Source organism: Choristoneura fumiferana, chromosome 11, assembly GCF_025370935.1.
Source record: "Choristoneura fumiferana chromosome 11, NRCan_CFum_1, whole genome shotgun sequence".
Classification (NCBI taxonomy): domain Eukaryota; kingdom Metazoa; phylum Arthropoda; class Insecta; order Lepidoptera; family Tortricidae; genus Choristoneura; species Choristoneura fumiferana.
Window position 1 is genome coordinate 15,964,867 of NC_133482.1, and position 62,912 is coordinate 16,027,778.

The following is a 62,912-nucleotide window of genomic DNA, read 5'->3' on the forward strand; positions in this document are numbered from 1 at the left end:
TTCATATCGGCCGTAGGACATCCGCTGTTGGGCATAGGACTCCTCCATAAAAGTTCAGTTGCTTCGGTTGGAAGTGGTCTGCATCCACCGTGAACCTGCGGCTTATATTCTATTAATACACTCCGTCTGGATTACGCGGTATGGAAGCAAACGAGAGCATCTGGACGGGGTGTATGTAGCTCTAGTACCTCGCACGCAAAACGCTCCGTCTGGTCTAAGCGTGTTTGCAAAGTAACAGGGTACTTAATTTGTTTTTAGTTCATGTTATCAATTCCTCAGTGACTGTAGACAAGGTTTCTTTCTCAAGTGCGAACCCGTCCAGTCATTTACGCACACATCTCACGTCTTCAAAAATATCTAAATAACAAGTTTTCCGGCTAAGGTTTTCTTTTAATCATTTGTAGTAAATCGCCGAAGTGCAATTAATTAAACAATTTGAACGGAAAGCAACTCGAAATAATATTTGTTTGGGAGCTATTCACCATTTGAACACTATGAGCGATGTACGTGTAGGTACTTGTTGTGAACTTTTTGTGAACGATCTACAAATTCAATGTTTTTAAATTTTCAGCTGAGTTCGTAATTTCGCAACGAGGTAAGCGCTTGCTGAGATTGGATGGCTACACGTTCTGCGCAGACCGCTCCCGAGGGTCGAAGCTGCGTTGGCGCTGTTCTACGCACTGCAATCGCGGCTGCCGCGCCGCGGTGGCAACCATTGATAGTGAAATCGTCATAAGACATCACGACCACAATCATCCACCTAGAATCTGAATAAAACAAGTCCCATTAAGAACACAAATGTGAAATGAGAGCCAAGTTCATTATTAAGTAAGAAATGCGTCGTTGTTGACTTCGCCGAGAATTAAGATCTGAATATGTAGGTGCCAGGTTCTGTAGAAAATATAACTAATTCTAGTTCAAGATCACCTATGTAGATCTTAATTCTTTTGTCGGCGAAGTCAGCAACGACGCATATTCTTGCTTAATATTGAATTTGGCTCTCATAACACATTTATATTTTTGATAGGATTAGATGGGATTACTTTTTGCACAGAGATTATTTGAATTCATCATAAAACAATTATTTATTTTTTCGTACGTTTACTCTGTATAGTTATCTTTTTCTATATTCTTGTACTTTTGAAATAGTAGTGTGAATTGTCCATTAAATTAAATTATTATTAGGTATTTTTAATTATTATCTGCAATTTTCCTTACATGTTTTCTGTTTACTTTTTGGCCAAGTTGGGGTGGTACAACGCAGCAAAAAGCATAAGCCGTAGTGGTCTAGTGGTTTGACCTATCGCCACTCAAGCAGAGGATCGTGGGTTCAAACCCCAGCTCGCACCTCTGAGTTTTCGAAATTCATGTGCGGAATTACATTTGAAATTTATCACGAGCTTTATGGTGAAGGAAAACATCATAAGGAAACCTGCACAAACCAGCGAAGCAATTCAATGGTGCGTGTGAAGTTCCCAATCCGCACTGGGCCCGCGTGGGGTCTACGGTCCAAGCTCTGTGCCGAGCAGTGGGACGGATATAGGCGGGGATGATCTGCAATTTTTCTTGCACGTTTTCTGTTTACTTTTTGGCCAATTCGGGGCGGTAACAACGTGCGCAGGCGGTTGTATTCTACTACGAGTAGAGCTTACTTTTGCGTGGATTAGACTTGGATCTTGGTTGATAAGATGTACTCTGTATCCCCAACCCGGTCCGTTACCCCCCGCGTGCCGCACTCACGTTGCCCCGCCCGCCCCACGATAGTATAGTACCTAATAATATAATCTAACCAACAAAAAGTTAGAAAACCCCCGACTTTGTCACTTTAACGTTCAATATCTCAAAAACCGCTGAACCGATTCTGATGAAACCCTGCTTTAAAATGAAAAAAAAAACCGCATTCAAATCGGTTTAATCGTTTAAGAGCTACCGTGCCACAGACAGGCAATTAATTTTTACTTTTGAAAATATGAAGCCTTTTTTTAAGTTCCTTTAAAAATCTGAGTGGATTTTACATGTGTTACAAAGAACATAAATAAAAATAGTAAATTATGAAGTAAATAGGTTTATAGCAATTTCGCCTGATTTTCACAGAATTATTAAAGATTACTTTAAATTAAGTTATACTGTCGCAGTGATAAATTTTGGTGAATTATTGAAGAATATATTTAAAAATTACCTCACCTAATTTTAAATGCAAAAAAAAATGCTTATTTGAATTAATGTTCATTTTACTTAGAGGGATGGTGTTAGGTGACTGGGGTACTGTTAGGAATAAACATAATGACAAAATTACTTAATTTTTGAAAGTTGCACAACTAAAGTAGTTCCATTTGAGTAGCAGAACCTGTGTTTTAATTTTTTTGCTCCTGTCACAGGCCCACCCGGTACAGATAAGCCTAAATAAGTACGGACTCTAACATCGTGGATAAGTATTGTAACATCTTGTGAACAATCTACAAATCTAATGACTTTGAATATTTCAGCTGAGTTCGCTGTTTCGCAGCGAGGTAAGCGCATGCTGAGACTAAACGGCTACTCCTTCTGCGCAGACCGCTCGAAAGGGCCGAAGCTGCGATGGCGCTGCTCCACGCATTGCAACCACGGTTGCCGCGCTGCGGTCACCACCTTTGACACGCACGTGATTGCCATAAGACATCAGCATAATCACCCACCGCGGCCCCGCTGAGTATTTTGTATAAGCTTTAACTTGCCGTGTTAAGGCTAGTTTAGACCTGCAAGAAAGTCGTGCATGTTGCATTTACACGTGTCGTTACAACTTGAGTTTTATGGCCTCGAAACATGATGCAACTTGCACTTTTTCTTATAGGTCTAAGTAATCGTGGCTGCAGTTGCTGGATGACAATGCCAGTACAATCAACAAAAAGTACAGTCACCTAAAAAGGCATATACCTATCTATTAAAAAAAAAAATAAACAAACTTATTTTGATTAGGAGTTTTTGACTATTTTTGAGTGTGCGTGTATAGTTAGTCTAGTTTTAAAACAAAAATTAATCGACAAGATGACTTCTACACGCATAGCAGCGCATTATTACGCAATGTGTTGACAGAATCCTTTCGTTTGGCATAATGCAGAGGCTGTCTTGTCGATGCAAGAACCACAAGTTTTCACTTGTCATCAGAATCGAAATTACGATAACAATAAGAGAACAATCTGTCCTTTTTGTATTAGAGTCATAAGTTATAGTAGTCTTTCGATTTGAATAAATAAGAACAATAAACTTGACATAGGTACCTTATTTTTTTGCCATATTTATTGCCTTTCTACCTAAAATTGCTAAAAGTGGCTCCGAAGCGGTAACGTTTCGTGTGCTCTGCCTACCCCATTTGGAAATGTACAGGCGTGATGTTTATGTGTGTGTTTATTGCCTGTTACGTATTAAATTACTAATTTTTGCCTGCAATTGTATCTACATCTTAAAAGAAGTAAACCATGATTCTGTGATAAAAGTAGACCAAGTTCATCAAAGACAATGCTTCTTTTTGTTAGTGAAATTTTTTACTCGGCTTAGTAAGTACGCCAATCGTGTAACTTGGTACTTACTTGGCTAGTATTAAACTTCGTAAGTATTTTTGGGGGCTGTGTTGAGGGGCGTCGTAAAACAATGGCAAAGTCCCAAGGGCGTTACAGTACAAATAAGTTTGGGAAGCCCTGGTCCAAAACATTCTACTACTACTACTACTTTAAGATTGATGGATAATTGAAAAAGAAAAAAGTGATTGTCAAATAAGTACGAAATAAACAAAAAAAAAAACAAATAAACAGTAAAAATTAGTAGTACTTATTCCCTTGACTTGTCTAATTTTTTTTGCCTAATTTCAGTTTGTCTAACAACTTTTACTATAGTTAATTGTTTGTCTAAAGTCAATTTGTATAATTTCATTATTCATAATTATTATTTGGTCGAATTTAAATTTTTCCTTAGTGATCATTGTCATAACCCTTGTTTTGTCCAATATTATTTTATTTAAAACTCACTGTCGATTCTTATTTTAACTAATAATTACTTAGCTGAACAACGTTATTACTAAGATTAGAACTGCGACCACAACAGCGCCCGAGCCGAGCGAGCGTAGCGAGCGTGTTGCCGTAGCGGCCTGCGTAGCGCCAGAACCGAACTTATGCTAGACGAAAAATAATTATGTCAGTCAAACAGTATACGAAATTAGATTAAACAAAATGAAAATTAGATCATTTAAAATTAGGCGAAACAAAATTATGTTAAGTATTGTATAGAAAATGACTTTCCCATGAGCCATTAGGTTAAAGTATTATTAGTTTATCTAAAATTAGGCAAACTGAAAATAGGCAAAAAGTTGTTAAGCAAACAAGGTTCAGACACGAGCGTTAATTTGGGACCCACTTATAAGATCGAATATCTGTCATTTTGTACAATTCAAAGGATTTTTTGACGAAATGGGTCCCAAATTAACGCTCGTGACTGTACAACCTAAAAATTATCCAAACACGACGTGGATTATCACTTATTATATCAAAAGTTTCGCACATGGCACACATAATACTTACTCTTACATAATACGAGAAATACGTAGAGTTTGGTTAGATTATCGTGGCTGTCCGATCAGTTATAAATCCGTAGCCTTGCGACGCCGCAAAGTACGGTCAGCATCAAAAGTAGCTGGTTACTTCTTACTCTGTCACATTAACACATTTGTCAATCTTGTATGGCACTACGCGTACGTGGCTGTAAAACGACAAAGTACAAAAGTAGCCAGCTACTTTTGATGCTGACTGTACCGCAACTAGCGATATTTGTCACCGCTTGTCAACAAGTTATTCTGAACTTTGTTTGAATACATTTTTATTTTCAGTGGAATTTGTTACATCGTATAAAGGAAGACGTCTAATAAAGTATGGCGGCTACAAGTTTTCCAGCACCATTTCTAAAGGGCCCAAAATACGCTGGAGATGCTCCACTCACCATAATTTCAAATGCCGGGCGGCGATTTACACTATTCAAGATGAAGTTGTGGCTATAAAAGATCAGCATAATCATTAGGATATTAACACTTTGGCTGCCCACCCTTTACTCTCCCAAAGTTTGCTCACACGCCCCACACAAATTTAGTAGTCCCACCCACACAGCATCGTCCTATTACTGAGGTATACAGAGAAGATTACGTGACCCACCGGTGCTGCTCATGGCCACACAGAAGAAATTACGTGACCCACCGGGTGGTGCTCATGGCAGCCAATGTGTTAACGATTAATTGTAGTACTCAGAAATACAAACTTAATGTTTGTGAGGACTTGAAGTAACAAATAAGCTATAAATTAATAAATATAGATTAGATGCAACGGAAAAGTGTGTCATTAAAAAAGTCAACTTAGTATGTAGTAGTATAATGAATAAAAGACTTTTTGTTTTGACATATCTTTATTTAAAATAAATTTAGTATTTACGATATTAGTGTTGAAATAAAAAGTCAAACGTGTGAAAAAAACCTATGACTATGACTAAATATTTTGGATAAGTTTTTCTTTGCATGATTGCGATAGTCACAAAATAGACGAAAGAGGTAAGAAGGGCCTCCGTACCCCACTTAGCACCGGGACCTAAATATATATTCTTTTGTATATACCGATTTTGAAGTACATCCGACAGTAGAACGAAGTACAATTATTAGTTCTCAAAGAAACTCTACTCACATTTTTGATGTGGTTTACTCTGAACATTGACCAATTAAAACAAACCCTAAAAACATTTATTTGCAGAAAACGTTGCAGAATTCTTAGCCTTTTATTGGTATTAGCTTGTCACGCCCTCTAAAATTTTTCGATCTCGTTCTCCCATTCCTTGTTGATAACAAAAAACAATTGTTCCAGTTCAATATGTACTCTCAAAGCGTGGCAACCAGATGGTAAAATATAACGGGTACACTTACTCGGCAAGCTATACGACGGGTAAAAAGATACGGTGGAGATGCTCGACTCACCAGCATCAGAGCTGCCCGGCGACAATACATACGATCGACGATTTCATCGTAGCAGTCAACAAAGCTCACAACCATCACCCGAAATTAGATTTTTCGGGTATCGAATAATAATGATATAGTTATGTATGTTTATTTAAAAAAACCGGCCAAGTGCGAGTCAGACTGTATGATGAAGGGTTCCGTAACGTCATCCGTCTATATATCGCAGAACCAAAACAGAGATTTGAACAAATCTCTCAGGGAAATGACAAAGTCACGCGGGATGTGAAAATGCCTCACCTATTTAACCATTTGCCTAAAGAATCAGTCATTTGATCAAATCCCTGAATTTGTTTAGTGAAATGGAGAAATCAGCCAAAAAAGGCAACTCGTTTTTTAGAATAGAATAGAATAGAATTTGCCCCGCGCTTGCTGCCTGTTTACGCTTTACTGTAAGTGGGTACTTAAGTAGTGATGGATGACTGAAATTTGGACATACGAGTAGTATGCAAAAATTAACATGTTATTCTTTAATTTCGCTTTTGATGTTACTAAAACAAGTTCCAAAAACAAAAAATATTGTTGAGGTTTAGAACATTTTCGCATAACTTATTAGCCCTGCCAAGAAAGGCCTAAATAATAGAATGATACGGTAAGAAATGTTGTGTATGGTGATAATTAAATTTATCTACTGCTGCAATCTGGGGAACAATTTGTCTTCTATGTTTCAAACGGTGAAAATAGTTAATGCTAATATTGTATTTATGACAATGTGGTATTTAACAACTTCTGGATTAAGTGCAGTCAATGTTTAGCAGAGAAAAACATGATTCGTGTGAAAATTGAATTTAAACTAAATTTTTGAAAAGTGTATAATATGTATCTGTTCTTTTGCAAAATGCATACCTATGCAGTAGGTATGGCGCTACTTACCATTTATTTTTTTATTGTGAAACAAAACAGTCATACAGAGATGAACGTGTTACGTGTGACATCACATAGTAGTGTTTTTCCACTGTCATAAATAAAGGTAGATTCAAATTATTATTATTATTAACAAGAAAAGTTACCTAAACACCGTTTTATAAAATTTCGTACATTATAAAAGCGGCTTTGCATTATATGTTATTTATATCTGTTGCTGTTTTAATATGCGATTTTTTCCCAGCCCTCATCTTTGAAAATATTTATAAACAAATTCAAGCATTTTGTATGCTGTCCCAAAAAATAATTTTTGATGCCCTGAAAACAACGGAAAAATTAAGCTGGGAATAGAACTTACTTCTCGTACGTGCTACCAATCGGAGCAATTAGTAAACAACATGAATCTTTCCTATCAATTCTAAAATGATTATTTTCACGGTTTATACAAATATTATACACTTTGTCGGTTAGCGTATTTAGTATCATGGTCAAACATTTCTCCTTCTTCGGAGCGATTAGTTGGGAAAATATTACATGACAATTGATAACCTATCACTTTTCGCGAAAGTACAGTTAAAGTGAGAAAAGTTTTTCCACATCTTTATGACCCTGACAAAAGATTGATTTAATGATTTTACTTGGCTTGTGTAAAAACTTTTTTCACTATATCTGTATAATATAGCTAGTTTTAAGCATTTTCTATTAAGCCGATAAAATTCACAATATGCTTTTATAATTTTTCTAGATCTGGAGTACGTCATGTCCAATAAAGGGAACGTCATGATTAAACATCAAGGCTACATGTACCATATTAAAAGAGGTCGCGAAGGACCTAAAAAGATGTGGCGCTGTTCTCGGCACAACACGTTCCACTGCAAAGCCACCCTGATCACTATTGGAGAGGAGTACTTTCAAAGGAAATACGACCACAATCATTAAAAAACTAATTGACGTTTGAATTCAACTGAAGTCTTTTCACTGAGAGTTGACACTTAATTGTCGCAAACTGTATGAAGGACGTCACTTATCCTTATCACCGTGCGCACTGAGTTTCATAGTAGGTACTCGTACCAGTTAAATAAATGTACACGTAATGTCTATTGTGCGGATACCTAATATTATATCTTGTAAAAATTCACAAGACGACAAACTCAGTTATATTTTATATGTACGTTCCTTTGATATATTTAACGTATTAAATTGTTCACAAACATTATTGACTTCCTTTTGATCGTTTTACTTTGTTCCGTTTCTGATCGCGGATTTTTCATTTTATAATAATTGTGGGCTCTTCTCCAAAATTCTACGAATTAATGCGCCTTTTTTGCGTAAAAAAAATATTTTTACCTACTTAATAAAAGACACAACATATTTAGGCTAGTGATGGTGGCGATCTTTGAAGAAGGCCTTTGTTGTAACACGGCAAACCTCTACGGTGCACAATTGGCCGCTTACAGAAGAGAACAATTCCAAATGATTGGTTATATTTTGTTTTTCTCTGTCATTCGCTTTACTATTTAGCAAGGCGTAAGTCGAAATGTGGTTTCTTTTAGAAATAAATAATACCTACTTATTTACTCGGTAATAGCTACCCATTTCACTGAGCTACTTGGGTATAAGGGCTGCCCTTCTTTTTCCTGCTTCGACCCAATTCTTCACCACCATCACTCCGCTCTGCTGCCTCGGAGCGCTGAAGCCTGAAGCCCTACAGTACGCTCCGAGATACTCTGCCCGGTTTCCCTACCTATGCAAGAAGTATCAGGCCAGTGTTATTCTTACTTATAGTACATTACTGTAGAGGCAGGGACGTAGGGAGTTGCCGGCCAAGCAGATATAGACTTGGAGACGAGGCTTGTATAGTGCTTTTCTCAAACATTACATGAAATAAAATAAAAAGCAAACAAGAAATGGAGCTGGCGGGACGCTAGTCTGGTCGCCCTGTTCCTGTTGTGTGTGCGCTGGCTGCTGGCGGCGGGCGGCTGCGGGCGGTGTTGCTGGGCGTGGGCCGCGTGCGTGTCGCAGGGCGCGCGTTGAAACAAAAGACGGTCGCATTGCCGGTCAGCGGCCTGCAAGGTTGTATGAAATCTCTTTGCAGGCCGCTAGAGTGACGCGCGCACGCAGCTCAGCCACAGGCCTGCAGCGCGATACTTCCGGCCTATTATTTGTAACACAACGTCAATATTTCATGTCATGTTTGAGAAAATATATTTAAGAACAGTGCTGTCTGAGACCATTGTACATATATATTCTATTGCATTATATTTTTCTTTGGATTGCAATGTTCAGCTGTAGAAGTATTTTGGCAGACGATGATGACGATTATGATTATCTTATTATTCCAGGTCCAGTTTTTACGACTTCAAGAGGGCTCATCATAGCATATCAGGATTCAAGTTCTTTAGACAAGTGTAACAATACGGCCTATGGTCCGTAATGTTTCGCCTTATGTGAACATAGGTTTATTAGGAGAGGCTAAACTAATTTATTAATTTTATTAAATAAAGGTAAATTATGAACAAATAAAGCTAATCTACCCATAAATATGCGAACGAGATTATTGGCAACATTAAACTATCCAGTACGAACGTGGAAATAGCGCGGCAGAGCCTTTCCTGCCCGACGCAATGGCCGCGGCCTGTTTCTACTATCGGTCGCCATTGTCGCCATTGTCGCCGGAATTGGGGTATAAATAGGAGCGCGCGAAAGGAGGGGGGATTCTTTTCTTCGACACGGACTCGAGAGGTTCTCTCTGGGACACTTGGATTTATTTCTATCGTATTTTTAAATTGTTTTGTGTTATTTTTATAGTGAATTGGTGTGTGATTTCCCTGCTTTGTGTATCTTGGTACCGAAGGCTTTTGGTATTAGGGTATCCATTGCTGGGAATTGCGTATTAATTCATTATGGGGTTTGGGGATCACAATCAGTTGTGATTTTAAAATATTTCTGGAATAGTAGAGGACTTATCGAGTTTCGGCTCAGTAAAAGCCGATTCTTAGGGAATGGGAGCCAGGTCACCTAGCGGTGGTAACGGACAGGCTGACTTTCCCTGGGAACGTTCTTCAGTGTCAGTGTACGCCTATGGAGTAAGGGCGGGGTCTTGTATTATACCGGAAGAGACAGGCCTAATTTTCTCCCTGGGTTTTGGAGGGTTTGGGATGCCATACCGGTGTCCTAAATCAACCAAGATCTTGTCCTCCTTATCTATTTATTTATCTATTCACACACTTATTCTTCGGCATCGGTATTTGTCTATCCCAATCCTAACACGACAGATACTGGTGAGCACACGGGTGATAGGCGTAGGAAACAGAGCCACCCACTCGACGTAGGGGTAATTTAGAATAGGCTCTCTCACTGCACCTTGAGAGAGACTCCGCGAGTAATCTAAATGTGGAGCCCGGGCTTCTAGTTTGCTGTATCGTGTAGATTAGTTGGTTAGTTTAGAAGTAGGACTAGGATATGGTAGGCTTGAATTGTGTTTACTTCCACTTGGTAAGGTGGAGGTTGAATTTGCTCTATCTATTTGATTTGATATTTATCTGTGTGTGTCAATTGTGTTTACTTCCACTTGGTAAGGTGGATGTTGTATTTGCTCTATTTTATTTTATTTGACTTTACTTGTGTGTGTGTTAATTGTGTTTTCTTTCCATTAACTATACAGCTACTTACCAATTTGCCTAAGGCTGCTTTAAAGCTTGCCTGCTACATTCAGAACCTAGCCATACTCATGGCGACATACTTACATAAATATAGACAACTAAATGACTGACCTTGACGTCCGACGAATGAAGGGTTTCGGCGTTTCACTTTTCATTCAATGTCCTAAGTTACAAACGCTAGTAGCCTCAAATACAAGTGAGACAAAATAATTCAACAACTCACAATGGAATAATATTTATTTGCTGAAAGTAGAATCTCCTTTGAAGACTGTGGTCGTTCCTGGCAATGGACCTTGGATTGTATGAACCTGTAGTGGCTATTAATATCAACTATTTCAATAAGTAATAAGGCTCTATTTTTCTTCTGTAAACTTACAATGTAAGTCATATTGATTAAGACTAAGGCAGAGCAAGTCAGTGGTTAGCCGGTACCAGGTGATCCGGAAACTACTCATTAATCAATATAATAAAGCACTATAACTTATCTCTACATTCTGCTGAAGTTGGGTTTGTTACTACAGGAGTATTGTGATCACGGGTTTGATCCAGGAACAGCCTCAGGCTATAATTGACTTCCCTTTGAAATGTCCTCTCTTATAACATAAAGATATGTTTTATTTCCTAACAAGGAAGAGGTAGTATGCTCCTTCAGGGCTAACGCAGAGGAGGCGTGTCCAGTACGGGGCGAAGGCCACTTTCAGAGGCGGGGAGTGGGCCTCTGAACTTTAGCTGCGAAATAAAATACCTTCTTCCACACGAACATATCATAGACTATTGACAGACTACTTTAAACAACTAACTACATTCTTCATTTGTTCTTCTTTTATCTTCTCTTTATTATTTAGTTAAATTATATAATAAGTGAGCTCTTTTCCCATTATACTAAACGTACTAAAGGGTTACTTTCTAGGACACAACGTAGGTTCCTTATACTAGACCGCTAGCGATCACTTGGCCAATTTTATGACTTAAATAAGGTAAATCAACTGCAATTAGGTCTAATTTTGTAGGTTGAGAACCCATAATAAGGTAATAATAAATAAATTCGGTTTGTAGGCATCGGAGTAAGCTTTAGGTTAAGAGTTTAAATCTAGTTTAAGGTAGGATTCGTTACAATTTTGGTGCCGTAGTAACCAGGATAATATGTATATTTTAGTAATTATTACCATTTACTTTATTTATTATGCTTTGCTAAGTTTTTATCTTTCCATTTTTGTTTCACTGGGTCCTCAAATAATCATTTCTCTGCTAAATCAATTATTAGTTAAATTCAATTATGTTACATTGCTTGTAGATATGATATTAAGTTGATTTTGCCTTGTTTAGGTCGAGTGTTGTTATAATCTATTGTCATGTGACAATTGGTTATAGCAACAATTTTGTTGACGTGAAAAAGGAAAAGTATAAGTGGGAAATAGGAGCTCATAATAGGTAGTTGTATTGTTCTAAAGCAGCTTGTAGTCTTTTCTTATCGGTGCGGCATTCTTGTACACGTTGCCCTGGGAAAAAAAAAAAATGTTCATTTTAGCGACTATTAGTAACAGTGAGTGAATAAAAGATCGAAGTTAGTGATGTTGTGATTAATTAGATAAAGGGTGAAGAAAAATAAGTTGATCACATTAAAAATAGTATAGTATAGTATAGTATCTTAAGTGATTAAGTAATTTAATAGTGAATTAAGTAGTAGTAGTAGTAATTTGATATAAGTAAAATACGTTAGTGACTGAGTTGTGTAAAGTCAAGTAAAAACGGTTCGACCCCATGAACATAGCAAGCCTAGGAAGTTCCAAGCACATTGAGTATAGTTATAGGTAGTAGCGGGCTGTTTTCCGCAACTCCACGTCTGGGTGCGCGCGCCTATTTTTCCACATTATATCATTACATTATGGTAGCATATAAGCACTTTATATCAATATATTATTAGTGGTCGAAACGTCGAGATAAATGTTGCTCGTGTGTTTGGCGTGATAGGTCCTGTTTGTGGTATTTTAACATTACAGAGATCATAAAGTTGAATAGTGAGAACAAGAGTTTACCTGAAGTTAGGAGGGTAATAACAAATGAAAAATTAGAAAAGGCAAGTACAACCAGGCCCATCATTAAAGAGATGTAGGAATACTGTCAGATTGTAATAGAAACTAGAAAACCTGAAATTGGCATAGGTTATTAGATGGTTGCAGACAGTGGGGGCACAAACGAATAAAATTAATGCTTGAAATAAAGAGATGATATCTACAGAGTCCCTCAACTCTAACATCATTTATTTTATTATTTATTAATTAATATAAGAAAAAAATACAATTAATCATTTATTGCATCGTTAAGCCGCATCACGGTTTGTATTGATGCTGCGTTGTTTCTGCATTCATTCTAACACATTGAAGTAGTTTACTTTATTTATTCATTCAATATAAAATTACATTATAATTTACATAAATGTCAGTCAAGTATAAGAATTTATATTGAAATCATCAAGAAAAAAAAAAAAGATAATAAAATACCAATCATGTCATGATGTGAAAAATAACAATTAAGATAAGATCGGTTTTCCTTTAGATTGTCATGGTAGTAGGAGCATTGTTGGTTTGGTTAACTAAATAGTTTATTGAGAATAGCTGACACCAACCGAGGCCACTGGATTGTGCGGGGGACTTGTGTCCATCCGTGGCTGTCCTGTGGCTGATGTGATGATGATGATGATGATGATGAATTGGGAGTGAAGCAAAGAGTATTCTGAGTAACAAAGACAATAGAGTAATAGTAAGTTAACTAGGGCTGGACTGGTAGGAAAGATGGGTTTTCTAGAAACAAATGAAAGAAGAAAATTAATTAAGTAATATGAATCTGCATATAACTTCCCATTTGTATAGAATAATTTATAGATAAGGTAGGTAATGTTATGCAGGGTCGGCAACGCGCGAGTGATACTTCGGGTGTTGCAAGCGTTCCTAGGCGGCGGTAATTGCTTAACATCAGGCGGGCCGCATGCCTGTTTGCCACCGACGTGGTATAAAAAAAAAATAGAGGTAGTATAGGTAGTTAAGTTACTGTACCTTAATAAATGATGCTCAGCAGTGTTCGGTACATCAGCAATTCAGCATAGCCCTTGCTAGTGTGTAAACCACAGGACAAAAGGCAAGAGTTTTCCCCGGGCCCAGGTCACCTGAAATATATTTTAGTATGGTTATAAATAAATTCATAATGTAAAGAACATTAATAAATTTTAAGAGTACATAGTATGACAGATTTCTGGAACATAATGAAGATAATTAGAAAACCATTTATAGCATACCTTTACTACCATTCTAATGAATGTTTTCCTTAGCTCTTAGGACTGTGACTAAAAATAAATACTCAGCGCTGAAACAAAGTAAAAACCAAAATCAAAATCTAAGCATCAAAATCTGGTTCTAGTTGTTAGACTATTTATAGACTAAGTAGTGTGTAAGCAGTTTAGTCTAAATAGCGTAACTACATTTAAGAATAGAATTAAATATAGATATATTTTATTCTGGGTCTAAGTTCGGTGAAAGTAAATTTATTCTCGGTCAAAGATCAATTTCATTCACTTTAAAATGTTATGACAGCAGGTTAACTTCAATAATTGAGAATTATTTCAAGTAATAGCCACATTGCAAACAAACATATCTACATTTCAATTAAATATAATGATTAGAAAAAGCCCTATCTACTAACTAAAATGATTGCAAGTGATCTTACTACAGCATCAGATTGATAAAATTTAGGTATGCTAGCAAACTTTACCTAATTGAACTTGTGCCTTCTTGATAAAATCATTAAAACAATAACAGAAGGAGAATAGATAAATGATTTGGTTGTGGACTATAGATATTATCAGGAAATAAATGGTTAAGTTAGGTCCATTGCTTGATTATTAACTTTGTTAATAAGGTTCATTAGTAGTACAATTACAATCATTTTCCGTCAAAACAGGTTAATAACTGATTATCATGTTATTTAGTGTGCAGGATAACTAGGTCTCGTCATCGTGGCTGAATTATTTACAAAACAAAAAATTATTTCATCAAAGTCACGGTTAAAAATTTAACATCTATACTAAAAATAAACAAGGGTACCTACTTACATTCAAGTTCCCTTTTTGTGAGATGTTGTGGGTACTTTTGGCGAGGTGGACTTGGTCGTTTGTTGTGATCGTTTGGCGAGTCTTCATATCGCTCTTTCGGTAGGATAGGGATAGTATTATTTTCATGATACTTCCAAGATTAACACAAATAAAAGAATAGTCCGCGGGATTTCTTTAGGTTATTGGTTATCGAATTGAATTGACAGTGACAGGTTAGGGGACCAGTAATGCTCGACCCTATACTGCTCAGCTATCACTGTACGACCTGATAATACGAACTCGTTTTGGATTAGATATATCACATCGTACAATGTTAGGTCGTACAAAATCAGGTTGTCCAATAGCACCTTGAACATTATCGGTACAGGATGATAAAGCTCGATCCGTGTTCCAAGTGACATGTGATTGAATTATCAGGTCCTGCAAATTCGGTCGTGCATTGTCCAGGTCGTACAATAACTACACACACAGGTTACAACGCGAGTGCTGCCAATGAAAGACGCCCATTCATTATCGCAACTATAATTATGGTTAAAGGTTTTTAAGTAGTACTATTGTATTATAAGTTATTTATTGACTATTTAGCTTAGGTTAAGTTAGTTATATAGTTATTCATATTATATAAGTTTTACTATTAAGAGAGATTTAGATAATGTATGACCACCTTTAATAATTTTTAATATTGAGTTGGCAGCATTGATTTGAAAGTGATGATGGCGATAGATCTATAGACAAGAACAGTTGTAATATAAAACATCAAATGCATGATTAACGACATTAAACAAAGATGAAGCGTAGACGTAAATGAGTTTTAATATTTCGGTAAAGAGCTTGTCAGGTTAGTGCATTAGTGTTGTCTAAAGTGTCATTTTGTCTCTTTCTAACAAACATACAGGTGCGAGCAATTGTAAAATATATACGTTGCAATGTGTTCTATCTATTAATAATAATTTAAACGTTCATTACGGTAGGTAGGAGGTGGTCCGAATCGCGATTGTAATTGAATAGTGACTTCGTTTATGAATACAAAGGCGGGAAAATATTTAATGAATATTTAATTTAATGTAATCTATGATAACACCAGCGCAGAATAGATAATCAGGCCCTATACCATGAAGTGCAAAACTCGAGCTTCGTATGTTGCCGTCCCGCTGACGCTTGTGATGATTGATGCGCGAGTGAGAGAGACGGTGCGATGCGAGCTTCGATTTGCGAGTTTTGTAGTAGCCTCTTAGTAGTATTAAGTTGTCAAAATTGACGGTGTCAAAAGTCATTGATATCAGTTGTCAAACCTACCAGTTCGGAAACTAAAATAATGAAACGCAATCTTGAACACGACCGGTTGATTCACGAACGAGTTTATGAAAATCGGAACTAGATAACAATTTTAGTACCGTTAAATTTTAGAAATCAATGTTTTAGTGTAAGTAAATTATTTAGCGTGTAAAGTAGAATTAAAAATATGGCCGTGATCACATGTGTTTTAAAAATTTTATGATAGGATAGTAGTGTTCATTTATCCGAACGCAAATATCAGTCAGTAGGTACTTACGTAGCTGTCAGAAGAAAACTGAAAACATCGTTAAAATACGTAATTTTTATGTTGCAAAAACATGAAATGACATGAAAATAATAGCGCAGGTTTTTGCTAAGTGAGTAAAATGGCTTCCTGTAGGTTGTGCAGTGCTGTCGTTCTTTTGCCCGGCCAATACGTATGTGTGAAAACAAACTTTATCTCTCTAGCAAAAATTGGACTAATACCTGATACGGCGGGTAAAGTATGAGTTGTAGACGTTGTAGTCTTATGGTGCAGTGTCATGTAAATGATCTGGCAGATCTACATAGGAAAATGAGCTGGGAACTTAGGTAGAAAATTTAGATAGGGTGAGTATGAAATTTCATTGCAAGATGTTCTAATTGATTTATTTATACTGATAACCTGGCAGCAGGGTAGTCCAATATCCAAGACGTTTCCAAATCATTGAATGAATCAGTTGTACCTTGTTACTGTACATAGTAGCCTACTGGAACAGGTAGATTTAGTGAGTGATTTTATTAATAATATAAGGAAACATCTTCTATACAATTAAATTTTACTTGTGTTTGGCAACTATAAGTAATGCAGGTAATCCTGTTTCCTGTGCTGCTTGATGTGTATTGTATTGTTATATGGAATAGATTATGAATTTATAGGTTTATGCGATTACATTCTGGTTGAAGAGCCTATTTTCTGTGTGTATTTTGAACTTAGGTATGGTTTGGTAGTTTAAGTATCTGGGGGCACGGCATTACCAAGTTGAGTTAAACAAACATTGATAGGAAAAGAAAATACTAGGTACATAAAAAATAAAAATAAAAATAAAAAATTATTAGGTAATTTGCATTCTTTAAGTTCAAAATACAAATTACAAGTTCATTTATTTTTCAATCAGAGGTGAAATCAGGTGGATATAAATGACAGGTTATTTTCAGTAACACTATGTTGTGCCATAAGGCATACAGATAGTCACAGTTTCACATGCAGCATACTTCTTATGGACAATTAACAATTCATAAATTTCAAAATACATATCTACCTCATAATACTATCTATCTATCTCTATCTATAACAGCCCTTATAGCGCCCGTCTTCGGTCATAGGCCTCCTCTCTACTTTTCCAGTCTTGCCTATTCATTGCCACTCGCATCTAGTTTACGCTAGCTTGTTGCCGGATATTGTCTGTCCATCTTTTGGTGATCGTCCTCTACCGCAGGTGTTAGCACGGGGTCTCCACTCCAGGACTCTCATAATACTATATTATTATTATTATTATTGAAATAATACACTAGCAGCTCTTAGAGCTGATGCGTGTACATCACTGCACTTGTGAAAAACAAAAACAAAACTCATACGAAAATATCCTCATCTCCTGAGAGTAAGGAGCGGTGTCCTAGCTCCCCATAAACAAGACAAATAGAGAAGCAATAAAAAATAAAAAATAAAAATTAAAAAACAAAAAATCTGATATTCGTGTCGAGATTCGAACTCGGGAGTCAAGCGCTGCTGGGGTTTGTGCCGCCGGTCGGTACCGCTCGGCCACGGCGACTTCTGAAGTGAGGAGCGAATTTATCGAGTCCTATCCGCTACGTGACGTACTCCCTCAAATGCAAGTAATTGCTTCCTTTCTTATTGCTGAGCCAAAAGTAGCAAACTAGGTTACTGTGTCTCTAACATATTCATCAACATTATAAAAAGCCTTCGCAACTAAAAATTGTAGATAATGTTTTTTTTTAACTGTTTTACATTCCCTCCTTTTAATATTACTGCGGGAAGTTGTTGTATATTCTTGTTGCCATCCCGAAGAAACTTTTTGTCATCAAAGCGGTGTTATCAGGTTTGGTGTTAATTCTACCTAGCTGTCGCAAATTATTAGACTATACCTTATTACTGTTTAACTAGCGTTTTCGGCCTAATTTAAGTAAGTCAGGTAAGAGTGAATTGAGGCTGTGTTCATATGTATTATTATTATAGCCTCCTTGTTTCCATTTTGAATCATAGAACATAATCATAGGTGCATGCATTGCATACTTAAATTAATTATTATACTTACATATGCATTTCAAAAGTACATAACATTCCATTTCATAATAAATAGCATTACAAATTTCACAATTATTTTATACAAATAATTTAAATTTTATAAAACTTATTCATAAATTAACTCAAAAAAAATGTTTATAGGTATGTATGTAAATAGTAGTAAGTAATTTAGATAATGCATTATTCAGATAGTTGGTCCAGGTAGAGTGGGCACAGATGTTTCTGTTTGTCTTGCGTGCTCGAGTAGTGTTGTTATGGTTAATAAAATTGGGTGCAGTTGGTATAGTCACTTTAAAATTGTCTGGATGATGGGAGTTCGTAGGGGGTGTGGCGGAACATTTGGTGCTTGGTGGTAGTTATTTTGGTGCAATGGGTTTTATAACTTAGTTTTCTTCGGAGCAACAGTAAAATTAATTAAGAATTACAAAATAAAATGTAGATGGAATAATAGTATGTTATTTCAAGAAGTTATTCTTGAGTCTAGAAAAAAATATGGGACATGTGTTTTGCTGGAGGACATTTCTATTATTTGAGTTGTTTCTGGAAATAATTCGGTTTTTTTTATAAATGTATAAAAATATTATTCCTATGTCAGAGTGGCGTGTTAAAAGGGGGGGCCCATGAGAGTATTATATGTGATTGAGAACAGGGGTAGAGGGTTTAGTAAAGGTGCGAAAGAGCGCGAGAGGAAGAATGTTTCTGAGGGGATTCAAAATAAGACGAGTGGAAGAAATAAGGTATCCAGTATATGTGGGGCTCTGATGTTGGAATTTTATTTGACTTATTGACATTTGAACCGGAACCATTACACTCAACAAACAAAGCCCATGGGTGTAGAAGTTAGGAGTAAGCCAAAAAAAAAAAAAAAAAAAAAAATGGCAAAATGCAGTTAAATTGCCGCCCATGAAGTTTTCACATTCAACACAACATGATACTAGAACCCTACACGTAGCAATGACGATGCGTGATATTGTATAATCTCTACTATGATTGAGAATGAAACCCTCAGCATTATTATGAATTTTATGATTACGGGACGACACTAAAATTAAGTTGAATGAGAGGGCACTTGTACTCTTGCAAAAGGCTTGGTAAAAGATGGAACCTAACAAATTTGTATTGTTTTTTTTTAAAATCATTTTTATCGGATATAATCCGAAGTAATAGATAATGACACTACTTTGTTATAACAATAAGCGGGGAACTGGGAGTAAGGTGAATGAGGTTCAGGGACTGGAGATGGTTGCTTTGAAATGGCCTTTAAAGCAATGGTTTTAGACGCCGACGTTGAGCTTTGTTTTATGGAGGGACACGTTTGCGAAGGGCTTTGATCGTTAAAGGCAGAGCAAGATCGGGTCACTAGCTCTCGTGTATGGGACCGGAGGAATCATTTACCCTCGCTGAAACAATAGTTCCTCGTGAAACCCTTTCAGCGTTATTTCTTGCAACTAAAATCTAGTTTTTGTGCCTTAGTAATTTTATTCTTGGTTGATTTTAAGACGAATTATATACAATATAACGTTACGTTATTGTTGCAACATACACCAAGCTAGGAGTGGTGCGATTGAGGAGAGAGGATTAGGTTGCACTGCTGGGATTGGTTCTGAAAGCAATGGATTTGGCCGCCGACGTTTGGCATTGTCTTTAGAAGGGACACATTGGTACTGATTTCGGTCGACAAAGGCAGAGCAAGACTGGGTCAAATACTTTTGTGTGTATCACTAGGATCGGGGTGAGCCTAGCACAACTCACTTTTCCTTTTGAGGCAAGAGTCACTCGTGAAACCCCTTCAGCGTCATTTCTGGCATGTGCGGACTTGATCATTCGCTCCTTGAGTAGTATCACTTTTACGATTGGTCTAAATACACACCACTCAAAGATCTTGCCTGGAAGAAGTGAGGAGAGGCAATCATAGAAGGGGAAAATGTCAATAAGTTATTGTGGGCTGATGTTTTATTGGGTTTACAAATTCTACTCCAGCTAGATACATGTCCGCTTTCATAGAATTTGGGGGGCAATTGTAACAATACGGCCTATGGTCCGTAATGTTTCGCCTTATGTGAACATAGGTTTATTAGGAGAGGCTAAACTAATTTATTAATTTTATTAAATAAAGGTAAATTATGAACAAATAAAGCTAATCTACCCATAAATATGCGAACGAGATTATTGGCAACATTAAACTATCCAGTACGAACGTGGAAATAGCGCGGCAGAGCCTTCCCTGCCCGACGCTATGGCCGCGGCCTGTTTCTACTATCGGTCGCCATTGTCGCCATTGTCGCCGGAATTGGGGTATAAATAGAAGCGCGCGAAAGGAGTGGGGATTCTTTTCTACGACACGGACTCGAGAGGTTCTCTCTGGGACACTTGATTTATTTCTATCGTATTTTTAAATTGTTTTGTGTTATTTTATAGTGAATTGGTGTGTGATTTCCCTGCTTTGTGTATCTTGGTACCGAAGGCTTTTGGTATTAGGGTATCCATTGCTGGGAATTGCGTATTAATTCATTATGGGGTTTGGGGATCACAATCAGTTGTGATTTTAAATATTTCTGGAATAGTAGAGGACTTATCGAGTTTCGGCTCAGTAAAAGCCGATTCCTAGGGAATGGGAGCCAGGTCACCTAGCGGTGGTAACGGACAGGCTGACTTTCCCTGGGAACGTTCTTCAGTGTCAGTGTACGCCTATGGAGTAAGGGCGGGGTCTTGTATTATACCGGAAGAGACAGGCCTAATTTTCTCCCTGGGTTTTGGAGGGTTTGGGATGCCATACCGGTGTCCTAAATCAACCAAGATCTTGTCCTCCTTATCTATTTATTTATCTATTCACACACTTATTCTTCGGCATCGGTATTTGTCTATCCCAATCCTAACACGACAGATACTGGTGAGCACACGGGTGATAGGCGTAGGAAACAGAGCCACCCACTCGACGTAGGGGTAATTTAGAATAGGCTCTCTCACTGCACCTTGAGAGAGACTCCGCGAGTAATCTAAATGTGGAGCCCGGGCTTCTAGTTTGCTGTATCGTGTAGATTAGTTGGTTAGTTTAGAAGTAGGACTAGGATATGGTAGGCTTGAATTGTGTTTACTTCCACTTGGTAAGGTGGAGGTTGAATTTGCTCTATCTATTTGATTTGATATTTATCTGTGTGTGTCAATTGTGTTTACTTCCACTTGGTAAGGTGGATGTTGTATTTGCTCTATTTTATTTTATTTGACTTTACTTGTGTGTGTGTTAATTGTGTTTTCTTTCCATTAAACTATACAGCTACTTACCAATTTGCCTAAGGCTGCTTTAAAGCTTGCCTGCTACATTCAGAACCTAGCCATACTCATGGCGACATACTTACATAAATATAGACAACTAAATGACTGACCTTGACGTCCGACGAATGAAGGGTTTCGGCGTTTCACTTTTCATTCAATGTCCTAAGTTACAAACGCTAGTAGCCTCAAATACAAGTGAGACAAAATAATTCAACAACTCACAATGGAATAATATTTTATTTGCTGAAAGTAGAATCTCCTTTGAAGACTGTGGTCGTTCCTGACAATGGACCTTGGATTGAATGAACCTGTAGTGGCTATTAATATCAACTATTTCAATAAGTAATAAGGCTCTATTTTTCTTCTGTAAACTTACAATGTAAGTCATATTGATTAAGACTAAGGCAGAGCAAGTCAGTGGTTAGCCGGTACCAGGTGATCCGGAAACTACTCATTAATCAATATAATAAAGCACTATAACTTATCTCTACATTCTGCTGAAGTTGGGTTTGTTACTACAGGAGTATTGTGATCACGGGTTTGATCCAGGAACAGCCTCAGGCTATAATTGACTTCCCTTTGAAATGTCCTCTCTTATAACATAAAGATATGTTTTATTTCCTAACAAGGAAGAGGTAGTATGCTCCTTCAGGGCTAACGCAGAGGAGGCGTGTCCAGTACGGGGCGAAGGCCACTTTCAGAGGCGGGGAGTGGGCCTCTGAACTTTAGCTGCGAAATAAAATACCTTCTTCCACACGAACATATCATAGACTATTGACAGACTACTTTAAACAATTAACTACATTCTTCATTTGTTCTTCTTTTATCTTCTCTTTATTATTTAGTTAAATTATATAATAAGTGAGCTCTTTTCCCATTAAACTAAAGGGTTACTTTTAGGACACAGTAGGGTTATACTAGACCGCTAGACTTGGCTTTTTTGGTTTAAATCTTTTATAATCTTTTTGGTTTTTAAATAATAAAAATAAATCGGTTAGTAATAGAGTAAGTAGGTAGAGTTTAAATTAGTTTAAGGTCTAATTATTAGTTCTTTTTAAAACCCAATTGTTACAATGGTTTTGTATTTTAGACCGCCATATTTTTTTTCGCGCAGGCCAATTATTAAAATTTAAGGCAAATCTTTTTGTTTTTTTTCTGTATTTGCTATGGAACATGATAAGTAATTAATAAATAAATTCGGTTCTGTAGGTAGGACTAAATAATTTAGGTTAAGAGTTTAAAGTTCTAGTTTAGGCGGCATTCGTTATAACGGATTTTTTAAGTGTTTGTAAATTTTAATTGAACTTGTTAGTTTATCTAGTAGTTTAATAGAGAATGGTGAATATTTGTAAAATGTTGGCTAAATAAACCCCTTTTTAATACAAAACTTTTCCATCAGTTGTATATAAAACAGCACCTTGTTTATTTACGTTGGGTAAAGAAATTTGATTAAAGTTAATTTTAAACAATTTTTCAGAACATGAAAGTGTAACCGTGCATTACTCATTTTCAAATAACAAATTAGACCTAAACTCGCATGTCTATTAAAAATCTTGTAATTAAAAGCGATTCGATGTTCTCGGGCTAATACATAGAGCCCATTCCTTTAAAGGGGGAATAAAATGTGAATTTGGACGGTTTGTAACTGTAGTTATGTATTAAACAGTAAACTTATTAATAAATAAGTTCTATTATTTTATTAGTATAGTTGCCGGTAAGTCGGGCATATCAATCTTTAAGTTATAAAATTGTTCTTTTTATATTAATGTGTAATAAGTTTTTCTACATGTGTGTCTGTCTGTCCGTCTGTGCACCATAGTCTTAACGGGTCGCCCATTTGATTTGCGGATTGTTTTATTTGAAAGCAGTGTTTTTTAGCGATCGTTACATAGACAATTTTTCACAATCGGTCCACCGTTTTTGAGATATTGAACTTTTAAGTATGTCGCTATTTCATTCCATTCGGTGACCTAATAGGCCAATGAATGGCAGAATAAAGCTGAAATTAAATCATTAGAGTTGCAGGCAAACAATGGATGTACGTGGCAAGTTGCCGCTAATTATGCAGGTTCTAAGGGTGCCAAATTATTGCTGATGTCTCTGATTTTCATGTGTATTTTGAGCCCCCGACGCAATTAAAGTCCCCGAAACCTTCAACTCTGCACTTCAAACTTCAATAGGTTTCTTCAAAAACGGCTAAACCGACTTTGACGAAACATGTCGTAAGAACCATGGCTACTTAAAACCCTGCATTAAATCAAATATAAAAACCGCATTCAATCATCGGTTCACCTGTTTAAGAGCTACGGTGCCACAGACAAACTCGTATTATTACAACTGAGGGGACAACTGTGAGTTATGCACTTTGTACTCTATACGGTACTTAAGAAAGAAATGTATTATTTATAGAGTTTGCATTAACGGTCACCGGGTCTCACCAGGATCGTTAAATAAAATTTGTTACTATGTGTAATAAGTTTGACTACTATGTGTGTCTGTCTGTCCGTCTGTGGCACCGTAGCTCTTAAACGGGTGGACCGATTTGAATGCGGATTGTTTTATTTGAAAGCAGGTTTTCTAGCGATCGTTCATAGACATGTTTCATCACAATCGGTTCAGTTTTTGAGATATTGAACTTTTAAGTATGTCTGCTATTTCATTCCATTCGGTTTCTAATAGGCCAAAATATAGGAAACTTTAGCTGAAATTAAATCATTAGAGTTGCAGGCAAACAATGGATGTACGTGGCAAGTTGCCGCTAATTATGGCGTTCTAAGGGTGAGGCCAAATTATTGTTTCTGATTTTCATGTGTATTTTGAGCCCCCGACGCAATTAAAGTTGGAAAACCCCCGACTTTGTCACTTCAAACTTCAATAGGTATCAAGACTAAGAACCATGGCTGAAAACCTTGCTTTCAAATATAAAAACCGCATTCAAATCGGTTCACCTGTTTAAGAGCTACTGCCACAGACACACACATACAGACACACAGATCACATAGCGGTCAAAAAACACCCCCTCTGTGTGTGTATGTGTGTATGTCTGTGGCACCGTAGCTCTTAAACAATGCTTCAACGAGGTATTTTTTTGACAAAAGACAGTTTTTCCAATATTCATTAAATCAGCCAGAAGACGTCCACTGCTGAACAAATAGAACGCCACAAGTAATGAACACAACTTTATTTTACACACCTTTTTTTTAGGTTAGGTTATTGTTGTTTCTCCTGTTAAAAAACATTTCTCTCTTTCTGTTTGAGAGGCCATAGGTCAAACCACTAGGCTTTTAGAAACTCATCATCATCATCCCAGTCTATAACGTCCCACTGCTGGGCACAGGCCTCCTCTCAGAACAAGAGGGCTTGGGCCGTAGTTCCCACGCGGGCCCAGTGCGGATTGGGAACGTCACACGCACCATTGAATTGCTTCGCAGGTTTGTGCAGGTTTCCTCACGATGTTTTCCTTCACCGCAAAGCTCGTGGTAAATTTCAAATGTTATTCCGCACATGAATTTCGAAAAACTCAGAGGTGCGAGCCGGGGTTTGAACCCACGACCCTCTGCTTGAGAGGCGATAGGTCAAACCACTAGGCCACCGCGGCTTTTAGAAACTAACGGAAACTAATCCAAAAAACGTCAGTTCCAATAGTTTATACCCACTTCAAACTACTTTAGGAGTAGACTCGGACCGAACTAGTATTTAATAACAGAGATATATCATGTCTCCGCCATTCACGATTCATAGTCGTGAGAACTTTCAATTAGTAAGTTGAACTCTGTACCTGGAGTGAAGCCAAGCGATGGTGCGAAAGGGAGACAGTTACAGAAGGCGAGGAAAACTGAAGTGGCATCAGCCGATTGTCATCCTGTGGAATCGCTTCATCATTATAAGCCCAAAGACGTCCACTTTTGCACAAACGTCTTCCTTAGAACGGCACAATGGAGACAACTTGCCACTTGCATCCTGTTGTTGCCCGTAAAGTGTGTGACCGAGTGAAGAGAGATGTGACCCGTCCATTGCCACTTCAACCTGCATGTCCTTCAAGCTATATCGATGACTTTTGTTGGGCCCGCAAGCTCAGGGAGCCCCTCGGACTTTTACTTACAAACTATAAATGACAAATCTGGAGTACCGTTTAGTTGGGGCCCTAGTTTATTTTTTGCCCCAGGGCCTTTTGATACCTAACTACGCCACTGCTTTTGTTCTTCGGCAAATTTCCGTACTCTGGATTTGATCGCACCAAGAAACTCCACGGACTCCAAGAAACGTTGGAGCAGACGAGTCCTCGAATGGAGACCACGGAAAGACGGGAAAACGTAGTGTAGGGCGTCCTGAGGCACCTTAAGAGGATCGCTGGCGAGGGGCTGAAGACAGAGTGTTGTGGCGCGCCATGGAAGAGGCCAATGTCCAGCAGTGGACTGCTGTAGGCTGATGATGATGATGATGAAGAAACTCCGGTGGATGCTAGTGGCGAGTTGTCGTTCACTGTGGCGTTCTAAGGGAGAGACTTTTGTTCAGCAGTGGACGTCTTCCGGCTGATGATGATGATAAAGAAACTCTGATCATAACACTTCCTATAGTTCTTTGCGTGACTCTGAGCCATGAAAATTATTCCAAATACCTACATAAATGACAATGCCTTTACTGCAGATCGGCAAGCGCAGCGTAGGACGTCCACCAACGAGATGGACGCATGTCCTGGTTAAAGCTGCAGACTCACGGAGTATGCAGGCCGCTTTCAACCGAAGCGACTAGAAGGCTACGGGGACGGCCTATGTCCAACAGTGGACGGCCTACGGCTCATTATGATGATGATGATTCCGTACCTTAACGTTTTCACTGCCATAAAAAATAATTTGTGACTAAGTAGGTATATAATATTTTTTCACCCTGCTGCACCTTTCTCCACTGTGTTCACTGGTCCCAATGCCGTATGATATTCGCGAACTACCCACATAAATCCTATTATTCAATCGAGAATGCGTCGACAGCCAAAACTCACAATTTTCCAAGGACTCGGGCGCAGCCATTTTCACAATAATCAGATATTGTTTGCCGGGTTTGACGTGCGCCAGATTTTTTCGGATTGGTAGCTAACAATTTTCGACCAGTTGATATAGACCCTGTTAATCCCACCTCCAAAAAGCGCAGTATTTGTGCTGCTATGTTCCGGCGTGGAGAGTTAAGGCAGTCGGTGGAGTCCTATTGACTGGTCGAAAATTGTTATTTAGTCATAATGCAATGTTAGTCATAATGTAATATGTTAGTCATAATGTAATGTTAGTCATAATGTAATGTTTGACATAACTCTTTTTTTCTCTGAAACCATTTATTTTTCAGAATTATTTTTTATAGAGTGTACTAGTGTGCTGGACATCCTGGCTGCAGCATCAGCTCATCGTGTTGCCACCATTGCATTGTATGTAGAATCAAATACTGATCAAAAGGAATTAAACACGACATATCTGCTATTATTTTTTCAAGAGTATACTGGTGTGCTGAATATCCTGGCTGCAGCATCAGCTCGTCGTGTTGCCACCACTGCATTGTATGTAGAATCAATTACTGATCAAAACGAATCCAAACACGACATATGTGCTATTATTTTTTATAGAGTGTACTATTGTGCTGGATATCCTGGCTGCAGCATCAGCTCATTCTGTTGCCACCATTGAATTGTTTGTAGAATCAAATACTGATCAAAACGAACCCAAACACGATATATCTGCTATAGTTTTATTAAGAGTGTACCTACTAGTGTTCTGGATATCCTGGCTGCAGCATCAGGCCGAGATTCCATAATCTTGCGTAGCTATATAGCATACATGGGTGCTTCAAATTATAGGTCCCAAATATGTTTGAAAGTAAAGTAAATATCCATTATGCGTCTAAGAGTCCTACCGCAGCGAACAAAAGATCTGGTGATCTTGAAACGGCTGAACCGATTTTGATAAATCATGTCTAAGATCCATCGCTAGAAAACCAGCTTTCAAATAAAAAAAACCGCATTCAAATCGGTCCACCCGTTTAAGAGCTACGGTGCCACAGACAGACACACAGACACACAGACACACAGACACACAGACATACAGACACACAGACACACAGACACACATAGCGGTCAAACTTATAACACCCCTCTTTTTCGTCGGGGGTTAATAAAAGGTATAACACTCAGGCGAACAAATCTTCGGTCGATAAGTCTTGCACCAACAATTGGTCTGATCAGCCAAAAGTTGTGGAAGTTCTTAAAAAACCAAAGAATTGTACGGAGTTAATATTTTCGAAAGAAATGTACAACAAATTTAAGAATAGCGGACACAGATGTATGAATGGTCTAATCTATGTAGAAAATGAATTAAAAGTTATAATTAATCCTACATCTCGAGCATGTTCGACGCGAGACGTCTTCGTGAGGGATTTAGGAACATTTTGCGCAAAAATAAAGGTTGATGAGATATATGTAATAAAGAATAGTGATAATATAATATTTATAGAGTGGATAAAAAGTGAGATAAAGAATAATCGTAACTGGCCAGGACCAAGGTTGTGTGTCATAAGAGGAGTTGTTAAAGTAGACAATGACGATGACAAAAGAGTAATCATCAATGACTTTCATATACTTCCCACAAGTGGGCATGCGGGCGTACGACGCATGATCAACAATATAAAGCGGTACTATTTTTGGCCAAAAATAGAAGAGGACGTAAGAAGGTTCGTAAAGAGGTGCAACAAATGTCAAAAACAAAAGCACTCTTTACCGACAAAAGAGCCTATGGCATTAACGACTACAGCGAAGTCAGCATTAGATAAGATATTTTTAGACATAGTTGGGCCCTTAGTTAAGGATTATTATAATAATACATATATTTTAACAGTACAATGTGAGCTGAGTAAATATGTGGAAGCGTATCCGTTAGAGTCAAAAGAAAGCGCATCAGTAGCAAAATGTTTCGTTCAAAATTTTATACTACGATATGGCGTGCCGAGAGAAATTGCAAGTGATAAAGGAACTGAATTCATCTCATCCATAATGACACAAGTCTGTAAATTATTGCAAATTAATCAAATTTCATCTTCTGCTTATCACCATCAGAGTGTGGGTTCGTTAGAAAATACCCATAAATCATTAAACGCATTTTTACGTATCCAAACTGATAATAATCCGAGGTACTGGAGTACGTGGGTGCCATTTTGGGTATTTTCTTACAATACTACAGTTCATACGGAAACAAAATATACACCTTTCGAACTAGTGTTTGGGAAAAAATGTCAATTACCAAGTAACCTTCTTTGTAATACAGTAGAACCATTATACAATAGTGAAAACTATGCAGCTGAGTTGAAGTTCCGATTACAACAATCACATGTCGACGCTAGGAATAATTTACTGGATAGCAAGCACAAAAGAAAAATTATGTACGATAGATATGTAAATCCTATCATTTATAAAAAGGATGATTTGATTCTTGTCAAAAATGAAACCGGAAATAAATTTTCGGATGTTTACTTAGGTCCTTTTACTGTTTTAGAAGATGTAGAACCTAATGTTAAGATTTTGAAAAATGGAAAGGAGGAAATTATTCATAAGAACAGGACAAAAATGTACTTTTGTTAAAAACAATAATAATCATAGACCTTATTACTATATTTTTTAATTACAGTGTTAAATAAAATAAAAAATAAAAAATGTACTTAAGTAATTTTTTTTTTCAAATTGCCAGGGGAGGTATAGTGTGAGACTACGTCACACTCCCTTATATGTTTAGCGTAAGGTATATATGTAACATGCACTAAGTAAATGAGAGCTGTTATTAAACGCGTGTATTGGAAACAACTCGTCTTATCTGTTACTACCCGATTCCCACATCATACAGTTAAGTGGAACAAAATTAAAAAATTCAGGATGATAGTAAATATATCAAATTTATTGCTTTAAAATTATTAGTATAAATAATATTAGTAGTAAATAGCAGCCTAAGGTATAAAATATACTTAAACTTGGAAGATTTCGTACCAACACAATACGAAATCCTTAGAAAAATATTATTTGGTTTTTTCGTAATGGCTACGGAACCCTAACCTGGGCGTCTCCAACACGCTCTTGACCGGTTTTTATTTTTTATCTTTTTCATATACGTCATGTACTGCGGCCATGATAACGTGGTTTATACAGCCAACTAATATTTTTAGTAACTATTTTTGTGTCTATTTTAGTACAGGAGACGTGGAAAATAGATTTTCACCCATCTGATAACCAGATAAGACATCTTTTTTATTAAGGGGCTGTTTCACCATCCATTGATTAGCGTTAACTGACGGTTAAATTTTTAACTCGCATCAACGTGTGGCACATAGTTCGACAACTCTTTTGAAAAGATAGTAAGGTTTGTCAAAATGATGATTTTGCAAAGTGAAGATTTCCGGAAATAATCGCTCCCAAAGAAGCAATAATTTTGTCCCCCCCCCCCCTATATCTTAAACTGTTTGTCCAAAAAATATGCAAAAAATATGGAAAGGTAACGCTTAATAAATACTTTCAACGAAAATTGGTTTTAACATGATCGGATATACGGTTTTTGAGTTATTACCGAAAAATTACGCTTCTCAAAAAAAGGACCTAAGTGCCGTGAAGATACGTTCTTTTTCTGGTAATAGATTTTAAGACTGTAGTAAGTGTTTTAATTGTGTTATTACGCACGTAATGTTACTTGATTTTTTTCGTAATGGCTACGGAACCCTATCTTAGGCGTGTCCGACACGCCCTTGGCCGGTTTTTTTATTCCAAAAATATAATAGTTTTAATGCAGCAAATATGCTTAGGCTTATTAAAGGTAGGCTACCTGGCAAGCGAGTATGAACAGGTGAGTCAATATCGGTAACTACACCGATCTGATAACTAGTCAAAGTTGGTATCATAATAAAGATAATTTAATTACAAAATTAATCATATAAGCTTGCCTCGTGTCTCATCCGGTTATCAGTGGGGCGATTGTAATCTTAACTGCTGCGCACAACAGGGTACTTAGTTCTCCTAGTTTAAGTCACACCACCTGTAAAACCATTATGTATTGAGTATTGAGTATTGAAGGTCGATCTTTAGCGGCTCTTGGGCCATTTTGTGTGACTTTCCGTAATATCACTCTTTTGTGGCCCAGCGGAAGAGCAGAACTGGTTTTAAACCAGCGATTTGCTGAGCCGGCAACTAAGTATGTATTTTTTCTAAGCTGTGTATTATGTCTCTGCTGTTATATATAAATGATTTTCTTTCTTTCCTTTTCTAACATTAATAAAGCTAGAAATTGAAATTGCCGTAAAACCTACACTTCTAACCTATTGATTTAGTGGTTTTTTTTTATTCTTCGCCTGGATGGCAAACGAGCAAGTGGGTCTCCTGATGGTAAGAGATCACCACCGCCCATTGACACCTGCAACACCAGGGGGATTGCAAATGCGTTGCCAACCTAGAGGCCTAAGATGGGATACCTCAAGTGCCAGTAATCTCCACGCCGAAACACAACACTGCTGCTTCACGGCAGGATTAGCGAGCAAGATGGTGGTAGCAATCCGGGTGGACCTTGCACAAGGTCCTACCACCTGCAAATACTTTTTTTATTTATTTTTTCTTTTTATTAAGTAATTTAGGTCAATGTTTCAGTGTTCGTCATGCCCAATATAATAATGCCTAAAAAATTTAAGTTTTTACATGAACTGTTAATACCGTTTGTTATTTAACTTATATTTAATATGTACATGTATACTCTGCTAACACCACTGCTAAAGACATGAAATTACAGAATAATGTCAATCACTAAGTACACTGACCATATTTCAGAGGTTTGCTTTTTATAATGAGCTCTTGATAAAATTTTGGGGGAGGCGTTCGATTTCGAATTTGATTGCTTAGTAGCGACATCTCTTGTCTGGGTGAGCGGTTGGTTCCGAAAGAATGTGACGTCTGTCGCAATATGTATACATAGGAAAAATTCGTGTCTATATTCCTGTCCAGCAGTGGTGTAGGGGTTATAGCACGCAGCACGGATTGCTGAGGACCTGGGTTCGATTCCTAGTGCTGGTCTCTCTTTCTGGTTTTTCTGTGCATCCATGTCTCTAGAACTAAGGCAGGGGTAGGGTAGACTTTGCGACTCATTACAACAAGCGGCTGGCCTCGGTTGACATGTTCGGTAGCTCGTGCGCTGTGTTTAAGCGTCAGGTCACCCAGTTACTAAATAAAAATAAATAGATTGCACATATTATACTGCATTTATAGAAATCTCCTTCCTAGTGGAAGTCCCGTCATTGGATTGGTTCTGCTTGCTGTAAATATAAGGCATCCTTGTGTAGTCTGCATGTTACTTGGGATTGTTAGTTGTGTATGATAAATGTTAGTTTTAGGTTATCATTAATTAGTGTTACGAGTACATTGCCACATCTTCCAATAAGTCTTAGTGGGAATTATTTAAGATCGTAGGCAATACTTATCGCATTATTTTAATTTTCTCTTGCTATTAATTGTCAATAAAGGGGGAAAAAATCGGCCAAGAGCGTGTCGGACACGCCCAAGGTAGGGTTCCGTAGCCATTACGAAAAAAATCCTTTCCGGCGGCGAATGCACTAGTCCCAAAACGCACTATTAGTCAATACACTCTAATTTCGTAAGCCCCTCTTCTCATAAGAAGCTAGGCCCAAAACACCATATTTCCAAAAAGGCTCATTCTCGATTTACACGAGAACCATTGAGAACTAGTCCCAAAATACACCTTTCCCAAAATACCCCAAATTGTGTTCACCTGTAGGTGGCGTAATACTTCATTCTCATAATGCATAGTTCTCAAAACACTCTAGTTCCAAAATACCCTAATTTTTTTTCTTTTATTTTCGAATGACTCCTTGAAATTGCTTTCAAAATGTGCATTATTTAGATGCTTTGATGCGTATTTACTAAAATAGATACCCTATTATTTCCCTAAAGGGACATCAGTGCCGTTAAGATTTAGTGTTATTTAAGTTAATCAATGACAAAGGGCATTATTACGAAACTCTATTATAACATTATTACGAAATCCTAAACTGAGCATGGCTCGACATTCTCTTGGCCAATTTTATTATATGTACTTAAAATATATTTATAACAACACCGTAGAAAACGGTATTCGTAAGGCATGATACTATGATAGTTGAGACCTTAATCGAACGAAATAACGACTGACTTAAATGAAATACCTATCCTAGTTCGTTTATCACTAGTTGTAAACGATAAAACTCACATAGGTATGTAAATCATAAAATCAAAAGATAATGAATTACTTATTTATTTACACACAAGGAGTGAAGTCGTCGTCGTACTTAAGTATGGAAGCGTTTAAACTTAATACTTTTAATATTTCTAGGTTTATTTAAAAGAAAGTTATTATTAAAATTTTCTGATATCAGATATATTTACGGAACTATCGCCTGGCTACACTTAACGATTACATGCTGTATATAGCTCAAAATAATATTTCAAAAAAACGGGTAACGGTTACGGCTGAAAGCAATTTCAAGGAGTCATTCGAAAATAAAAGAAAAAAAATTAGGGTATTTTGGAACTAGAGTGTTTTGAGAACTATGCATTATGAGAATGAAGTATTACGCCACCTACAGGTGAACACAATTTGGGGTATTTTGGGAAAGGTGTATTTTGGGACTAGTTCTCAATGGTTCTCGTGTAAATCGAGAATGAGCCTTTTTGGAAATATGGTGTTTTGGGCCTAGCTTCTTATGAGAAGAGGGGCTTACGAAATTAGAGTGTATTGACTAATAGTGCGTTTTGGGACTAGTGCATTCGCCGCCGGAAAGGAAAAAGAGCGTATCTTCAAGGCACTTACGTCCTTTTGTTGAGAAGCGCAGTTTTTCGGCAATAACTCAAAATCGGTATATCCGATCATGTTGAAACCAATTTTCGTTGAAAGTCTTTATTAAGTGTTACCTTTCCCTATTTTTTGGACAAATGGTTTACAAGATAGAGGGGGGGGACACAATTTTTGCTACTTTGGGAAAACTATAAGGATTTTTGCCATTTTGGCTCCGGAACCCTAAAAAAGTTAATTATTTTATTTTGTTTTCTCATAGAAGTTTAATTACTGAATTTAATTGGGAAAGCAAGCTAAATACGAACTTTTCCGACAAAAAACGATGGCAAAACATTGTTCAACAGATCCGATTATATTTTCTTGAAAAGCCAACTAATTTTAGCTTAAAGGTAAACTTCCAAATTCACAAGAATTAAAGACAATAAGTCTCCTTATTCCGTAAGTCTTGGATTTAAACGTGAATAAATAAGAAATAACACATGGCCGGCATAAAACGCTCGCAAACAGGACGATTGGATAACAGAACAGTCGATAAAGAGCTGTTTACGTACAGACAGACATACATGTTGTAACTGAGTCTTGGAATAAAACAGGGTTTCTGCAAATTGCGACTTTAAGTCCGAAAGAGAGTCGACACATGGATTTATTTCATTTCAAAGTGAACAGACACCTTCTAGGCAAACGTGTACCTTCTTAGGCCTCACCTTCGCCTTCCATCAAGCGAGATTGAGGCGAAACTTAAGTCCATTACAAAAAAAAACAGCCAAGAGTGTGTCGGACACGCCCAAAATAGGGTTCCGTAGTCATTACGAAACTAAGTAATATTTTTCTAAGGATTTCGTATTTTATACGGAATCTTCCAAGTTTAGGTATATTTTTATACCTTAGGCTGCTATTTACTCATAAACTACTAATAATTCTCAAGCAAACTTAGCCGTTATAGTTTTCCTTGAAAGTTTGATATACTTACTACCATCCTGAATTTTTTCAAATTTTTCCACTGACCGGTTTAGATTTTAGAGAGGGGGGCGCGCTCAATTTTAATGAAAATTTGCACTTTAAGTTGAATATTTCGCAAACAAAGCACTAAATCGAAAAATTTATATCTTAGTCCATCCATATATTTAGTCTTAGCAAACCCCTAATGGTTTTAAAAGACCTATCCAACGATACCCCACACTATAGGGTTGGATGAGAAAAAAAAATCACCCCCACTTTACGTCTATGGGAGGTACTCTAAAAAAATTTTTTTTTTAATTTTTTAATTGTACTTACCATTTCGTCGGCATAGTTTACTTATATATCCGTGCAAAATTACAGCTTTCTAGCATTGATAGGCCCTGAGCAAAGCCGTGGACGGACAGACAGACAGACAGACATGGCGAAACTATAAGGGTTCCGTTTTTGCCATTTTGGCTCCGGAACCCTAAAAATCAGCAGGTCTACTACGAAATTCGAAAATCGCTTATATTATTAAAAACGAGAGTGAGAGGGAAGGTACGATACCAACTTCGATTTTCGATTTTCGTAGTATCCCTGCAACTTATATGGATACATTCACTCCTAGGCAGGTAAGGTTGGTAGGTTGCTCTCAGTTGGTAGGTCTTGGGCGAATCCAGTGCATGGGGAAGTTCACACCATTGGATTGCTTAGCGGGTGTGTATACACCTGTATATTGCAAGGAAACCTTTCCTTGAGATGTTTTTCGTCATCGTAAAGCTTGTGGTAAATATAATAAACAAAGTGCCATAAATACAGACTAGGGTGCAGTCTTGGTGCAGTCGATACGACAATATATTTGACAGTATCTGTCAATAATTAAAAAAAAGACTGACATAAAATATTTTTTAATAAAAACTAAAAAGGCAAAAGAACAAAGTCTAACAGTCTAGAACTGTTAAGTAATTTAACGTTCAATCGCCCCAACGAAAACAGTCTAAAAAGATGATTAATACATTCTGCATTTAATCGGCACCAGCTGGTAAAATAAATAAAACCCTGATAAAGCCCGGTGCACACTGGTAAACGAGCGGATCGCATGTCTGCAAATGTGGACGAGGCCTAATCTTCCGCTCTCTAATATTCAAAACGTAATTATGTGGTTACACTGGTGCCAACCTAAAATATTGATTTTTCGTTCTGAAAAGTTGGTGAACGTTTAAAAAAAAAAGGAAACTCGGTGCATTTTGGAATTTATACATTGCTAGGTATGTGGGGACTGTAACTTGGTAAGAACTTAGGTAAAGGGGATCTACGCGCGTGACTTTAAACTCAATTCAAATAAAAATGACATTTCTTCAATACTTGCTTTATATTATTGTAGTTATAAATATATTTTTACAGAGATAGGTCCAGCCGCTCAGGCCGTCGTCGGGAGCAATCTGTGCTCCGGCGATGTATACCGCTGTCAAACTCTTTTAAAATCAAATTCTAGAATCGTACCTTACAAAAATACTATCATTATACATAATACAGTCAATCTAGCGTGCCAGGTGGTCAGTTTTACCACCTGCCAGCGGTATACAGCCTAGTTCCTTTAGTAGGTACACTTCTAGGGCTGGAAAGCGATGTGTTTGTGTCCTGCAAAGCCTGGCATTGTAAAGTAAACAGTTCCAGTAAATATCGTGAGAAGTCTGTGCGTGCTTGCATGTGGGGTTGCACACAGGCTCACATTTGTCTGAGTATGTGTGTGTGTGTGTACGCTTGTGTGTGCCCCCAATTACGTAATGTATGAAATGTGTTGCCAATTCTTTTTTTTTTGCCGCCAATTCGTGCTGCCACTATCGTGAAAGTTCAAAGTATGTATTAAATAGCATGAGACACAAGTTAAAATTACTTTCTCCTACATCACAATCCTCTATGCTGTACCGCACTAATTGTACATCTAAATCGGTCCGTGTAATATCAACACCGACACAAAATAAATAACGTTTAAAAGGTTTCTTTACGCCGATACACGAACGACTGATTTGTGAACGGATGCCGTGAAATCTGGACAAAGAATAAAACTTTTAAGTTCACTCGTCACTCTTTTTGGTAAATATTATTCCAGACGGACACACATACAGACGGACAGATCAGACCATACCTTGGTAGTAATCCTTATCCAATAAATCATTTCATATTCTAGACTGCTTTAATACGGATTCATCGATGTTCATGCCAATATCGATTCTTCCTGTTCGCAATTCTGCACAATCTGAATTCCACACAATAGTATTTCACCGCATTCGCCATTGTGCACAGTCATTATTTGTGTACAGTAGTGATTCTAGATTACTTCTTGAATCGTTCATATCGGACATTCCATTCAAAAGATATTACTAATCTAAAAATATCAATCTCACCAAAAATGAATTTAAACAGTCGCCGCGTGGCTTCGCGCGGCTCGGGTGAAGTTTTTAGGAAATGGAGCTGAAAAATGTACTTTTTTTTTAATGTTGCCCGTGGGAAGCCGGGCCGGATCGCTAGTAGTTTACATTTTTTATTTATACACATTAAAAATAGTGCCCAAGACTTCTTATACTTAGCATAAAGAGTCATATTTTTCCAGAATTCTAGCAGGTAAGATGCCAACGAAGAACTGTGATGCGGGCGAAGACGTTGTCCTTGCGGGACTGTCAGGCAGACTGCCCGGGTCTGAAAACATCGAGGAGTTCGCGAAAAATCTATTTGATGGAGTAGACTTGGTCACTGCTGAAGACCGTCCGCCTGGTTAGTCACCTCTGCCTTCTACCTACCTACCTACTTCAATGTATTTATTTATTACATTCAGATAATTAAAAAAAAACAACCAAAATTTTTTTTTCATCTTGTCAGATCAACGAATTCCCTCCATATCATTGTCAGTTTTTAATTAGGACGAGTAGGACATCAAGCTGGACTGCCTGTATTATCTGACGCGCTCTATTATTTCAAGGTCACTTTTTAAAAATTTCGCTGGCCCCGACGAATAATAAGATAACTGCTATGATGCATACGAAAACAGTATTCTCTCTGTAACATAATATTTTAAAGTGTAAATGCCAAAATAAAGTTTGCCATCAATAAATTAAACATATTTTATCTCGATTATAAAAGACAGTTTTTTAATAGAAAGTCGATTTCTGACAAATATGGAAATAATAAATTATATGTATCTTGATTGCTGCATACACACTTCTTTCACTAATAATAAAATATAAAATAAAGGTGGCATACGCTACAGCATAACTTAATGAAAAGTTAACAAAAAGTTTTCAATGTCAAAAATCTGATTTTAGTAGGTATATTATGAGTTCTGAAATTTTGACAGGATTGCACGGGCTGCCACAGCGCAACGGCAAGCTTAAGAATCTCGCGCATTTTGACGCCGCGTTCTTCGGAGTAAATCCTAAGCAGGCAGACCTCATGGACCCACAGCAACGTATGCTGTTAGAGCTAACCCACGAGGCCATCGTGGATGCCGGCTTCAATCCCGATGATCTTCGTGAATCGCGAACCGGCGTATACGTGGGAGTCACCAGCTCGGATACCGGCGCAATATTATTGCACTCTGACGTGGAATTGATCCATGGCTATGAACTCACTGGCTGCGCAAGTTTCATGTTCTCGAATCGTGTATCTTACACCTTCGATTTTAAAGGGCCATCTTACGCCATTGACACCGCCTGCTCTAGCTCAATGTATGCATTCGCTCACGCTGTTGAGGATATCCGTGCTGGAAAATGCGACGCTGCTATCGTCGCTGGTACGAATCTTTGTCTTTTGCCATCTAATTCGCTCGAACGGTTAAACGTGATGTCGCCGGAGGGTCGTTGCGCTGCGTTCGATGCGAACGGACGCGGCTACGTGCGGTCTGAAGCTGCCGTGGCTGTGTTACTGCAGCGACGCCGCGACTGCCGCCGACTGTACTGCACAGTGCGCGGTGTGCGTACAAATTCAGACGGTTACAAAGAGCAAGGCATTATGTCTCCTTCAGGTGCCATGCAGCATCAGCTTGCACTAGAAACGTTCAAGGAATCACGCTTACGGCCACAAGATGTCGTTTACTTTGAGGCACACGGTACTGGCACTAAAGTCGGTGATCCGGAAGAAGTCAACGCAATCGCTGAGCTGTTCTGTGAGGATCGCACTATGCCTCTCTTGATAGGCTCTGTCAAGTCCAACATGGGTCACTCAGAGGCGGCAGCGGGCCTTTGCTCAATTGCCAAGGTTGTGCTGGCAATGGAGCGTGGAATCATCCCAGGAAACCTACATTACTGTACACCCAACCCTGACATTCCTGCGCTTAGCGACGGTCGTATCAAGGTACACATGTACTTCTAGACATACATTTATCTTTCTTAATAATAGTGTTTTGATGTTAACATGACCTTTACACCTTTTACACTTTAGGTGGTGGACTGCAACACGCCGTGGCAGGGTGGGCTGGTCGCTGTCAACACCTTCGGCTTGGGCGGCGCCAATGCACACGTCATCTTAGAGTCGCAGAGCGGCGAGCGGCCGCCACCAGCGGCCTACCCCGCGCCACGACTTGTGCTGGCTTCGGGAAGAACCGACGCTGCGGTATTGCGGCTTCTGAGGCTAGCAGCGGATCATCCACAGGACGCTGAGCTCCATGCTTTGTTGGATGCAGTGCATGCGAGGGCTATTCCGCGACACACGTATCGCGGCTATGCCGTGTTGAATCTCAAGCGCGATGCATCGCCTGTATTGGAAACGAAGAAGGTAACGTCTACACTGGCTGGGTCTGCCCGAGCAATACTAGTATATTTCCCGATCTGATATTACCTGTGTACTCTTTAGCTATTTTAAATACGTACCCGTTTGTTATCAGATTGAAAGAACAGAGACGCGCCCAATATGGTTCGTTTTCGACGGCATGGGCACACAATGGCCTGGAATGGGGCAAAGCTTGATGCGACTGCCTGCCTTTGCAGCTAGTATAGCGCGCTCGGCAGCAGCACTTCGTCCATTAGGCTTTGACCTCCTGCACGTTCTGACCGAAGCTTCTGAGGCCGCTTTAGACTATGTAATTAATTCGATGGTATCAGTCACGGCCGTCCAAGTTGCGTTGGTCGACGTGCTGAAAGAAGTAGGCGTGCGTCCTGATGGGATCGTGGGCCTTTCTGTTGGCGAAAATGGTGAGTTTATCACTTCAAACCAGCAGAGAATTATTTTCGTGGTTTTATGTAGTCCGTTACATTTTGATTTTATTTTCTTTGTCATCTATGAATATGTCTTAAAACGCCTGTCTTTTTGACATTATGAGCAGGTTGTGCATACGCAGACGACTGCTTAACAGCAGAACAAGCAGTACTCTGCACGTACTGGCGCGCGCGCAGCATAGCGGAAGCGGCGCTGCCGCCGGGTGCGATGGCCGCCGTGGGGCTGACGTGGGAAGAGGCCGCGCGTCGCTGCCCACCCGACGTGTTCCCTAGCTGCCACATCTTCACAGAAAGTGTCACGGTGAGATGCCAATAGAGGCGGGTTCCTGAAACAAGCGTAAGTGGCGCCAGTAATGGTTACAGGATACGTACAAAGCCCACCTTAACTTATCTGTTTACCGGATGAAAAATATTCTATATCAAAGATCTTTTTGTGTTACTTAAAATATTGAAAACTAGCTTTTGCCTGCAATTTTACCTTGTGCGTAAAATACATACAAATTTACGTTCACTCTATACTGACCTTATGTCCACAGCGCACGCAATAATTTGTATCAATATCCTAGTTGCCCACCTGAATCAAACGTACAAAACTCGCATTAGTACTTCCATAATTATCTTTCAAATCTTACTTGTACAGTACACTTTATACTGTAAGTTGTTCATTACCACTACGTCTTTCCGTAGGTATCTGGTGCACTAGATTCCGTGAAGGAATTCGTTGCCAAACTCAAAACCGAGCATGTGTTCGTTAGCAACGTCAACAGCTCTGGCATAGCTTTTCACACCAAGTACGTCGCAGCTTCAGTGCAGCAAATGCGCACCAAATTGCTGGAGATTATACCGAAACCGCGCGCGCGCAGCTCGCGCTGGATCTCCTCGTCGCTGGGTCCAGATCATCAAGACTCAGAATGGGGTGAGTTAAAGCATGAAGTGAAGACTTTTGTAGCGGAAATATTCAAAAATTCTTGAAAAAAAATTAAATAAGTCTAGTGATCTAGAATCTATTAAGTAACTTAAAATTGGACGTGACTGTTGCAGGCAAGCTGTGCAGCGCGGAATACCAAATCCACAATCTGTTATCACCAGTGCTGTTTGCCGACGCACTACGAGCGGTACCGGAGCATGCTATAGTAGTGGAAATAGCACCACACGCGTGGTTATACCCTGTATTACGGCGGGCGCTACCATCCGCCAAGCACGTGCCTTTAGTACGACGAGAGCATCCAGACCCGCTGTCGCATCTCCTGCAGGCATTGGGCCGGCTGTACACTGCGGGCGCGCAGCCACGCGTGTCATCGCTGTACCCACCAGTATCATGGCCTGTATCGCGCGGTACGCCAACGCTCGCTTCAGCCATCGAATGGGACCATTCTACGGAGTGGTTGGTGGCTAATTACAAGTCGGCACCGCGTACTGGCGAGAGCGTAATCGAGTTCAATCTTGGCAAGCCGGACCAAGCTTTTCTAGATGGGTACAATATTGATGGATGCGTTCTCTTCCCTGGTGCTGGTTACCTGGTAAGTGGCTGTGAAGATATTTTTGATAACCTAATTAACAGATGTTCACTATCATTACACTAATGCTAATGATTATATTTGATTGATACGAGTATTGCATGCTAAGTAACTGCCCGCTCTTATAAGAGATATGTGACAAATGACCAGTCATAAGAAGTGTTCAAAGACTTTTATAAATTATAATAACATTCTGGGATGATCGCTGCGGTTAGTATTGGACATATTTTTACGTTCGTCATATTATGACAAGCTTTGCGTTGAACCATTTAGTCAGCTTTAGATAGAAGCGAACCTCCTTCGCGGATTCGAGCATGGGGGTTGCTTTTATCTGGCCTGTAATAAGCGATTATATTGCCCAACAGACGATGGTGTGGCATACGGTGGCTAAGGTCAACAACTTAAACATGGAAGAGGTAGCCGTGGTCCTGGAGGACATCCAGTTTCGGCGTGCCACCATCGTGCCCCGAGACGCACCGCTTCGCTTCCTCGTCACGCTACTAAGCAACAGTGGGAACTTCGAAGTATGTGAGGGTGGAGATGTCGTAGCGACCGGTCGCGCGCGCCTTGTGACTGATCCTGCTGCCGAGCGCTTGCCTGTCGCCTTGCTCGGCAATGACGCACTTGTGGAAGACATACCGTCGCTCGACGCGGACGACGTTTATAAAGAGCTACGTCTACGGGGTTACAATTACCAGGGTGTGTTTCGTGGTGTCCTTCAATCAAATTCCAATGTCACGGTAGGCCTGCTTAGCTGGCAGAACAACTGGATTTCATTTATAGACAGCATGCTGCAGTTTGAAATCATAGCTGAGAACACGCGCGAATCGAAGGTGCTTACGCGTATACAGCGTGTGCTCATCGACCCAACAGCACAAAAAGAAGCCGTAGCTGCGGCAACTAGCGGTGGTAACTTGCCTATACGCCGGTACAAGGATCTGTTCGTAACTATTGCTGGCGGCGTGGAACTGCGTGGAATCAAAAGTTCGTTAGCACCACACCGCACTAACGATCAGGCTGCACCTAAGTTAGAGAAATACGAGTTTATACCGCTAGACAACACATGCGGCGCTTCTGTAGATGCCACTCTCTCTAAGTGCAGTGCACTCATCGTCGCACTACAGTTGGTTTTTGAAAACAGCAACACTCGGCGTCTTGGAGTGGCAGAGGTCGCGCTGGGCCGGCCCGCTAGTGACCTGCTGCTGCCACTCGTGCTGCCAATACTGGACTCCGAGCCGCAGGTTCGCGTCGAGGCGAGCCTGGCTGCGGGCCCTAACGCCGCTGACTACGCCGCCACTCTAAACCTACTTAGAGTAAAGGTACTTGCAAAACACATCTCCGGCGCAGTGTGTGCCATTAAAGAAATTATTACATTATGGACATTTAATCTCTCGCTCTGGTCTTTAAGTTTTTTTTACCTTAGCACAAAAACTGCTAACAATGCGAGCTTTGGGAGAGGGAAAAGTCTAAATACGCTTTAGGATTGCTGTAACCAGCGACGTGATGGAAAGAAAGAAAGAAAATCATTTATTTATAACAGCAGTTACACATGCACAGGTTACACACACATACACAGGTACAAGTTATACATGTGATTTTGTCTTTTTAGGTATTAAATAAGGAGTTGCCGGACTTGAAATACCAGTTGGTGCTTGGTGCGAACGTTTTGGTGCGACACGATGCAGGGGTACTTCGCGAGCTTACTACAATGTTAGACGCACATGGACATGTACTGTTGGAGGAGCCCCCATATGCATTGGATAACCCAGGCGCAGCCGCGGTACTGGAAGGCGCTGGCTTGGTTGCAGTAGCACGGCAGCGCTCGGTGGCTTGCGAATACGTGCTACTCCGTCGCCCCTCCGCGCTTCCCGCCACACACATCATTCTAGAAGTACGTGATGATGATTTCGCGTGGATAGAAGCGCTGCGCGATGCCATGAAGCGCGCCGAGAGCGAGGAGTTGCGTGTATATGTGTGGTCACGCGATGCAGCCAGTGGCGTGCTCGGTCTGGGTACGTGCCTGCGCCGCGAGGTAGGCGGTGATAAGATGCGAGTTTACTATCTGCCCAACGCCAAGGATGTTTTTGACCCCGCCGCACCCGCCTACTACGCACAAGTTCAACTAGACCTTACATTCAACGTACTAAGGGCTGGAATTTGGGGTACTTACCGCCACTTGCGGCTTGAAGACCCAGCTAACAGACAGGTCCAGGTAAGATTGATTCCCCTCAGAACTGTTTCCTTTATCGCTTTTGCCATTTAATGATTTTCTTTTTTCTAGATGGAGCATGCATATGTCGACATTTTGACACGCGGCGATTTATCATCGCTACGCTGGATACAGAGTGACCTTCAGTACGCGACCACAGCGCCACAAGCGGCGCCCTCCAACCTATGCCATGTTTACTATGCACCTCTTAACTTTCGTGACATAATGGTAGCCACTGGAAAACTGCCGCTTGACTCATTGCCTGGCAATCTCGCGGGTCAGGTGAATGCTGTCTTCCCACCCAGTTTTTCGCTCTTTTAATACTTGTAGTATAGCACACCAAATGATCTCTTTGTATCGCAGGAATGCATCCTGGGAATAGAGTTCAGCGGGCGTCTCTCATCAGGCAAGCATGTGATGGGCATGGTGGCAGCAAAGGGTCTTGCTACTACTGTGCTCGCTGACGAGGGCTTTATGTGGGATGTGCCAGCTGATTGGTCACTGAAAGAAGCAGCTACGGTTCCAGTGGCATACGCGACGGCGTATTACGCGTTAGCGGTGCGCGGAAACATGAAGCGCGGTGACACCGTGCTAGTGCACGCGGGCGCGGGCGGTGTCGGGCAAGCCGCCATTTCTATTGCACTGCACGCCGGCTGCACTGTATACACGACCGTAGGCTCGCCTGCGAAGCGAGCTTTTCTACGCGACCGTTATCCAGCGCTTCCCGATGAGCATATTGGCAACTCACGCGACTGCAGCTTTGAGCAGCTAGTGCTACAACGCACGCGCGGTCGAGGTGTCGACATGGTACTTAACTCACTGGCCGGTGACCAGTTGCAAGCCTCACTGCGCTGTTTGGCGGAAGGCGGCCGCTTTTTAGAGATTGGTAAAGTAGATCTTAGTGCTGGTTCACTACTGAGTATGGCTGTACTGCTTAAAAATACCACAGTACATGGGATTCTTCTGGATGCGCTGTTGGGTGGAAGTCAAAATAACCATGAGAAAGTAGCAGTTGTGCGTTGTGTTTCTGAGGGAATCATCAATGGTGCTGTTCGTCCACTGCCTGCAATCGAATACGCGGATTTTCAGCTCGAACAGGCTTTTAGGTGAAAATTTTGTATTTTTTTATAATTGAATTACTCAATCGTACAATCTTCAGATTTGATTTTCATCTGAAAATTGTTTTAGGTATATGGCAACTGGCAAGCATATTGGCAAGGTGCTTATTCGTATCCGTGATGAAGAGAGCAGCGGGCACCCGCCGCCGCCGTGCCTGCTGCCGGCGCTGCCGCGCACTTACATGCACCCCGCTAAGAGTTGCGTGCTGGTGGGTGAGTGTCATCTTGTAATTAATCATAATAAATCGTAAAATTTTTACAAGCTTTTATTTAGTTCCACTTGTCTCGTTGTCTATCTGTCTGTCTGTAATCAAATCTTGCAAGTTAAATTTGACCTACTTCTAGTAGAAAAATGGACTTGAAATTTGGAATAATTATGTAAATCGCGTGACAATACAATAATCTTGGAGTGACATCCTGGTAGTCCAGCCAGGATCGCCTCCGCAGGGCGGAACTCTTCAACGGTTAATAGCATCGACTTGAAATTTGGTATGCAAATGTAGTTTGGGTGATAATGCAAGTACAGTAAACAAAAAGTACAGTCAGCAAAAAAATTGTTATCAAAGTGAAATTTTTATGCTTAGGTTTTATATTTAAATCATCTCATTCGAGACTTGGCACGTTGTTTATAGCGTACTAGCAGTTTCCCGCGACTCCGTCTGCGTAGAATTCGCTTATCGCTATCTATAGGATAAAAAGTAGCGTATGTTCTTACTCATGACTACAACTATCTCCATACCGAATTTCGTCTAAATCGGTTCAGCGGTTGAAGGGTAAAAAAGTAACAGACATACAGAGCTACTTTCACATTTATAATATCAAAGTAAGAATTTTTGGAAGGATTTTATATTTGTTTGCAGGCGGTCTAGGCGGCTTCGGGCTTGAGCTAGGCGATTGGCTAATAAAACGAGGTGCGCGTACGCTCGTGTTCAACTCTCGCAGCGGCGTACGTACCGGCTACCAGGCCTGGTGCATTCGCAGGTACCTCACATCCACATTTTTGTGTACCTAACAACAAAGGCTTCTTCTCTTGAAACGAAAAGAAAAAACGATTGTGCAAAAAGGAATCATCAAATTTAATGCCATCCATCCATCCATCCCTCCATCCATCCATCCATCCATCACTCAGAGGGCTATGGAGAGGGCTATGCTCAGGGGTTAAAATGATGATATCCGCAGTAGAACTAAGATTACCGACATAGCTCGAAGATTTCGAAACTGAAGTGGCAGTGGGCGGGGCACATTGCTCGCAGGACTGATGGCCGATGGGGTCAGAAGGTTCTCGAATGTCGTCCGCAGACCGGGAGACGAGCTGTCGGTAGGCCTCCAACAAGATGGCGCGACGACCTGGTTAAGATCGCGGGATCGCGGTGGATGCGGAAAGCACAAGATCGGTCTGAGTGGAGAGCCTTGGGGAGGCCTATGTCCAGCAGTGGACGTCTTTCGGCTGACATGATGATGATGATGAATGGCATCCATCGGCAGTCGCTAAACCAGAGCTAATCTGAATGCGTCACCGGGCCAGGTGACTGGTCATATCAGTCGTGATGTCTACCTTTAAACAAAGAGGCCTCCCCCATATACCTCCAGTTGCTTCGATTGGGAACGGGCTGCAATCACCATGAACTCGTGGCTTTAACCAGGTCATCCATCCATCTCGTTGGTGGGCGTCCTACGCTGCGCTTGCCGATCTGCGGTCTCCATTTGAGAACTTTTCGGCCCCAAAAGGCCGTTCTCCGTGCTATATGACCTGCCCATTGCCACGTCAACGAGCTAACTCGCTTGGCTATGTCGGTTACCCTCGTTCAAAAAGTCAAAGTCAAAATATCTTTATTCAATTTAGGCTATAACAAGCACTTATGAATGTCTAAAAAAATCTACTACCGGTTCGGAAAAACCTCTGTTGAGAAGAATCCGGCAAGAAACTCAACGAGGTTCTTCTACGTATCTCCTCATTTCCGATTCGATCCGGTAGAACCCCAAGCATAGCCCTCCCCATAGCTCGCTGAACAACTCTGAGCTTAATACCTTGCAGGAAGAGGAATTTTTAACACGAGCTCGGTTTCTTTGAGTAGGATTGTGCTTGTTTATCTTATCATATCTCACAGACGGTAGATTTCAGAGACAATGATGGTGCGGTCACTGGTATCGCGTGTTTGTGTTTACAGATGGCGTGAAAAAGGCATACGAGTAGACGTGTCAACTTCAGACGTGACTACTGTAGCTGGTGCGCGCGCGCTGCTGGAAGACGCGACGCATGCGGCGCCCGTCGGTGCTATTTTCAACCTGGCTGCTGTATGGCACGATGCTTTTCTTGAGAATTTGACACCAGAAACTTTTCAAGCTGTCGCGAAACCAAAAATAAATGGTTAGTTGCTGGGTAATAAATACATAATAACTTAATTGCCCTCATTTGCCTGGCCTGTATATGGGGGAAGCCTACGTCCAACAGTGGACGTCCTACGGCTGATATGATGATAATGAACTGGGAAAAAATGGTTCTCATAAAATTATCAACCGCATAAAGGAGCGGCCACACCGCTGCTTAAAAAACAGTGGCGGTACGAAATCGCAGTGACGCATCGTGTGCGCACCATTTTTTTCCTGCTTTCCACACCGCTGCTTAAAATACGCAAACGCGATGCGTAATCCCGTTGCCGGAAACGTCAAGACTTTTGTTCGGTAAAGTCCTGACGTTTACGGCACATCACTGCGATTCCGTATTTTAAGCAGCAGCGTGGAGAGCATGCGATAAAAATGGTGCGCATATGGTGCGTCACTGCGATTCCATGCCGTCACCGTTTTTTAAGCAGCGGTTTGGCCGCAGCTTAATTTTGAATTCTTACCAAATCCCTATTTTTATTGCAAGAGGATTCTTTTGTTTGTAAATTTAGAATTTACTACTTAAGTTGATCTAAAAATGCCTTATGCTTAATATTTAACTACCTAATAGTTCTAATTTAGATACCTTTATGATACGAGTGTAACGCACAATCTCAAGTGATTTTTGTTCTAGGCACTTTCGCGCTTGATATGGCATCTCGCGACCTAGCACCACAACTGGACTACTTTGTGGTCTTCTCATCCGTAGCATGCGGGCGTGGGAGTCTTGGCCAGAGTAACTATGGACTTGCCAATAGCGCCATGGAGCGGCTCTGCGAGCAGCGGCAAGCTGATGGTCTGCCGACGCTGGCTGTGCAATGGGGCGTCATTGGAGATGTCGGGATAGTTGCCAGGACGCATGGTGCTTCTGATATTGTATTGGGTGATACTGTGCCGCAGCGTATAGCTTCGTGTCTGACCACACTTGGTACCTTGATGACTCTGCCACATGCTGTCACTGCTGCTATGGTAGTGGCAGATAAATGCCCCTCGCAAAAGAAACCATCGCAAGACCTTGTTCGCGTCATCGCGAATATCCTCGGTAAGCTAAAGTTTTTTCTGCTATGTTTCCATGCCTCATAATGTTTTTTCATTGGGTCTCAACTTATTCGTTTCATCCTCAGAGTAACATAACCGCGGTTCACCCCGCTACCAGATGTGAGACTCTGAGAAATATTTTATCGTTCATTGATATGATCCTCCGCAAAGTAACTCCTGATTCAATAAATTATAATATTATTCTTCCCATTTTTATTATTCTTGTAATGATTGACCTTATCATAGTTTATTTATTTATTTATATGTTGCTGTTTATCCCACTGCCTATATTTATTTTAGACTCGTATTATTTGTAGGTACGATATATGTGTATGTGTAGATGTATTTTTGCCGAGTTTAAATATTCTGATCTGTGGTTGATGCACTACCTGATGTAAACTAGTCCCTCCATCTTTTTGTAAAAAAGGTTGCATGAAAGAGATCATAGAACATAGATGTCGCTAGTGCTGCTGCTTGAGTAGCAAAGTAGAAATAAGCAACCTGAGATATGTATGCATAGGAAAAATTCCTGTCCAGCAGTGGTGTAGGGGTTATAGCACGCAGCACGGGATGCAGAGGACCTGGGATCGATTCCCAGTGCTGGTCTCTTTTTCTGGTTTTTCTGTGCATCCATGTTTCAGTTTGTATTTTCGAGATGGGGTAAAAGAGATCGCTCTTAAGCGATAAGGCCGCCTATTGCTTACCTTGTAATTTTCTCTCTGTGCACCTGTTTTCTGTATCGCTTACTACTTATTTCTGGTGTACAATAAAGAGTCATTGTATTGTATTGTATTGTATTGTATTGGTTTGTATTGTATTGTATTATATAGAGATCCATGTTTGCAGGCATCAAAGATCCCAGCAAGGTATCAGACGGAACCACTTTTTTGGAGCTAGGCGTGGACTCGCTAATGGGTGGTGAAATCGAACGGACCCTGGAACGAGGATACGCCCTGCTGCTGAGCGTGGAAGAGATTCGAGGACTAACGTTTGGCAAGCTGCGAAGTATAGATGCCGGAGCGCCGAAGCCTTGTATCATCTAAGAAACATATTGACCGACCCACTTAAGACATGCTACCTAAATGCGCGGCAGCGTGTCCGTCCAGCCAAGTTCATAAGAAGAGAACTGGCGACGCAGTGGCCGTGTGTTGCACAGACCATTTGGAGCCACTTCAGACTTCTACGTATCTCAACATCTATTAAAAAAATTAAATTTGGTTCATTTATTACAACTCTTAATGCTAGCTAGAACCCCAAGTTTCATAAAGATAAGATGAATTATATCTAATAGGTACCTTTAAACGAACAATTCTTGTATTAAATCTTGGAAACGGCTCCAACGATTTCGATGAAATTTGGTATGTAGGGGTTTTCGGGGATGACAAATCGATCTAGCTTGGTCTTGTCTCTGAGAAAACCTTATTTAACGAGTTTTAGCTCGAGCAAAGTTCGGCCGCCCAGGTACTTGGATTTTAAGACACAAACATCTAAAAACTGTGATTTTTCTGACTGACCTAACATCAAAAACCTAACCCGCTTCCTGTAGACCTAGCAAGTTGAATTTTAAGTTACTTGGAAGTGTTTTAGACCACTAGACTTGTTTTTAGGGTTTTTTCCTTTTTTAGTCTCTTTATGGTAGTCGGGTTTTTGTTTTAAATATAAATTTATATCTCATATTATGTAAAATGGGCTAATTATTAGCTTTCTTTTGAAAACCCATATTGTTACAATGCAATTTTGTATTTTATCGAGGCCGTATTATTGGTCCGTAATGTTTCGCCTTATGTGAACATAGGTTTATTAGGAGAGGCTAAACTAATTTATTAATTTTATTAAATAAAGGTAAATTATGGACAAATAAAGCTAGATAATTGCTAATCTACCCATGAATACGCGAACGAGATTATTGGCAACATTAAACTATCCAGTACGAACGTGGAAATAGCGCGGCAGAGCCTTTCCTGCCCGACGCAATGGCCGCGGCCTGTTTCTACTATCGGTCGCCATTGTCGCCATTGTCGCCATTGTCGCCGGAATTGGGGTATAAATAGAAGCGCGCGAAAGGAGGGGGGATTCTTTTTTTCGACACGGACTCGAGAGGTTCTCTCTGGCATACTTGGTATTAATTCTATCGTCTTTTTAAATTGTTTTGTGTTAATTATATAGTGAATTGGTGTGTGATTTCCCTGCTTTGTGTATCTTGGTACCGAAGGCTTTTGGTATTAGGGTATCCATTGCTGGGAATTGCGTATTAATTCATTATGGGGTTTGGGGATCACAATCAGTTGTGATTTTAAAATATTTCTGGAATAGTGGAGGACTTATCGAGTTTCGGCTCAGTAAAAGCCGATTCTTAGGGAATGGGAGCCAGGTCACCTAGCGGTGGTAACGGACAGGCTGACTTTCCCTGGGAACGTTCTTCAGTGTCAGTGTACGCCTATGGAGTAAGGGCGGGGTCTTGTATTATACCGGAAGAGACAGGCCTAATTTTCTCCCTGGGTTTTGGAGGGTTTGAGATGCCATACCGGTGTCCTAAATCAACCAAGATCTTGTCCTCCTTATCTATTTATTTATCTATTCACACACTTATTCTTCGGCATCGGTATTTGTCTATCCCAATCCTAACACGACAGATACTGGTGAGCACACGGGTGATAGGCGTAGGAAACAGAGCCACCCACTCGACTTAGGGGTAATTTAGAATAGGCTCTCTCACTGCACCTTGAGAGAGACTCCGCGAGTAATCTAAATGTGGAGCCCGGGCTTCTAGTTTGCTGTATCGTGTAGATTAGTTGGTTAGTTTAGAAGTAGGACTAGGATATGGTAGGCTTGAATTGTGTTTACTTCCACTTGGTAAGGTGGAGGTTGAATTTGCTCTATCTATTTGATTTGATATTTATCTGTGTGTGTCAATTGTGTTTACTTCCACTTGGTAAGGTGGATGTTGTATTTGCTCTATTTTATTTGATTTGACTTTACTTGTGTGTGTTAATTGTGTTTTCTTTCCATTAACTATACAGCTACTTACCAATTTGCCTAAGGCTGCTTTAAAGCTTGCCTGCTACATTCAGAACCTAGCCATACTCATGGCGACATACTTACATAAATATAGACAACTAAATGACTGACCTTGACGTCCGACGAATGAAGGGTTTCGGCGTTTCACTTTTCATTCAATGTCCTAAGTTACAAACGCTAGTAGCCTCAAATACAAGTGAGACAAAATAATTCAACAACTCACAATGGAATAATATTTATTTGCTGAAAGTAGAATCTCCTTTGAAGACTGTGGTCGTTCCTGGCAATGGACCTTGGATTGTATGAACCTGTAGTGGCTATTAATATCAACTATTTCAATAAGTAATAAGGCTCTATTTTTCTTCTGTAAACTTACAATGTAAGTCATATTGATTAAGACTAAGGCAGAGCAAGTCAGTGGTTAGCCGGTACCAGGTGATCCGGAAACTACTCATTAATCAATATAATAAAGCACTATAACTTATCTCTACATTCTGCTGAAGTTGGGTTTGTTACTACAGGAGTATTGTGATCACGGGTTTGATCCAGGAACAGCCTCAGGCTATAATTGACTTCCCTTTGAAATGTCCTCTCTTATAACATAAAGATATGTTTTATTTCCTAACAAGGAAGAGGTAGTATGCTCCTTCTGGGCTAACGCAGAGGAGGCGTGTCCAGTACGGGACGAAGGCCACTTTCAGAGGCGGGGAGTGGGCCTCTGAACTTTAGCTGCGAAATAAAATACCTTCTTCCACACGAACATATCATAGACTATTGACAGACTACTTTAAACAACTAACTACATTTTTCATTGTTCTTCTTTTATCTTCTCTTTATTATTTAGTTATATTATATAATAAGTGAGCTCTTTTCCCATTATACTAAACGTACTAAAGGGTTACTTTCTAGGACACAACGTAGGTTCCTTATACTAGACCGCTAGCGATCACTTGGCCAATTTTATGACTTAATCAAGGTAAATCAACTTCAACTAGGTCTAATTATTCGTAGGTTGAGAACCCATAATAAGGTAATAATAAATAAATTCGGTTTGTAGGCATAGGAGTAAGCTTTAGGTTAAGAGCTTAAATCGAGTTTAAGGTAGGATTCGTTACAATTTTGGTGCCGTAGAAACCAGGATAATATGTATATTTTAGTAATTATTACCATTTACTTTATTTATTATGCTTTGCTAAGTTTTTATCTTTCCATTTTTGCTTCACTGGGTCCTCAAATAATCATTTCTCTGCTAAATCAATTATTAGTTAAATTAAATTATGTTACATTGCTTTAAGATATGATATTAAGTTGATTTTGCCTTGTTTAGGTCGAATGTTGTTATAATCTTTTGTCATGTGACAATTGGTTATAGCAACAATTTTGTTGACGTGAAAAAGGAAAAGTATAAGTGGGAAATAGGAGCTCATAATAGGTAGTTGTATTGTTCTAAAGCAGCTTGTAGACTTTTCTTATCGGTGCGGCATTCTTGTACACGTTGCCCTGGGAAAAAAAAAAAATGTTCATTTTAGCGACTATTAGTAACAGTGAGTGAATAAAAGATCGAAGTTAGTGATGTTGTGATTAATTAGATAAAGGGTGAAGAAAAATAAGTTGATTACATTAAAAATGTAGTATCTTAAGTGATTAAGTAATTTAATAGTGAATTAAGTAGTATAGTAATAGTATAGTTTGATATGAGTAAAATACGTTAGTGACTGAGTTGTGTAAAGTCAAGTAAAAACGGTTCGACCCCATGAACATAGCAAGCCTAGGAAGTTCCAAGCACATTGAGTATAGTTATAGGTAGTAGCGGGCTGTTTTCCGCAACTCCACGTCTGGGTGCGCGCGCCTATTTTTCCACATTATATCATTACATTATGGTAGCATATAAGCACTTTATATCAATATATTATTAGTGGTCGAAACGTCGAGATAAATGTTGCTCGTGTGTTTGGCGTGATAGGTCCTGTTTCTGGTATTTTAACATTACAGAGATCATGAAGTTGAATAGTGAGAACTAGAGTTTACCTGAAGTTAGGAGGGTAATAACAAATGAAAAATTAGAAAAGGCAAGTACAACCAGGCCCATCGTTAAAGAGATGTAGGAATACTGTCAGATTGTAATAGAAACTAGAAAACCTGAAATTAGCTTAGCTTATTAGATGGTTGCAGACAGTGGGGGCACAAAGGAATAAAATTAATGCTTGAAATAAAGAGATGATATCTACAGAGACTCTAACATCATTTATTTATTATTTATTAATTAATATAAGAAAAAAATACAATTAATCATTTATTGCATCATTAAACCGCATCACGATTTGTATTGATGCTGCGTTGTTTCTGCATTCATTCTAACACATTGAAGTAGTTTACTTTATTTATTCATTCAATATAAAATTACATTATAATTTACATAAATGTCAGTAAAGTATAAGAATTTATATTGAAATCATCAAGGAAAAAAAGATAATAAAATACCAATCATGTCATGATGTGGAAAATAACAATTAAGATAAGATCGGTTTTCCTTTAGATTGTCATGGTAGTAGGAGCAATGTTGGTTTGGTTAACTAAATAGTTCATTGAGAATAGCTGACACCAACCAAGGCCACTGGGTTATGTGGGGGATTAGTGTACGTTCACCCGTGGCTGCCCTGTGCCTGATGTGATGATGATGATGATGATGAATTGGGAATAGAGCAAAAAGTATTCTGAGTAACAGAGATAATAGAGTAATAGTAAGTTAACTAGGGCTGGACTGGTAGGAAAGATGGGTTTTCTAGAGAAAAGAAAAAAAAGAAAGAAAAAAAAAATTAATTAAGTGATATGAATCTGCATTGACTTCCCATTTGTATAGAATAATTTATAGATAAGGTAGGTAATGTTATGCAGGGTCGGCAACGCGCGAGTGATACTTCGGGTGTTGCAAGCGTTCCTAGGCGGTGGTAATTGCTTAACATCAGGCGGGCCGCATGCCTGTTTGCCACCGACGTGGTATAAAAAAATAGAGGTAGTATAGGTAGTTAAGTTACTGTACCTTAATAAATGATGCTCAGCAGTGTTCGGTACATCAGCAATTCAGCATAGCCCTTGCTAGTGTGTAAACCACGGACAAAAAGCAAGAGTTTTCCCCGGGCCCAGGTCACCTGAAATATATTTTAGTATGGTTATAAATAAATTCATAATGTGAAGAACATTAATAAATTTTAAGAGTACATAGTATGAAAGATTTCTGGAACATAATGAAGATAATTAGAAAACCATTTATAGCATACCTTTACTACCATTCTAATGAATGTTCTCCTTAGCTCTCAGGACTGTGACTAAAAATAAATACTCAGCGCTGAAACAAAGTAAAAACCAAAATCAAAATCTAAGCATCAAAATCTGGTTCTAGTTGTTAGACTCCTTATAGACTAAGTAGTGTGTAAGCAGTTAGTCTAAGTAGTGTAACTACATTTAAGAATAAAATTAAATATAGATATATTTTATTCTGGGTCTAAGTTCGGTGAAAGTAAATTTATTCTCGGTCAAAGATCAATTTCATTCACTTTAAAATGTTATGACAGCAGGTTAGTTTCATTAATTGAGAATTATTTCAAGTAATAGCCACATTGCAAACAAACATATCTACATTTCAATTAAATATAATGATTAGAAAAAGCCCTATCTACTAACTAAAATGATTGCAAGTGATCTTACTAGAGCATCAGATTGACAAAAATTAGGTATGCTAGCAAACTTTACCTTAAATTTTACCTTATTGAACTTGTGCCTTCTTGATAAAATCATTAAACCAATAACAGAAGGAGAATAGATAAATGATTTGAATTGATTTGGTTGTGGACTATAGATATTATCAGGAAATAAATGGTTAAGTTAGGTCCATTGCTTGATTATTAACTTTGTTAATAAGATTCATTAGTAGTACAATTACAATCATTTTCCGTCAAAACAGGTTAATAACTGATTATCATGTTATTTAGTGTGCAGGATAATTAGGTCTCATTATCGTGGCTGAATTATTTACAAAACGAAAACTTATTTCATCAAAGTCACGGTTAAAAATTTAACATCTATACTAAAAATAAACAAGGGTACCTACTTACATTCAAGTTCCCTTTTTGTGAGATGTTGTGGGTACTTTTGGCGAGGTGGACTTGGTCGTTTGTTGTGATCGTTTGGCGAGTCTTCATATCGCCCTTTCGGTAGGATAGGGATAGTATTATTTTCATGATACTTCCAAGATTAACACAGATAAAAGAATAGTCCGCGGGATTTCTTTAGGTTATTTATTGGTTATCGAATTGAATTGACAGTGACAGGTTAGGGGACCAGTAATGCTCGACCCTATACTGCTCAGCCATCACTGTACGACCTGATAATACGAACTCGTTTTGGATTAGATATATCACATCGTACAATGTTAGGTCGTACAAAATCAGGTTGTCCAATAGCACCTTGAACATTATCGGTACAGGATGATAAAGCTCGACCCGTGTTCCAAGTGACATGTGATTGAATTATCAGGTCGTACAAAATCGGTCGAGCATTGTCCAGGTCGTACAATAACTACACCCACAGGTTACAACGCGAGTGCTGAAAACAATAATTTTTACTCGTTTGAAAGACGCCCATTCATTATCGCAACTATGATTATGGTTAAAGGTTTTTAAGTAGTACTATTGTATTATAAGTTATTTATTGACTATTTAGCTTAGGTTAAGTTAGTTATATAGTTATTCATATTATATAAGTTTTACTATTAAGATAGATTTAGATAATGTATGACCACCTTTAATAATTTTTAATATTGAGTTGGCAGCATTGATTTGAAAGTGATGATGGCGATAGATCTATAGACAAGAACAGTTGTAATATAAAATATCAAATAAAGTAAAAGGACGAAAGTGCATGATTAACGACATTAAACAAAGATGAAGCGTAGACGTAAATGAGTTTTAATATTTCGGTAAAGAGCTTGTCAGGTTAGTGCATTAGTGTTGTCTAAAGTGTCATTTTGTCTCTTTCTAACAAACATACAGGTGCGAGCAATTGTAAAATATATACGTTGCAATGTGTTCTATCTATTAATAATAATTTAAACGTTCATTACGGTAGGTAGGAGGTGGTCCGAATCGCGATTGTAATTGAATAGTGACTTCGTTTATGAATACAAAAGCGAGAAAATATTTAATAAATATTTAATTTATTGTAATCTATGATAACACCAGCGCAGAATAGATAATTAGGCCCTATACCATGAAGTGCAAAACTCGAGCTTCGTATGTTGCCGTCCCGCTGACGCTTGTGATGATTGATGCGCGAGTGAGAGAGACGGTGCGATGCGAGATTCGATTTGCGAGTTTTGTAGTAGCCTCTTAGTAGTATTAAGTTGTCAAAATTGACGGTGTCAAAAGTCATTGATGTCAGCTGTCACACCGCAACCTACCAGTTCGGAAACTAGAATAATGAAACACAATCTTGAACACGACCGGTTGATTCACGAACGAGTTTAGGAAAATCGGAACTAAATAACAATTTTAGTACCGTTAGTTTTAGAAATCAATGTTTAGTGTAAGTAAATTATTTAGCGTGTAAAGTAGAATTAAAAATATGGCCGTGATCACATGTGTTTTGAAAATTTTATGATAGGATAGTAGTGTTCATTTATCCGAACGCAAAGATCAGTCAGTAGGTACGTACGTAGCTGTCAGAAGAAAACTGAAAACATCGTTAAAATACGTAATTTTTATGTTGCAAAAACATGAAATGACATGAAAATAATAGCGCAGGTTTTGCTAAGTGAGTAAAATGGCTTCCTGTAGGTTGTGCAGTGCTGTTGTTCTTTTTGCCCGGCCAATACGTATGTGTGAAAACAAACTTTATCTCTCTAGCAAAAATAGGACTAATACCTGATACGGCGGGTAAAGTATGAGTTGTAGACGTTGTAGTCTCATGGTGCAGTGTCATGTAAATGATCTGGCAGATCTACATAGGAAAATGAGCTGGGAACTTAGGTAGAAAATTTAGATAGGGTGAGTATGAAATTTCATTGCAAGATGTTCTAATTGATTTATTTATACTGATAACCTGGCAGCAGGGTAGTCCAATATCCAAGACGTTTCCAAATCGTTGAATGGATCAGTTGTACATTGTTACTGTACATAGTAGCCTACTGGAACAGGTAGATTTAGTGAGTGATTTTATTAATAATATAAGGAAACATCCTCTATACAATTAAATTTTACTTATGTTTGGCAACTATAAGTAATGCAGGTAATCCTGTTTCCTGTGCTGCTTGATGTGTATTGTATTGTTATATGGAATAGGTTATGAATTTATAGGTTTATGCGATTACATTCTGGTCGAAGAGCCTATTTTTGTGTGTATTTTGAACTTAGGTATGGTTTGGTAGTTTAAGTATCTGGGGGCACGGCATTACCAAGTTGAGTTAAACATTTAATATTTAAATGAACAAACATTGATAGGAAAAGAAAATACTAGGTACATAAAAATAAAAAAAAAAAAAATAATAAAAAATATTAGGTAATTTGCATTCTTTAAGTTCAAAATACAAATTACAAGTTCATTTATTTTTCAATCAGAGGTGAAATCAGGTGGATATAAATGACAGGTTATTTTCAGTAACACTATGTTGTGCCATAAGGCATACAGATAGTCACAGTTTCACATGCAGCATACTTCTTATGGACACTTAACAATTCATAAATATCAAAATACATATCTACCTCATAATACTATCTATCTATCTCTATCTATAACAGCCCTTATAGCGCCCGTCTTCGGTCATAGGCCTCCTCTCTACTTTTCCAGTCTTGCCTATTCATTGCCACTCGCATCTAGTTTACGCTAGCTTGTTGCAGGATATTGTCTGTCCATCTTTTGGTGGTTGTCCTCTACCGCAGGTGTTAGCACGGGGTCTCCACTCCAGGACTCTCATAATACTATATTATTATTATTATTATTGAAATAATACACTAGCAGCTCTTAGAGCTGATGCGTGTACATCACTGCACTTGTGAAAAACAAAAACAAAACTCATACGAAAATATCCTCATCTCCTGAGAGTAAGGAGCGGTGTCCTAGCTCCCCATAAACAAGACAAATAGAGAAAAAAAAAAAAAAAAAAAAACAAAAAATTAGATTTTTGTGCTGAGATTCGAACTCGGGAGTCAAGCGCTGCTGAGGTTTGTGCCGCCGGTCGGTGCCGTTCGGCCACGGCGACTTCTGAAGTGAGGAGCGAATTTATCGACTCCTATCCGCTACGTGACGTACTCCCTCAAATGCAAGTAATTGCTTCCTTTCTTATTGCTGAGCCAAAAGTAGCAAACTAGGTTACTGTGTCTCTAACATATTCATCAACATTATAAAAAACCTTCGCAACTAAAAATTGTAGATAGTTTTTTTTTTTTTTTTAACTGTTTTACATTCCCTCCTTTTAATATTACTGCGGGAAGTTGTTGTATATTCTTGTTGCCATCCCGAAGAAACTTTTTTGTCATCAAAGCGGTGTTATCAGGTTTGGTGTTAATTCTACCTAGCTGTCGCAAATTATTAGACTATACCTTATTACTGTTTAACTAGCGTTTTCGGCCTAATTTAAGTAAGTCAGGTAAGAGTGAATTAAGGCTGTGTTCATATGTATTATTATTATAGCCTCCTTGTTTCCATTTTGAATCATAGAACATAATCACAAGTGCATGCATTGCATACTTAAGTTAACTATTATACTAGTTATTACATAAGCATTTCATAATAACATTTCAAATTTCACAATTATTTTATATAAATAATTTAAATTTTATAAAACTTATTCATAAATTAACTCAAAAAATGTTTATAGGTATGTATGTAAATAGTAGTAAGTAAGTAATTTAGATGATGCATTATTCAGATAGTTGGTCAAGGTAGAGTGGGCACAGATGTTTCTGTTTGTCTTGCGTGCTCGAGTAGTGTTGTTATGGTTAATAAAATTGGGTGCAGTTGGTATAGTCACTTTAAAATTGTCTGGATGATGGGAGTTCGTAGGGGGTGTGGCAGAGCATTTGATGCTTGGTGGTAGTTATTTTGGTGCAATGGGTTTTATAACTTAGTTTTCTTCGGAGCAACAGTAAAATTAATTAAGAATTACAAAATAAAATGTAGATGGAATAATAGTATGTTATTTCAAGAAGTTATTCTTGAGTCTAGAAAAAAATATGGGACATGTGTTTTGCTGGAGGACATTTCTATTATTTGACTTGTTTCTGGAAATAATTCGGAAAATTTTTATAAATGTATAAAAATATTATTCCTATGTCAGAGTGGCGTGTTAAAAGGGGGGGCCCATGAGAGTATTATATGTGATTGAGAACAGGGGTAGAGGGTTTAGTAAAGGTGCGAAAGAGCGCGAGAGGAAGAATGTTTCTGAGGGGATTCAAAATAAGACGAGTGGAAGAAATAAGGTATCCAGTATATGTGGGGCTCTGATGTTGGAATTTTATTTGACTTATTGACATTTGAACCGGAACCATTACACTCAACAAACAAAGCCCATGGGTGTAGAAGTTAGGAGTAAGCCAAAAAAAAAAAAAAAAAAAAATTGGCAAAATGCAGTTAAATTGCCGCCCATGAAGTTTTCACATTCAACACAACATGATACTAGAACCCTACACGTAGCAATGACGATGCGTGATATTGTATAATCTCTACTATGATTGAGAATGAAACCCTCAGCATTATTATGAATTTTATGATTACGGGACGACACTAAAATTAAGTTGAATGAGAGGGCACTTGTACTCTTGCAAAAGGCTTGGTGCATAGAAGATGGAACCTAACAAATTTGTATTGTTTTTTTTTAACAAAATCATTTTTATCGGATATAATCCGAAGTGATAGATAATGACACTACTTTGTTATAACAATAAGCGGGGAACTGGGAGTAAGGTGAATGAGGTTCAGGGACTGGAGATGGTTGCTTTGAAATAGCCTTTAAAGCAATGGTTTTAGACGCCGACGTTGAGCTTTGTTTTATGGAGGGACACGTTTGCGAAGGGCTTTGATCGTTAAAGGCAGAGCAAGATCGGGTCACTAGCTCTCGTGTATGGGACCGGAGGAATCATTTACCCTCGCTGAAACAATAGTTCCTCGTGAAACCCTTTCAGCGTTATTTCTTGCAACTAAAATCTAGTTTTTGTGCCTTAGTAATTTTATTCTTGGTTGATTTTAAGACGAATTATATACAATATAACGTTACGTTATTGTTGCAACATACACCAAGCTAGGAGTGGTGCGATTGAGGAGAGAGGATTAGGTTGCACTGCTGGGATTGGTTCTGAAAGCAATGGATTTGGCCGCCGACGTTTGGCATTGTCTTTAGAAGGGACACATTGGTACTGATTTCGGTCGACAAAGGCAGAGCAAGACTGGGTCAAATACTTTTGTGTGTATCACTAGGATCGGGGTGAGCCTAGCACAACTCACTTTTCCTTTTGAGGCAAGAGTCACTCGTGAAACCCCTTCAGCGTCATTTCTGGCATGTGCGGACTTGATCATTCGCTCCTTGAGTAGTATCACTTTTACGATTGGTCTAAATACACACCACTCAAAGATCTTGCCTGGAAGAAGTGAGGAGAGGCAATCATAGAAGGGGAAAATGTCAATAAGTTATTGTGGGCTGATGTTTTATTGGGTTTACAAATTCTACTCCAGCTAGATACATGTCCGCTTTCATAGAATTTGGGGGCAATTGTAACAATACGGCCTATGGTCCGTAATGTTTCGCCTTATGTGAACATAGGTTTATTAGGAGAGGCTAAACTAATTTATTAATTTTATTAAATAAAGGTAAATTATGAACAAATAAAGCTAATCTACCCATAAATATGCGAACGAGATTATTGGCAACATTAAACTATCCAGTACGAACGTGGAAATAGCGCGGCAGAGCCTTTCCTGCCCGACGCAATGGCCGCGGCCTGTTTCTACTATCGCCATTGTCGCCATTGTCGCCATTGTCGCCGGAATTGGGGTATAAATAGAAGCGCGCGAAAGGAGGGGGGATTCTTTTCTTCGACACGGACTCGAGAGGTTCTCTCTGGGACACTTGTTTATTTCTATCGTATTTTTAAATTGTTTTGTGTTATTTTTATAGTGAATTGGTGTGTGGTTTCCCTGCTTTGTGTATCTTGGTATCGAAGGCTTTTGGTATTAGGGTATCCATTGCTGGGAATTGCGTATTAATTCATTATGGGGTTTGGGGATCACAATCAGTTGTGATTTTAAATATTTCTGGAATAGTAGAGGACTTATCGAGTTTCGGCTCAGTAAAAGCCGATTCCTAGGGAATGGGAGCCAGGTCACCTAGCGGTGGTAACGGACAGGCTGACTTTCCCTGGGAACGTTCTTCAGTGTCAGTGTACGCCTATGGAGTAAGGGCGGGGTCTTGTATTATACCGGAAGAGACAGGCCTAATTTTCTCCCTGGGTTTTGGAGGGTTTGAGATGCCATACCGGTGTCCTAAATCAACCAAGATCTTGTCCTCCTTATCTATTTATTTATCTATTCACACACTTATTCTTCGGCATCGGTATTTGTCTATCCCAATCCTAACACGACAGATACTGGTGAGCACACGGGTGATAGGCGTAGGAAACAGAGCCACCCACTCGACGTAGGGGTAATTTAGAATAGGCTCTCTCACTGCACCTTGAGAGAGACCGCGAGTAATCTAAATGTGGAGCCCGGGCTTCTAGTTTGCTGTATCGTGTAGATTAGTTGGTTAGTTTAGAAGTAGGACTAGGATATGGTAGGCTTGAATTGTGTTTACTTCCACTTGGTAAGGTGGAGGTTGAATTTGCTCTATCTATTTGATTTGATATTTATCTGTGTGTGTCAATTGTGTTTACTTCCACTTGGTAAGGTGGAGGTTGTATTTGCTCTATTTTACTTAATTTGACTTTACTTGTGTGTGCTAATCGTGTTTTCTTCCCATTAACTATACAGCTACTTACCAATTTGCCTAAGGCTGCTTTAAAGCTTGCCTGCTACATTCAGAACCTAGCCATACTCATGGCGACATACTTACATAAATATAGACAACTAAATGACTGACCTTGACGTCCGACGAATGAAGGGTTTCGGCGTTTCACTTTTCATTCAATGTCCTAAGTTACAAACGCTAGTAGCCTCAAATACAAGTGAGACAAAATAATTCAACAACTCACAATGGAATAATATTTATTTGCTGAAAGTAGAATCTCCTTTGAAGACTGTGGTCGTTCCTGGCAATGGACCTTGGATTGTATGAACCTGTAGTGGCTATTAATATCAACTATTTCAATAAGTAATAAGGCTCTATTTTTCTTCTGTAAACTTACAATGTAAGTCATATTGATTAAGACTAAGGCAGAGCAAGTCAGTGGTTAGCCGGTACCAGGTGATCCGGAAACTACTCATTAATCAATATAATAAAGCACTATAACTTATCTCTACATTCTGCTGAAGTTGGGTTTGTTACTACAGGAGTATTGTGATCACGGGTTTGATCCAGGAACAGCCTCAGGCTATAATTGACTTCCCTTTGAAATGTCCTCTCTTATAACATAAAGATATGTTTTATTTCCTAACAAGGAAGAGGTAGTATGCTCCTTCAGGGCTAACGCAGAGGAGGCGTGTCCAGTACGGGGCGAAGGCCACTTTCAGAGGCGGGGAGTGGGCCTCTGAACTTTAGCTGCGAAATAAAATACCTTCTTCCACACGAACATATCATAGACTATTGACAGACTACTTTAAACAATTAACTACATTCTTCATTTGTTCTTCTTTTATCTTCTCTTTATTATTTAGTTAAATTATATAATAAGTGAGCTCTTTTCCCATTATACTAAACGTACTAAAGGGTTACTTTCTAGGACACAACGTAGGTTCCTTATACTAGACCGCTAGCGATCACTTGGCCAATTTTATGACTTAAATAAGGTAAATCAACTTCAACTAGGTCTAATTATTCGTAGGTTGAGAACCCATAATAAGGTAATAATAAATAAATTCGGTTTGTAGGCATAGGAGTAAGCTTTAGGTTAAGAGCTTAAATCGAGTTTAAGGTAGGATTCGTTACAA

The 62,912-nt window shown here is 39.0% G+C and overlaps 1 protein-coding gene and 2 long non-coding RNA genes across 6 annotated transcripts; 1 reads left to right on the forward strand and 2 right to left on the reverse strand.

The window, feature by feature from the left end:
* Positions 1-9,299: 9,299 nt before the first annotated feature.
* On the reverse strand, positions 9,300-15,069 carry LOC141432393 (uncharacterized). Of its 2 annotated transcripts, none has more exons than XR_012451830.1 (4): positions 14,647-15,069; positions 13,838-13,905; positions 13,599-13,708; positions 9,300-12,044 (listed from the first exon to the last, which is right to left on the reverse strand). It is a non-coding gene; the product is annotated as an uncharacterized lncRNA (long non-coding RNA). The 2 variants fall into 2 exon arrangements; XR_012451829.1 differs by having other exon boundaries at positions 14,651-15,067.
* Positions 15,070-30,549: 15,480 nt separating this feature from the next.
* On the forward strand, positions 30,550-48,986 carry LOC141432866 (fatty acid synthase-like). Of its 3 annotated transcripts, none has more exons than XM_074094669.1 (17): positions 30,550-30,709; positions 36,906-37,066; positions 37,647-38,641; positions 38,729-39,061; positions 39,171-39,477; positions 39,609-39,802; positions 40,189-40,417; positions 40,543-41,021; positions 41,384-42,337; positions 42,628-43,230; positions 43,300-43,509; positions 43,591-44,333; positions 44,416-44,558; positions 45,206-45,326; positions 46,514-46,713; positions 47,362-47,769; positions 48,612-48,986. In XM_074094669.1, the coding sequence occupies exons 2-17, from the start codon at positions 36,922-36,924 to the stop codon at positions 48,806-48,808; spliced, it is 6,261 nt and encodes a 2,086-aa protein (XP_073950770.1). In that variant the 5' UTR covers positions 30,550-30,709; positions 36,906-36,921; the 3' UTR covers positions 48,809-48,986. The 3 variants fall into 3 exon arrangements, with proteins under 3 accessions (XP_073950770.1, XP_073950771.1, XP_073950772.1); XM_074094670.1 differs by lacking the exon at positions 30,550-30,709 and adding an exon at positions 36,748-36,822; XM_074094671.1 differs by lacking the exon at positions 30,550-30,709 and adding an exon at positions 36,757-36,775.
* A 560-nt stretch (positions 48,987-49,546) lies between these two features.
* On the reverse strand, positions 49,547-55,377 carry LOC141432394 (uncharacterized). The gene is made up of 4 exons (XR_012451831.1): positions 54,896-55,377; positions 54,062-54,129; positions 53,824-53,932; positions 49,547-52,283 (listed from the first exon to the last, which is right to left on the reverse strand). It is a non-coding gene; the product is annotated as an uncharacterized lncRNA (long non-coding RNA).
* Positions 55,378-62,912: the final 7,535 nt, after the last annotated feature.

Excerpts from the sequence above, each read along its gene's own strand:
- LOC141432866 (XM_074094669.1), top strand. The coding sequence starts at position 36,922 with ATGCCAACGAAGAACTGTGATGCGGGCGAAGACGTTGTCCTTGCGGGA. Across the intron at positions 39,803-40,188 it reads TCTTCACAGAAAGTGTCACG|GTATCTGGTGCACTAGATTC; the intron begins GTGAGATGCCAA and ends GTCTTTCCGTAG. Across the intron at positions 45,327-46,513 it reads CAGGCCTGGTGCATTCGCAG|ATGGCGTGAAAAAGGCATAC; the intron begins GTACCTCACATC and ends TTGTGTTTACAG.